General features: G+C 35.2%; 6 protein-coding genes across 7 annotated transcripts in view; 3 read left to right on the top strand and 3 right to left on the bottom strand.

Annotated features, from left to right (window-relative positions):
* LOC128243255 (tyrosine aminotransferase-like) overlaps positions 1-879 on the top strand; it is an 18,758-nt gene extending 17,879 nt beyond the window's left edge. For both annotated transcript variants that reach the window (XM_052960901.1, XM_052960900.1), the window contains exon 10: positions 1-879. This exon is cut by the window's left edge and continues 2,722 nt beyond it. The gene's annotated coding sequence lies outside the window, so the exon portion shown is untranslated.
* Positions 880-19,337: 18,458 nt separating this feature from the next.
* Positions 19,338-24,935, bottom strand: LOC128243822 (transmembrane protein with metallophosphoesterase domain-like). Its single transcript, XM_052961787.1, has 5 exons — positions 24,176-24,935; positions 23,580-23,690; positions 22,608-22,770; positions 22,090-22,229; positions 19,338-21,531 (listed from the first exon to the last, which is right to left on the bottom strand). The coding sequence occupies exons 1-5, from the start codon at positions 24,933-24,935 to the stop codon at positions 21,341-21,343; spliced, it is 1,365 nt and encodes a 454-aa protein (XP_052817747.1). The 3' UTR covers positions 19,338-21,340.
* Positions 24,936-26,452: 1,517 nt separating this feature from the next.
* Positions 26,453-27,832, top strand: LOC128244034 (uncharacterized). The gene has a single exon (XM_052962052.1). It carries the CDS (start codon positions 26,453-26,455, stop codon positions 27,830-27,832), a length of 1,380 nt encoding a protein of 459 aa, XP_052818012.1.
* Positions 27,833-32,646: 4,814 nt separating this feature from the next.
* LOC128242294 (G patch domain-containing protein 1-like) lies at positions 32,647-52,996 on the top strand. Its single transcript, XM_052959390.1, has 19 exons — positions 32,647-32,722; positions 33,761-33,892; positions 35,666-35,757; positions 36,951-37,111; positions 37,433-37,521; positions 38,204-38,332; positions 39,414-39,550; positions 39,982-40,111; positions 40,426-40,546; positions 41,046-41,296; positions 41,966-42,277; positions 43,086-43,261; positions 44,889-45,016; positions 45,692-46,202; positions 47,420-47,576; positions 48,990-49,199; positions 49,719-49,945; positions 50,318-50,463; positions 50,855-52,996. Exons 1-19 carry the CDS (start codon positions 32,647-32,649, stop codon positions 50,904-50,906), a joined length of 3,237 nt encoding a protein of 1,078 aa, XP_052815350.1. The 3' UTR covers positions 50,907-52,996.
* A 1,416-nt stretch (positions 52,997-54,412) lies between these two features.
* On the bottom strand, positions 54,413-62,672 carry LOC128245045 (heat shock factor-binding protein 1-like). Its single transcript, XM_052963255.1, has 3 exons — positions 62,536-62,672; positions 58,343-58,409; positions 54,413-56,642 (listed from the first exon to the last, which is right to left on the bottom strand). The coding sequence occupies exons 1-3, from the start codon at positions 62,605-62,607 to the stop codon at positions 56,557-56,559; spliced, it is 225 nt and encodes a 74-aa protein (XP_052819215.1). The 5' UTR covers positions 62,608-62,672; the 3' UTR covers positions 54,413-56,556.
* Positions 62,673-66,563: 3,891 nt separating this feature from the next.
* LOC128244033 (uncharacterized) lies at positions 66,564-68,045 on the bottom strand. Its single transcript, XM_052962051.1, has 2 exons — positions 67,953-68,045; positions 66,564-67,772 (listed from the first exon to the last, which is right to left on the bottom strand). The coding sequence occupies exon 2, from the start codon at positions 67,761-67,763 to the stop codon at positions 66,564-66,566; it is 1,200 nt and encodes a 399-aa protein (XP_052818011.1). The 5' UTR covers positions 67,764-67,772; positions 67,953-68,045.
* Between the last annotated feature and the right edge of the window lie 4,044 nt (positions 68,046-72,089).

The following is a 72,089-nucleotide window of genomic DNA, read 5'->3' as shown; positions in this document are numbered from 1 at the left end:
CAGTGTCAACTTTCTCCATTTGGCTAATGGACAACTATTTAACACCAAACTTGGTGTCCTAAAAAAAGGACAGGCGTACTTTGCGACAGCTGGTGCTTTGGTTACATAATTGCTTAACAACATCCCGTTTTGTTCCATTTAAAACTTACAAAATTATATATTCAAACAAATTTTCAGACAAAAAATTGTTTAACATTACCGGTATATTATGTTCAACAATATTTAAGTTCATTACTTGTACAAAAACATGACAATAAGTTGCATGTCAAAGAAACTTTTCAAAAGGTCATACTAAGTTTTTCTTAAAATTGTATAAAATACCATTTTCATGTACAATATCATTTTTTTTTGGTAAACTCAATACTGGTTGTGAATTTAATAGGATTGACAGTGTGTAGCTGTTTTTTCTCACCTGAAACAACTTTATTAGTGACCCTTTCTTATATCTTTAACCCTTTGCATGCTGGGTAAATTGTCGTCTGCTCAAAAATGTCGTCTGGTTTATTCTAAATTTCTTTCAATTTACTTAAAACTTTGGGCATATATTGACTGAGTGGCAAATAGCTTGGAACCTGACCAGGCGCCGAGTTACTCGGCGTCTGGTCTGGTTCCAAGCTGTTTGCAAAGCCTTTAAAATCGCCATCAGCAGCCAAAGGGTTAAAAATGTTTGCTTTAGGATTAAAAGTTTACATATAAGGAACAACAATGAGTCATAATTTATTTCATGTATATATCATGTATAAATATTGAGATAGAAATCTTTATATTTTATGTATAGACATTTCTGGAAATAAGACAGAGTTTAGCTTTAGAATGATCAACTCTCATGTATGCATAATCCAGTTATTTATGTTTATTTAATAAATTTGTGAAGAAACATGCTTGCTTTCTTTTTCTCAGAATATGGCTTTATTGTAATGCAACTTTGATGGTGTGATTTTGCATGTAATTCATCAATTCGAGATCTTGAATCTTTCTTTATGAATTATTCTGGTGGTTTTCATTCAAACATTCCAATTACCGATTTTGTCAATGAATAATAGAACAATTTAATGGTTTTCTTTGACCACCTCTGACAATCTGACAAGTGACCAGGCATCAAGCAAGGATCTATTTAAGTTGCGTAAATTAGTTATATTAATTTTTTCATCCCACCAAGACATCATCGGTTTTGACTTGCAGCTATATGTAACTAATAGCCAAGTTAAACATGGTGGACAAATTGGTTAATACATGCCACTTAAACACCCAAATTTGTGACCTTGACCTTAGACTAAAGACCAAGCCAAGGAGCAGCCAAGTCATAGAGGACACACAATGGTTAACACATGCCACTATAATCCAAAATTTGTGTTCTTGACCTTAGAAATACAAACCTGATAAGTTTGTGACCTTGACCTTAGACTTAAAATATAAGTGCAATTTAAATATTTTCTTTGTTTTTTTGTGAAACTTGTGCCTGGTTTTCCAACTACACAATCATCCCCTTCCTCTGGTGAACATTTGTGCAAAGTTGTATTGAATTCAGTTTATCACTATTATAGTATCCAAATGGATAGTCTGAAGCATAATTATGTCATTCATAACATTGACCCTGGTCTTTTGTACCAACACATCATCTTCCTGTGGTGAACATTTGTATCTAGTTATCTTAAATTTGGTTGGTCACCATTAAAATTACTGCAAGTAGCCAACATTTGACACTACCAGAGTTCCTGGATCCAGACTATATTACATGATGGCTCACTAGAACCTCCAAGTAAGGTGTCAAAATGGTTATTATTTTGCGCAAGATGGTTAGATAGGAAAGAATACATGTAAAGTTCACTTAAAATGTGATAGATTCCTACGATTGGGCCTAGAGTGCATGTTCGACAAATAGTCATTATTGGAGCAAAAGAGATGTTTGTGATTTTTTCATTAATCCTTTTTCTTTAAAAACCTGTTTTGATGGATTACCATGACTGATCTTTTCTTCTTGCATTTATTGTGGCTTTTGTATCTTCATAAACACAATATAATGGTGGGAAAAGTAGATGAGGTGGAACAAACAGTTGCTGTACTGATTTCAAATGTCTCTTGGTTGGTACTCATGGTCTAAACAGGATCCAAGTTAACAACAAGCTGTCTTTGGCTGCTTGATCTGGTATTAATTTTGTTGGCATGTCTGCTTGCAGTGAGCAAATTTCACAATGGCAGTTCTGTATGTGTGCATGCGTTAAGTGCGTCCGTCCGAACTGAAATTGTCCGGGCCGTATCTTGACTACGCATAAGAGGGTTTTTGAAAAAAACTTGTAATGAAGTTTCACCATGATCAAGACCAAGGTCTGTAACTCAAAGGTCAAGTTCAAGGTAAGAGGTCAAAGGTTGAAATGATCCTTGTCCAGGCTGTATCTTGACCTTGCATTAAAGGATCAAAAGTGTAGGTAATAGGTCAAAGATTGAAATTATCCTTATCTGGGCTCATGTATCTTGACAATGCACGCAAGGATTTTAAGGAAACTTGCCATTAAAGTTCATTATGATTAGGCTGCAGTTTGTGTGCACCTCAACGTCGGGTCAAGGTTGGAGGTCAAAATGATCCTTGTTGAGGCTGTATCTTGGCCAGGGATAATAGGATTATCAAAAAAACTTTCCATGAAGGTTGACCAAGATGAGGCGGTGTTTCGCACACAATACCCAGGTTTGTACCTCAAATGTCAAGGTAAGAATTCAAAGGTTGAAATGATCCTTGTCAGGGCTGTATCTTTACCATGCATCATAGGATTTTACAAAAAAACTTCCAACACCATGTTATTCTGTGCTACAATTCCATGAAAGAGTATTATGTTTGTGTCAAAGGCTGTTTTAAAGGGCGCCACATGTTGTCATTTGGCGTCTAGTTTATGAAAGATTTGAATGTCTCATAGTCGGATTCTAAGCGTCAAAATTGAAATAATCCAATAACACTAACATTGGACTGCAGCAAGTTTTAAAGGGACTCTACACCAGATTGGCACCAAAAAAAGTTTTTTCTGTAACAAATCTCAGGACAATTATTTAATAAAATGTTTGATTTTTTGATATCGTAATTGTAAAAAAAACCACTAAAATGTAAAAAAAAATTGAGTCGGAGACCGGGTTTCAACCGGTGTTGCCAAAATTGCAGTCCAGTGTTGTATCCACTGGGCTACAAAGGCTTACCTTAAACAGTTGGAATATTTAAGCTATAATACCTAACTTGGTAATATCACGTGATAACATCGACTAGCCAATCATGCATAAGGAATGAATTCTACTAGGTAGACATACCTAGTAATCTTTTTTAATGGTAAAATACGAAAAAACTGCGAAAAGTTAATGAGGTACTTCAGTTAGTAATGCACCAGTACATTGTATCCACGCCCCCCCCCCCCCCCCGGTCCGGGGAATAGTGGGGTCTTTGACTTGGTCCAGCAAAGCCCGGGTAAACTCCCCGCCCTGCGGGGATGAACTGCTGGTAAAATCCCTGCCAAATGCCCACGCACCCAAGGAACCCTAGATAAGGCCCATTCCCCGCTATTTTTGACGTGAAGACAAAACCACCGCATGCACCTGGCACTGCGGGGCCACCTGAAAGGTAAAAACTTGGCCCATTTCCCCGGCTATACCCCAAGACCTGGGGAGGCTGTGGTTGCAATTGACTGGTGTATAAGTTTCAATGCATTGTGCACATCAATACCAAGTTTATGTCAGTTTTCGACAATTTTCTTTTGTTTTTTTCGCTATTTCATCATACAGAGTACAGCCCCTTTAAGATGGTAGACCTAAGCATACTTTAATTTTCAATGGGACAAGCTTTTTGAGGTCACCTCAACCACTAAATAGGGATCATCTGGTCATGACTAACCTCCCTACCAAGTTTTAGGATCGTAAGACCAAGCATACTCTAGCTTTCAATTGGAAAAGTTTTTTGTGTTCCTGGTCACAACAATTGTGACCTTTGACCTTAAAATCAATAGGGGTCATCAGCTGGTCACGATCAACCTCCCACACAAGATTGAGAACCTTAGGCCCAAGCGTCCTTGAATTACCAATCAAATAAGGTCTGGTAAACAAACCGAAAAGTGCAAAGCATGATCCCGCTTCTGCTATGGACAATTTATTGATGCAACTCCTGACTTCAGGAAGGGACTGACTTCATTTCAACTGGTGGTGTCCCTTCCAAGGGTTTATCCTAACACAACTGAAAAATATTCCCATAATAACAAAGCTTAAACGCTGTGGAGTTCTTTATACAGCCCTTATTATTTTCATGCCCTTTTGGTTTTGAACAACAAATATCATTCACATCAAATATTTATTCAACATAATATAAACATAATTAATTAGAACAACAACAACAACAACGAAATGAGGGGTCAGCACTTCAAGGAACAAACCTCTGTTTATAAATAAAAAGGAAATATGTCTGTCCCGTGCTGAGCCCTCTAATAATTATGTCTGTCCCGTGCTGAGCCCTCTAATAATTATGTCTGTCCCGTGCTGAGCCCTCTAATAATTATGTCTGTCCCGTGCTGAGCCCTCTAATAATTATGGCAAACATTTGGCTGATTGTTCAGAACTTAGGTAAAGTTAACAAAGTGTTAAACAACATCGTTATGAAACATGAACTATATATATATAAGATGATGTATATACAGTGGTTGACACTTTATTTCCCATGGATCCTGAATGGACACCAAGACTTGAAATCAAGTGTCCCTTCCTGAAGTCAGGTGACCCTTAAAAAATTGTCAGATTGCCTGGTTTCATTTATAATGTGTTTAAGTAGTCTTTGCCTGTTTTACCAAGAATTTCACATATAGAGTGGTGAACAAAAGCTCTTCAATTCTTTAGTTTAGCTTTTTGTCTTACAGTTCTGAAAACGTCTCCTTGAAATTAACATATTATATTGGTTCCTGTCTAATTTTCTGTCTAAAAATCATGGTGTCCTGCCGGGACACCTGACTTGAAGGTTCTGGTGTCCCTCTATGAAATTTGGTGCCCTCGGCATCCCTGGACACCGATAGTGTCGAACACTGATATATATAATATATTTAAATAAAACATACAACTGAAACAGGTGTCACAAAACTTGACTGTGTATTCATTAAACTTCCAGAGCAGTAAAGATATTAAAGTAAACAACAATGATGTCAATGATGTTGTTAAATTTAACAGTTCTGAACAATCCATACAGTATTCAACAATTCAATGTATTCAATAACAATAACAAATACAAGTTGAATTTGAAAAACAACATGTCAACTATACATTCACAAGCATGAAATAAATTATATGATACTTACATGTATTAATGAACAACAATAAAACGCTTTTAAAACTGAAAGTAAGTCTGTGTTAGTCCGTAATATTATTTAGCCAGCAAGTATTCAACATTAAATTTTATTGTCCTTTTCAATAACTTGTTTACTTCCACTGATTTCTAAAGGCTGCTACTCCATTTTCTACGTCCGGGGAATACATTTTTGCAAGATGGCTGACATAGGCAATGAAATCACAGGGATGTGTATGAATAATACTGATTTGACACTGTTAAAGGTTGTTGATTTGATAAGATAGTTTGCGAACGGGAAACTTTCGATTTTAAATGTTATCTGATTGAAATGATAAAAGGTGCATAAAGACTTTCTATCACCAACAAATGCAAAGAAGGGGAGAGAAGAGCGCCCGAACGGTTAGATTTCTCCCATGTGGCAAAGATGATCCTACGCTATCAACATTGTAAGCGTGGAAATCCACCACTGATCTGTTTTCTGCCTGTAGAGGGGTAAACTATTTAGGGGGATAATTAAACAGTTCTGAATGGTCAATGGCAATTGGAGTCAATTGGGAAGAATAAAACACTTATCCGGAGCTTGATAGTTAGTAAGTTTACAGCGAGAGTCTGAGTCTGTTTTTGGTTATGATTGTGGGTTATATTCTGCAAAGTAGTTAAAATCTGATATAATGTAATTTGGTTTAAATCTTCAGGTCTACGGACCAAGTTTAGGTAGTCTGCCAGGTTAAGATCTGAGAGTCAGCATTGCTCTCTGTAACAGAACAAAATTAATTGACAATTAATAAACAAATAATTGCTAACAATAACTTTTGTTTCATCAGACATGGTAGTTTTGACTTTGTAAATATACGATTGAACGGCATAGTGTATAGGACGGGAATTGGAGTGAGGGTGCTACAAGTGAAGATGAATGCTGCAACCACATTGGGGCCTTGCTATATGGACTAGAAGACCAAACCAGAACGAAAACGCATGCTCCTACATCCAAACCCTGTTCCTGGAACAACTTCAGCATGCTAACTGCACCACGGAAACGCAAGTTGTCACCTAGGAAGTCTTAGGATCTCATATTCTCAAAAAAGAAACTCTACAATGTTTCAGTTCGTAAAGTGTCTGTGAACAAAATTCATGTACTTAACTCAATTAATGGACACTGGATTACTTTTATACCGTTCTCCAGTGATGACACAATGACGTTCTTATTCATGATTTCCTAATTATCAAATAACATGATACGGTGAGATTTGGTGGTCAGGGAATATTAAGCCATTCTTCTGCATTGTTTACATTGGTGTTTTAGCGATAAACAAGACCTTAGGGTCAGTTTTGTGTTTACAACTTGATTTATTCGTAATATTAAACTGTTGTTTATTTGTGTATAATCAGGCAGTATACCTGGCTGGACATGAATATGTTACAACTATGACTGATATCTCTTCACTTGAAATTCTTCAAGCAAATACAGACCTCTTTCATATTCTTAAGGAGAAAGAAAATCTTCAGGAAGATAGAGATGAATTGGACAAATCGAAATGTTCAGGTCATGTACTGAAAGTATATGAACTGAAAAAAAAGGAAAAACTATTCCAGTATTATACAAGACTCAAAGATGATGTTTTTGAGGCTCTTTTTACATATCTAGAACCTAAAGCTCAATACATGAAGTATCCCACTGGTGAAAGAACTTGTTTGTTTAAGCATTACGCAGAGACAAACAAAAGAAAACAGGAAAACCCCGGTCAACAACTCTAGAAGAAGAGATGTTCTTCACCCTAGTAAAGCTGAATCTTTATGTACAAACTGTTGACTGTGCCTTCCGTTTTGGAATAGCTGCTTCAACATACAGTTCAATTTTCACGGCATGGGTTACTTGGCTCAACTTAACTCATCAATGGATGTACTGTTAACACTGTCAGGTTTAAGCAGAAACTGGTTGATTCAAAGTTGAATGTAGGCTGGTTAAAAAACAAAACAACAGAAAATGAACCACATCACCCTGTATTACAGTCAGTGCCCTTCAATCACCATAATAGTGTAAACTTGAGAGACAGAACCTGTAAGAAAGTGTTTTCAGATCATTTTAACACTTTTAGGCAAAGCGATGGTCATTATCAACATTTTGGCATTGTGGAAGGCATAAGAAATCAGAATGCAAGCAAAGACCTAAAAAAATCATATGGTTTGGGTTAACCCAAGTTTGTTTAAGCATTACGCAGAGACAAACAAAAGAAAACAGGAAAACCCCGGTCAAAAATTCTAGAAGAAGAGATGTTCTTCACCCTAGTAAAGCTGAAACTTTATGTACAAACTGTTGACTGTGCCCTCCGTTTTGGAATAGCAGCTTCAACATACAGTTCAATTTTCACGGCATGGGTTACTTGGCTCAACTTAACTCATCAATGGATGTACTGTCAACACTGTCAGGTTTAAGCAGAAACTGGTTGATTCAAAGTTGAATGTAGGCTGGTTAAAAAACAAAACAACAGAAAATGAACCACATCACCCTGTATTACAGTCAGTGCCCTTCAATTACCATAACAGTGTGAGCTTGAGAGACAGAACCTGTAAGAAAGTGTTTTCAGATCATTTTAACACTTTAACACAAAGCGATGAACATATTCAATAAACTGAAATTTTAACAAGAGGTCAGAAAAATGGAAAATGGCAATGGGCCAGAAAAGAATGCACTACAATTTAAAACTTTGGCAGCATCTGTCGTAGGAAAGAAACAACCGAACCTGATGGACTTCTTCGCCAGATGTTTTATGCTATTTTCACCAGTAAATACACAGAGTATGGAATGAAACATGAAAAGGCTGCTAAGAGAATGTACACAAAGGCAATGCAAAGACCACAGGGGACTTTCAGTTAAAGACAGTGGTCTTGTTGCATGTGCTGACAGACCCTACCTTGGAACCAGTCCAGATCAACTTGTGTTTTGTTCGCATTGTACAAAAAGTGTTGGTCTGGTGGAAATTAAGTGCCCTGCCTCTAAGAAATGGAGAATGCAAACCCCTGAAGAATGCTGTATAGGCAAGGATTGTTTATATTAGTTAGAGAATGGCAAGGTAGTACTCAAGGAAAAGCACAAGTATTTCTATCAGGTCCAAGGGCAGATGGGAATCTAAAGACAGGGTGTAATTTTGTAGTTTGGACATGTGTAGATCTTTCTGTACAGAACATTTCATTCAGTGAATCATTTTGGCCGAGTCATGGAGACTTATGCGAGGTGAACAGAATTTGAAATAATCATAAATGCACTCTTGCAAACCATGTCACAATGTAATCACTTTGTTATCACTCATTGAAATCAGAATTGCCATCACTTGTACAATACATTACATTATTTTCATTTGAAGGCAGTTTATTGAAAATGCAATATTATTGTTTTGTTTACCAAGCAATGGAAAATGAATTACATCAATGTCTCTTGAGTTAGGTGTATCAAGATTTGTCAAAAACTATTTTTGCCCTCAATTTGCCAGTCATCTCGTCAAAAGAGTCGGTGATGCTGGTGTTATTGCTAAACAATCCCCAAAACTTAAAGAAGCCATTTCATGTACTGTATTTTGATGAAGTTAAACAACTGGAAAATAGTTTATATCTTTAACAGGAGATAAGCTTAGTTGTGACGGATGCCTTTGCTTGGAGACTTCAGCAGACATTTCGTGTAGATGTCTTTGTGGAACATGCCTCTTCAGAAGAGATTATCAACAGGTCTATGCAGCATGCTGCCTACAGTCAGTATGTGCTTTGGGTATATGGATACTTGCAGCTGATGGCAGAAGAGTTGTGCCAGCATGTTACAGGTCAGTATTACAAAACAAATATCCATCAACCAGTGGACAATATACCACTATTATATTTAAACATTCTGGTAAAGAAATGTACAGCCAAGAAACGTGAACCACCGATATTCCTGCATCTTGTATTATGATCAAACTTTCCATTTAGGCCTAAAACAAAAAATGTCTGTTTCGGGTAACCCGACCCTACCTATAAAAATGCGCCGACCCTAACTATTTTTTTTCCGTTTCTGAGCAAAAAAAATATTTGTTAGCGAAAAGAGAGTTACGAAGGGCGGATAAATGCAGATTTTAATCAGAATTATTGTTTATATGATAAAACAAAGTCAGGCAATGACAGTAATGTAGGAAAGACTGCCATGTGCAAGAAAACACACTGAACTTACGACAGATTTTGAAAAAAAAATAAAAAATCCCGACCTACCCTACCTAGAAATTTTGGGAAGGTTACCCTAAACAATTTTTTTTTGGCCTTACTACACAGGACATTGACAAATAATAGTGCTAATTAAGATTCCCAAAACACAGCTGAACACTTCATCTGTCAGTACAAAGTACAAGGATACCAAATTCAAACTGGCCTGCGTCCTTACAGACAGGCATGCTTACACAGCTACTCAAAGGTTCAATTGAGTTGTCGGAATTCGTAAGTGGCTCGTCCCTTTTTTTTGGCGGACGGTCGTCTTGAAACAAGGGCAAAAGACTGTAGTGAAAAAGTCCAGACGGTAGAAAAGTGGACCGATGCCTTTATAATTTTCATTTCTGTTTACATAACCACGGAACAAAACAAGGGCAAAACGCAGGAACTGTTGCGTCATGGCGGAACCACATGGCGCACTAACAATGAGCAATTTAGGCTTAGGCTAGCTATTGCTATGTCATCCTGGGCCACCATTAATATGATCTTTGGTGGCGCTGCATACAATTAAGACCTGTAGGTGGCAGACAAAGAACCGCGAATCATTTAATGCCAACTCGTATTTTTTACAATGCTGGATCGTGCAATTGGAACAATTGTAAGTTTGACTCCAAGCATCGATTGGTGTTCAAAGGAAGAAATTGTAAAATCAATTCTAACCAAAACATCTAGGACTAAGATAATTAAACCATCCCCTGGTACTTTAGTCCTTACAGACAGGCATGCTTACACAGTTTTCATGTACAATATCGTGACCAGCAAGAGCACAGAGATGAAAGAGGACCGTGTCACGATTTACGCAAACTTTTGGAATATTATTGAATTATAATTCCTTTTGAAGTTTATTATTCAATCATGTTACATTGAAATACTTAATTTATTGTGATAAGAATACAGTTATTTACCTAAATGAATTTATTCTTTGTTAGTATTGAAACAAGTATTTTGACCTTGTGTCAAAAAAAATATGGAAAATATTACATATATATATATATATATATATATTTGTAAATATTGTGTTTTGTTGTCATTATAAGGCCTTATATTGGCTTTGACAGAAACACTTTGACTTATTATCGTTCCAGGTTTGTTATTATTTATTTATTTTTTATTAGATTTGTCATTTTAATGAGTTTATATTATATAATTGTGATATAATTTGAATGTCATGAGCTATAAATCAATGACAGTTTACCTGGACAGTTAGTTCTGGTGGGTGGGGTAGATGGTTTAGAAAAAACTGCGGTTACTATTCTTATTGGAGTATTATTAACAACAAATAATTCTCATCTATTCTAAAACATTTGTTTTGAAAATTAACACAAATAATACATAAGTCTGTTTTACTATCGGACAGTCATAATCTATAATGAGGAATCTGTATGTACATTACCAGGTACAGTATAACTATGTTATAGTCTTATGAATAAAGATATATAAATCATCATCAATAAAAATTATGATATTTATACTACTCTGTGTGTTTTATTATTATGTATTAAATTTTTTACTTAGGAGTAATTATGTCATGCTGTCACCTGTGTATTGTTAATGGCCACCAGACTAGTCACATACACCCAGGCCTGGAATTAAATCGGGGTCCAGATTGTCTTAAAACCCATCCATAAATAAGTCTGGGAGTAACTTATTTTTTTTATAAAAAAATATACTTTTAATGTTCCATTCCTTTCTTTACAGATATGATTTAAATATGCTGATGTTATCTACTCATATCATTTCTTTCAATGAAGAACATCACTACAATTGGTTGGGTTGCTATCGTTAGAGATCGCATGTATCTGAGGCAAGTGCCACGTCCTCATGTTTTTTGCGATAGGAGTAACCTTCTGGAGGACCTAAGGGAAGAGGAGATCTTTGCTCGCTATCTTTATTGTTAATTTATGCCCGGGACACAGGCAGATGTTTCGCAATACCTTTGGTGTTGTGTGTTTAAAGCTACCTGCGGTTATTAGCAACAGGAGCTTTGACTGTTGACTGTCGGTGACACTGTCAACCTGAGCCAGCCCACAGTAAGCAGAGTTTGCCACCAGGTTGGACAGGTGCTTTCTGCTCTTGCAGACCGGTATATCTGCTTCCCCTCCGGTGATCGTGTCTGCCAAGTGAAGCAGCAGTTCAGTGCCATGGCTGGTATGTAATATCCACTAAATATTCACTTCTTAAGCTTAAACTTTATAGGAATAAGTCAGCTACAAATATTGTTTATGTCACCTCCATTGAAGGAGAGTATTCCTCGTGGGACGTAAATCTTGTGGTCAACGTTTTATTATATACACGCTTACGGTCTGACCATTGGAATCTATACAGCCTTAATTTTTTCCGTAAAGTAAACCATGAAACTGTTGACTGTGACAATTTCAACTATTTCTGTTTCTGGATAGCACTTCAAGCTCTCGTTTTAGTATAATAACTATTTTAAGGGATTATAACTTGGACTTCCAATATGTTGACATGGGTAAAATGCCTCAAGTCAACTTTCATGTGTCAATGTGGTACGAAAGGATTAGGATCAAGTATGCTAACAGTAAAAGATACCTGATTTTACTTTGACGTTTTAAATATCAAAGATGAATATTTAAATGTTATTTTTATGTATGTTTGGTTCATAATGGTACTTAGTCAAGACCCACAAACCTACTTCAAATGCCCAAGATTGCTAAAAAATTTGCTATTAAACTGCTGATCTTTGATAAATGGGGATGCTTTTAATTTATATCTTTATTTTTTTCAGGCAAAGAATAGAAAGAAAGGTTCTCTAAACATAGAAAGTAAAGAAATAATACACTGTTCTGGTAATGTATGGCCCTTGTTGCTGCGCAGGAGGATGCAGTAACACGCAAGGGACAATGTAAGCCTCCATCGCTTTCCTAAAGGCAATGATTTGAGGAGAAAGTGGGTCAAGAGTATCCAGTTCCAGTATCCAGAGACTTAGGCTTACGTATAAACCTGCACGTCTTGACAGTGCAGTGCCTTCAATAGTTTGGGAGGCATGTTAGAACTGACATCACAGAGACTGAAGTTCCGAAGACCAGCAGACCTGCTGTAAGGAAGAGAGAGGTCCAAAGTGTAATAAAGCCACTACTACTTAGTCCGAATACTGCCTACAAATTATCAGTAACACACCCTGGTCTTCGCATAACAAGTCATACGGCCTTTCAAAACCAGGGCTGTTCAGTGCCATGTTTATAAATCATGCCTCATGAAGGTTATAATTTTTTTTTATTAAGTCTGAGAATGAATGTAGTCTAGCTGTATACTTACAATGTGGACTTTATTATGTCGAAATTAATATTCACGGTATATATGTGTATATGATGTTACCATATATATAAAAGTAATAAACAGTACATCAACAACGTTTATTTGAAAAGATACCTTGCGAACAGGAAACTTAATACATCACGTCTTAAATGTGATCTGACTGAAAGGACAAAAAATGCATACAGACTTTCTATCACCGACAAACATGTGCAAGACGGGAGGGATCGGAAAGAAAGAGAGAAAAGCGACTGAACGTTTTATTCTCCCATGTGGCAAGGATGTTCCAACGCTATCTGCCTTTGATCTGTTTCTGCTGCAGAGGAAAAGGACATTTATATGATTTATAACTACCTTGTATTATAAAGAGACTCCAAGCATCGATTGGTGTTCAAAGGAAGAAATTTGAAAATCATTTCAAACCAAAACATCTAGGACACGGATATTTATACCATCCCGTGACACTTTAGTCCTTACAGACAGGCATGCTTACACAGCTACTCAAAGGTTCAATTGAGTTGTCGGAATTCGTAAGTGGCTCGTCCCTTTTTTTTGGCGGACGGTCGTCTTGAAACAAGGGCAAAAGACTGTAGTGAAAAAGTCCAGACGGTAGAAAAGTGGACCGATGCCTTTATAATTTTCATTTCTGTTTACATAACCACGGAACAAAACAAGAGCAAAACGCAGGAACTGTTGCGTCATGGCGGAACCACATGGCGCACTAACAATGAGCAATTTAGGCTTAGGCTAGCTATTGCTATGTCATCCTGGGCCACCATTAATATGATCTTTGGTGGCGCTGCATACAATTAAGACCTGTAGGTGGCAGACAAAGAACCGCGAATCATTTAATGCCAACTCGTATTTTTTACAATGCTGGATCGTGCAATTGGAACAATTGTAAGTTTGACTCCAAGCATCGATTGGTGTTCAAAGGAAGAAATTGTAAAATCAATTCTAACCAAAACATCTAGGACTAAGATAATTAAACCATCCCCTGGTACTTTAGTCCTTACAGACAGGCATGCTTACACAGTTTTCATGTACAATATCGTGACCAGCAAGAGCACGGAGGTGAAAGAGGACCGTGTCACGATTTACGCAAACTTTTGGAATATTATTGAATTATAATTCCTTTTGAAGTTTATTATTCAATCATGTTACATTGAAATACTTAATTTATTGTGATAAGAATACAGTTATTTACCTAAATGAATTTATTCTTTGTTAGTATTTAAACAAGTATTTTGACCTTGTGTCAAAAAAAATATGGAAAATATTACATATATATATATATATATATTTGTAAATATTGTGTTTTGTTGTCATTATAAGGCCTTATATTGGCTTTGACAGAAACACTTTATATGCCAAACATAGCAGTCCATTGTTTGTGTTAAAATTAAAAATAGGAAGAGCTAGAGGATGCTAAAAGCAAGATCACCTAAATACCATCCCGGATACTCTTATTTGTACTAACTGATTTGCTAACGCAGTAGGTATCTGACCGGTAAAAGCAGCGAGTTGAAAGACAACAGGCTACAGGAACCTAGAGGTGTCTGTGTAGGACCCGAGGAGTCAGTGTTTGTCGAGAAAACAGAGTACCGGTAATTGTAAACTAGGACACAGTAGCAAGGTAAAAGACGACCGGATACAGGAACCAAGAGGCGTCTGTGTTGGACCAGAAGAATCGGTGTTTGTCTGCAGAAAAGGCAGAGTAACTGTAAACTAGGATGCAGTCCCTGTAACCTTATTTCTAAATAAGTTCAATGGGAACCCCTTTCAGAAAACATATTCTATAAAAAATGTTTATAACAGACTAAGATAGTTGTTTTAAAACAATGTATTGTCCTCCTTTAATACTAAGATTGTTAAAATTGGCACCCTGTATCTCAACTTTCCACATTTGTGTGAAAGTTGGAAAGCACTAGAGGAGGCTAAAAGCAAGATCACCACAATATACCATCCCGGGATACTCTTATTTTTATTGACAGATTTGCTAACGCAGTAGGCATGTGCCTAGCAAAAGCAGCGAGGTGAAAGACGACCGGATATGGAAACCGAGAGGCGTCTGTGTGGGCCCAGAAGAATCGGTGTTTGTCTCCAGAGAAAACAGAGTACCGGTTACTGTAAACTAGGACGCAGTCTCAGTAAGCTAATTTCGAAATAAGTTCAATTGGAACCTATTTCAGGGGCGACCTATCTTAAAATGTATAATGAAATGTATTCTACAACCTATCTGAAAGCAACCCTTTTCAAAAAACATATTTTCTATAAAAAAATGTGTATAACAGACTAAGATATTTGTTTTATAACAACGTCTTGTCCTCCTTTAATACTAAGATTGTTAAAATTGGCTCCCTGTATCTCAACTTCCCACATTTGTGTGAAAGTTGGAAAGAGCTAAAGGAAGCTAAAAGCAAGATCACCTATATACCTTTCCGGGATACTCTTATTTTTACTGACAGATTTGCTAATGCAGTAGGCATGTGCCTAGCAACAGCAGCGGGGTGAAAGAAGACTGGATATGGGAACCAAGAGGCGTATGTGTAGGACCAGATGAGTCAGTGTTTGTCTGCAGAAAAAAACAGAGAAACTGTAGACTAGGACACAGTCTCAGTAACCTAATTTCGAAACAAGTTCAATGGGAACCTATTTCAGGGGCGACCTTTCTGAAAATGTATAATGAAACGTATTCTACAACCTATCTGAAAAGCAACCTCTTTCAAAAAACATATTCTATAAAAAACGTGTATAATGGACTAAGATGATTTTACTTTGACGTTTTAAATATCAAAGACGAATTTTTAAATGTTATTTTTATGTATGTTTGGTTCATAATGGTACTTAGTCAAGTGTAAGACCCACAAACCTACTTCAAATGCCCAAGATTGCTAAAAAATTGCTATTAAACTGCTGATCTTTGATAAATGGGGATGCTTTTAATTTATATCTTTATTTTTTTCAGGCAAAGAATAGAAAGAAAGGTTCTCTAAACATAGAAAGTAAAGAAATAATACACTGTTTTGGTAATGTATGGCCCTTGTTGCTGCGCAGGAGGATGCAGTAACACGCAAGGGAACAATGTAAGCCTACATCGCTTTCCTAAAGGCAATGATCTGAGGAGAAAGTGGGTCAAGAGTATCCAGTTCCAGTATCCAGAGACTTAGGCTTACGTATAAACCTGCACGTCTTGACAGTGCAGTGCCTTCAATAGTTTGGGAGGCATGTTAGAACTGACATCACAGAGACTGAAGTTCCAAAGACCAGCAGACTTGCTGTAAGGAAGAGAGAGGTCCAAAGTGTAATAAAGCCACTACTACTTAGTTGATGTTTGTCCGAATACTGCCAACAAATTATCAGTAACACACCCTGGTCTTCGCATAACAAGTCATACGGCCTTTCAAAACCAGGGCTGTTCAGTGCCATGTTTATTGATCATGCCTCATGAAGGTTATATTTTTTTTTATTAGGTCTGAGAATGAATGTAGTCTAGCTGTATAATTACAAGGTGGACTTTATTATGTCGAAATTAATATTCACGGTATATATGTGTATATGATGTTACCATATATATAAAAGTAATAAACAGTACATCAACAACGTTTATTTGAAAAGATACCTTGCGAACAGGAAACTTAATACATCACGTCTTAAATGTGATCTGACTGAAAGGACAAAAGATGCATACAGACTTTCTATCACCGACAAACATGTGCAAGACGGGAGGGATCGGAAAGAAAGAGAGAAGAGCGACTGAACGTTTTATTCTCCCATGTGACAAGGATGTTCCAACGCTATCCGCCTTTGATCTGTTTTCTGCTGCAGAGGAAAAGGACATTTATAACTTCCTTGTATTATAAAGAGACTCCAAGCATCGATTGATGTTCAAAGGAAGAAATTTGAAAATCATTTCAAACCAAAACATCTAGGACTCAGATATTTATACCATCCCGTGATACTTTAGTCCTTACAGACAGGCATGCTTACACAGCTACTCAAAGGTTCAATTGAGTTGTCGGAATTCGTAAGTGGCTCGTCCCTTTTTTTTGCGGACGGTCGTCTTGAAACAAGGGCAAAAGACTGTAGTGAAAAAGTCCAGACGGTAGAAAAGTGGACCGATACCTTTATAATTTTCATTTCTGTTTACATAACCACAAAACAAGGGCAAAACGCAGGAACTGTTGCTTCATGGCGGAACCCCATGGCGCACTAACAACGAGCAATTTAGGCTTAGGCTAGCTATTGCTCCGTCATCCTGGGTCACCATTAATATGATCTTTGGTGGCGCTGCATACAATTATGACCTGTAGGTGGCGGAGAAAGAACCGCGAATCATTCAATGCCAACTTGTAATTTTTACAATGCTGGATCGTGCAATTGGAACAATTGTAAGTTTGACTCCAAGCATCGATTGGTGTTCAAAGGAAGAAATTTTAAAATCATTTCTAACCAAAACATCTAGGACTAAGATAATTAAACCATCCCCTGGTACTTTAGTCCTTACAGACAGGCATGCTTACACAGTTTTCATGTACAATATAGTGACCAGCAAGAGCACGGAGGTGAAAGAGGACCGTGTCACGAATTACGTAAACTTTTGGAATATTATTGAATTATAATTCCTTTTGAAGTTTATTATTCAATCATGTTACATTGAAATACTTAATTTATTGTAATAAGAATACAGTTATTTACCTAAATGAATTTATTCTTTGTTAGTATTTAAACAAGTATTTTGACCTTGTGTCAAAAAAAATATGGAAAATATTACATATATATATATATATATTTGTAAATATTGTGTTTTGTTGTCATTATAAGGCCTTATATTGGCTTTGACAGAAACACTTTATATGCCAAACATAAAAATAAACAAAATTATAGCAATAATTTCCATAACATTTGAGTTAACAAAAATAACATTGCCTGCTCACCCAAGCATGAAGTACCAATGATGTGTACTTTTGAGCTTAATTTACAACAGAGCAGTCCATTGTTTGTGTTAAAATTAAAAATAGGAAGAGCTAGAGGATGCTAAAAGCAAGATCACCTAAATACCATCCCGGATACTCTTATTTGTACTAACTGATTTGCTAACGCAGTAGGTATCTGACCGGTAAAAGCAGCGAGTTGAAAGACAACAGGCTACAGGAACCTAGAGGTGTCTGTGTAGGACCCGAGGAGTCAGTGTTTGTCGAGAAAACAGAGTACCGGTAATTGTAAACTAGGACACAGTAGCAAGGTAAAAGACGACCGGATACAGGAACCAAGAGGCGTCTGTGTTGGACCAGAAGAATCGGTGTTTGTCTGCAGAAAAGGCAGAGTAACTGTAAACTAGGATGCAGTCTCTGTAACCTTATTTCTAAATAAGTTCAATGGGAACCCCTTTCAGAAAACATATTCTATAAAAAATGTTTATAACAGACTAAGATAGTTGTTTTAAAACAATGTCTTGTCCTCCTTTAATACTAAGATTGTTAAAATTGGCACCCTGTATCTCAACTATCCACATTTGTGTGAAAGTTGGAAAGCACTAGAGGAGGCTAAAAGCAAGATCACCACAATATACCATCCCGGGATACTCTTATTTTTATTGACAGATTTGCTAACGCAGTAGGCATGTGCCTAGCAAAAGCAGCGAGGTGAAAGACGACCGGATATGGAAACCGAGAGGCGTCTGTGTGGGCCCAGAAGAATCGGTGTTTGTCTCCAGAGAAAACAGAGTACCGGTTACTGTAAACTAGGACGCAGTCTCAGTAAGCTAATTTCGAAATAAGTTCAATTGGAACCTATTTCAGGGGCGACCTATCTTAAAATGTATAATGAAATGTATTCTACAACCTATCTGAAAGCAACCCTTTTCAAAAAACATATTTTCTATAAAAAAAATGTGTATAACAGACTAAGATAACAGACTAAGATATTTGTTTTATAACAACGTCTTGTCCTCCTTTAATACTAAGATTGTTAAAATTGGCTCCCTGTTGGAAAGAGCTAAAGGAAGCTAAAAGCAAGATCACCTATATACCTTTCCGGGATATTCTTATTTTTACTGACAGATTTGCTAATGCAGTAGGCATGTGCCTAGCAACAGCAGCGGGGTGAAAGAAGACTGGATATGGGAACCAAGAGGCGTATGTGTAGGACCAGATGAGTCAGTGTTTGTCTGCAGAAAAAAACAGAGAAACTGTAGACTAGGACACAGTCTCAGTAACCTAATTTCGAAACAAGTTCAATGGGAACCTATTTCAGGGGCGACCTTTCTGAAAATGTATAATGAAACGTATTCTACAACCTATCTGAAAAGCAACCCCTTTCAAAAAACATATTCTATAAAAAAACGTGTATAATGGACTAAGATATTTGTTTTATAACAACGTCTTGTCCTCCTTTAGTAAGATTGTTAAAATTGGCATCCTGCATCTCAACTTCCCACATCTGTGTGAAAGTTGGGAAGAGCTAGAGGATGCTTAAAGCAAGATCACCACTATATACCTTTCCTAGATACTCTTATTTTTACTGATAGCTTTGCTAACACAGTAGGCATCTGACTGGCAAAAGCAGAGACGTGAAAGGTGACCGGATACTGGAACCGAGAGGCGTCTGTGTGGGACCAGAAGAGTCGGTGTTTGTCAGCAGAACATAATCTTTTTTTTTTCTCAATTACACTTGGAATGGTGAAGGGGCCCTGTGATAGGGGATGAAATGAAGTCGTTTTGATAAAAAGGGGGAAAATGATTTATTTAATGTTCAACTTGTTGTCTAACCTTTAAATAAAAAAAAACCTTACAACATATCAATAAATGTCACTAATATGCCACGCTTGCTTAATGATAAGAGTTCAAAGCTCCCAAATTATTATTATTTTTATTTTTAAGGGGATTTTTGCACTGTGTAGGGGGAAAATCCTTTTTCAGGACGGAAATAAGGCCAAATTTCAGCCCCAAAAAATAGCCGAAAAAACAACAACAACTGCATGTTGTAATCCTTAATCAAACTTTAACATTAAGCATTGCGCACCAAATTCCTTAATACAACTCTTGCAACTGAAACTTTCAATGCCTCAAAAACCAACACACAGTGATTCCACCAGTGCCTGCAGCACTTTGATTCAGTTATGGCTACTGTCACAAATTATGCAAACTATCCATTTTATTGAATTATTCCATTTGAAGCTTATTATTCAATTATGTAACATTGTAATACTCAATCTATTACTATTAGAAAACAGTTATTTACTTAAATTTAATTTGGTAAATACTTATATACTTAATTTATTGTTATAAGAGTACAGTTATAAATGGAAAAGAGGCAAGACTTTAAAGAGAGACATTTGGCTTAACACAACAGCTTAAACTTGACGTGACTGCATATTAGTAACCTTCTATTAGACATGTAACCATGTCTGAAATTAAATTATCATTCAATGATCATTGCTTGAGTTATTCAACTAAAATGTACTAAAGGATGCAACTTACAGACTGAGACAGTTACTTTCAGTTTCAAAAGCATTTTATGCCTTAACAAATAAACGCAATTCCAACAAATTCATCAAACATGCAATAATGCGTTTGTTTTTCATGAATACTATATAAAATAATACTTATAGTAATAAATTAATAACTACATCTATTGGACTAGAATACACTGGGCTGCCTCATCAATGAATTTATAACAAAAAAATTATATAATAGCGATGACCATTTTCACTTAAACATATCTTTGTGTTAAAAATCAAATGAAAAGTTCTACTTAAAGATTCAAATGTGCCTAGTGTTTTTTTATGAGTGAAGAAACTTGTTCCAAAACAAAAAACATGTATGCGTTACCACTGAGTACTCAGAATTAGCAATCATTGATAAAACAGGCCCATACTTTAGAAATTGCACAACCAATAAACAAGGATTCAAGTGTTATAACTACCCGGTATTGTCTTTAGGGTTATGCTTATGACTGACAAAAACAATAAAAGGCGCACAATATCAGTAGTTTTAAAAATTTGGTACAGATATAAAACATTAACCATATAAATGTTATCTTTTAATCAATAGCTACATGCCACAAATTTCCCAGTTAAAAAAGCACCAAAATTTCGCTAATATTTTTTCATCTCTACCTAAATCAAATGCTTTTTTTGTTTTGATCATTAAACCAAAGTGAGTTAAACATGACTATGCATCAAAATGAACAATTATATTTGTGCGCCTTTAAATCACAGAAACATAAAATCACAGAACAAATTCTTGAGCACAGAGAAGAAATAGTATTCATCCTTGTTCATCACTTGTTCACGTAAGCTTTTTACAGGACAAAAATTTGCCACGTAAAAGTGATAATCTGGGATATGGCACCAAAGTTCGAATGAGAATTATGTGGCTAAAGTGTTAGTAAAAATCTCCATAGCTGTTTGAAATGTAAATTGAATGCAACATTTGGAATGCAACTTTTATAACCACTCAATAATTGTCTTTTAAAGCTTATGTAAAAGATAGACAAACAAATATATTCACAGAGACACATCTCTAAACAAAATGCCTAAGCTTGGGTTAAAAATATTCTAGTAATCTCCATGGTAGTTCCAAACCGTATGGGTATTGAGGCAAACAGTGTTCCTTGGGAGACGTAAACGTGGGAATGGTCACCATGGCGATACAGGCCCGCATAGAATGGGTTCATCAGGTACGCAGGAATGATTAATGGGAAGAACTGGCCGCCATGTGTGTGACCTGAAACCAAACAAGAGTAGCTAATATAACATGAATATTCATTAAGTATTGCATTATTTTGTCTGTTTTGTGAAGTTGAAGCTCCTCTCACAAAGGCATCCAGGAATTGCTTCCAAGCATTTGAGTTTAGTTTATGGTCATAAACATAGACAAGAGGGTTCCAAAAATATTTGGCCTAACACCAGTCCTGCATAACATTGGGCCAATTTTTTTAATAATTGATAAAGAAAACAATGTGATTAACAATATCGTTGTTAACTTTTAAACATAAATAGTTTGTGGATGTGCTCACATATATAAATACAAACAAACTGATGAAATAATTTTCTCAAATCTTGTTAGAAATACAGCAGAGCACATGTTTATCCATTAAATGCCAGAGCAGTAACAATTTGAAAGTTAACAATGATGACGTTAACCCTTAACAGTTGTTAATTGAAACAAAGTTTTGAACATTCGGCCGATTTGGTTGTCAAAGGTAAACTTTAAATTAATACTCATGTCTTCAGCTATTTCAACTAGTGAGTCCTAATTCATTGCATAATCGTGCTAACATACCTGACAGGACTAGATCCACTCTGTGCTTAGATTGAAGTGCAGCTTGAGCAGCCTTGGGCTGGTGAGCCACTAGAATTACAGGGCTCTCAACGTCACATGAACCCAGAGCCCCATCGAGGTCCATAGTGTGATCCCCAAACCTAAAATACATAGTTGGTAAATTTACTAATATGTATACAAATAAAATTCGAAATAGGTTGTTGTCAAGTGCTAAGATGAATTTTTTAGGACAATGACCAGAAATTAAACTGAGCTACCCAATATGACTGAGATAAAACTAGTAGTGAGATTATGTAAAAACAATATGTAAAAAAATCTTTAAAACATCGTAACACATGGAGAGACTAAGTCAAAAGGCATATCACCAGCGCTTCTGATAAGTAGAGGTGGTTCTACACATTATATGAGTAGCAAGTTGTAACTATTAACATTAACAATTTAACACTAAATTAAAGATAAAGTAAACAAGATTTTAAAAGAGAAGCAACTTAAGATCCCTTTAATAGTTAGATTCTTACTTGTACTGATCTGCCGTAGGATCATCTACACCAGCCAGACATATGCCAGTTTGTCCCTTGTCAGCAGATATTTTCACATTGATGTTGTGTAGTGGGATTACACCAAGTGATTTTAACTTCACCAACCAGTTCTCAGCATCAGTTGTGTAGTACTCATGATTACCTGAAATTTCATAACTTTTAAACTATCATCTGGTGGTGATTCTCTGAACTATGACAAATACAGGGCCTTTTCTGTCCATTTTGCGAAAAAGACCCTAGACAAATTGGGAAATTTGAGACACCAAATTGACTGATTTGGGAATAAATTTCAGATTTTTTTTGACAATTTGGGATACAGTACTTGCAAAAATTGTGTATGTTTTTTTCGAATCCTGTAATTATTGGCCATATTGGGAATAAAAAAAATCATTAGCAAAATCATCTTTTTGGGCAACATTTCTCCATGATATTAGTGTATATAACAAAGATGTCACCCTGAAGTACTTATGAATTCATATATAATTGTTAATGAATAATTGTAATGTTCCGGCACTAAAACCCCAGCTAAGAGACAAGGTGTGTAAGTTGAGAACCCTGGCTTGTCATGACAGCAATCTCATTTGTTATTTTTTTCTTGAACTTGGAAAAAATATATACATATTTGGCATTTCGAATCAGTCAGATATTCTGACCGGTGAAATGGGCAGAAAAAGGGCTGAAATGTTTGTTTAAAATTGTTGAAATGGATTTAAAATATGAAAGTTACTTCATAGTTTATATTTTGTTGACTTAATTACTTTAAATGCTAAATAGTATTTATAATAATTAAAATAAAGACATTTATATTTTAAGTTATCCCAGAAAAATACAGTTCAATCCATTAGATCAAGAACTTCAATGAACTGCATGATCATTACAGAAACAATTTAATAACAAAATTAATACTATCAGTATCACACTGTTTCAACAGAATTATCACACAGTTTGCACCTGTAACAAAGTAGGTTCCATATTTAGAATTGATCCAGCTGATTGGTACTGCAGCATCATGTAACTGATCAACACGTCCATCAACCAGATCACCTCCAATTATCACCATATCTGAAAAAAGAAGCCCTCCTACATGGCACATTTTTTTCTTTTTTCTTCAAGGACTGAAGTGTACAAAATGCGTATGTAAGTCAGTAATAGGAATTAAATAGATATCATGTTAAAATATCAAATCTAAGACTAAGCAATTCCTTTATAGACACTTTGGAATCCTTAAGAGTGTTCCTCTGAATACTAAATACAATAAAATTTATTAAATGCAAATACTGTATGCATTATAATCCATCTATGACGGGTGTGGTTTACTGCACAACTTTATAAGTTATAAGAGTTATTATACATGTCAAAGCCTGACCCAAGGTAGGACTGGTTTTACCAACCATTTATTTATTGGCAAAAGAAGTACACCAAACCACACAATGTACATCAAGTTTCACCTCTGTGCCTCTTATTTAAAAATACTCCAAGTCATATTTCAGATTGCAAGTATTTTGTATGTGTAGACTAATAAAACAAACATTTTTATTTGTACAAACCTGAATTTAAGTAGTTGATCATATTAATAATTTTCTTCAACCTGTCCATTCCATTAGTTGGACCCAGATGAATGTCTGACACAAATGTTATTGAGAGCCTTTCTAAATTTTCTGGAAGGCCCTCGACAGGTATTGTTACTTCTTTGATAGTGGGCGGTTGTTGAGCATTGATATATCCAAACATGACAATTAACATTGCATACACGAAGGCGGATATCTGTTGTATTTTGGAAAGTTTGCTAAATGTCCTCGTCTTTTTCCGCCCTCCTAGGCGTAAGATTAAATTCACAATTTTCAAGAAAACAACTGCGGTGAAAAGTTGTATCGTTACAGCTAATGCAAGGAACAGCCAAATAGCCAGTTTGTAAGGATTTATTGCAATCAGGAAAGAAAATGAGGAGTATGAAAATAGTGACGATATCAGTACAGCTGCTAATAATAGACGAGATATCGCAGCATTTATTGTATATGATCTCCATTCTCTGATATCTTTAAAGTCAATAAATAATCTCCATTCATTTGACTCTGTTTCACTATGGACTTTGTCCTGCGTCGAATCTAGCACGGTGGATAAGTTTCTCCATAAATAGCAACAGATAAGCGTCATTCCAGACATAATTATACATGAAAACTGAAACCTTAATAGTTTTGCTCTTAATGTTGAGTTCTCCATATTCATAACAATTGATTTGTTCAGTATATACAGCAAAATCAACACAAAAACCACGCCAAAGACTTTCCCTCTAGTGAACGTCGCCATCTTTGCCCGCCTGTAATTTAGTCAAAACGGCCACGACAAAACTGTTAAATTGCGGCAATGATTGAATTTCCCCTAGTAGTAATAATATCAAGACTGGTACCCTTATTCTCTTTTCACAAAAAGGAACCGAGGGTACTAGTCTAGTAATACCCGGGATCAATAACAATTCTACTCCCAGGTAATACCACCCATGTCAAAAAATTCAAATGGTTATTGCATATTCAAATACTTGTATATACATAAATTTGTACATTCATTAACGGCATATAACTTCAAATTGTAAAATAAATCGAAAAGTCGATTTGCTCTCGTGCCTTCTGTGATAAGTACCTTAGAAACAAATTCATTTAAAATATCAATGCCATTATACGATTACGGCAGTAAGAACGTGCGTAACAATAACTCCAACTGTAGCCGTGCACCCCCTCCCCCCCCCCCATTAACCGACCCATATAGGCTTTAAATGAGACAATGGGTGAAAGTTGCGGGGGGGGGGGGGGCTCCTCCAAAACTAATCAGGCCTAAATTAGTCTAAAATGATACATGTTCGTCTTTTCCATGGATAAGTTGTTTGTACTATCATGAATTGCATTGGACTGAAACGCAAGAGGTTATCAGTAATATTGCTGAACAGTGATTTAAATGCTATATTACTTTCGTCCGCATTGGCGACCTCTACACTTCATGACAGTACATCTGATTAAACTGACAAACATAAAATGTCAATGTCTAATGTTCTGAACCGATTACGCGTAAAGACATTCTATTGTTTTCACAATTAAACACTTTTCACCAACATATCGTATTTCAAATTGAAGGTTAACACAGATGGTACGTATTAATTTTACCAGGTTTCAAAATAAGTAGACCAATACTTACTTAATAAAAGAGCGGAAAGTCGAATCAACTTGATCATTTCTGAACACTTTTCGGTCAAAACGAAATAAATCATCCGTTATTAAGGTATTACACACAATCATGTCAAAAATTCTTAACAATTCGGTAGACATTACTACTGGACGTAAAAGCAGTACCACTAAGCGGGATAAGCCCCGTGATCCGAAGGGCTCAGACGTGCGCACTGCGAGCACCGTACCGGTAACGTTGCCGTACAACCAATGTAAGAAACACAACGGTGAACCTGAAGAGATGTTTTGCCTGGAACATTCATGTATGGTTTGCATCGTCTGCAGACGAATGTACCACGGGAAGTAAGTATTTCTTAGTATTAAGATATTATTTCCTTGAATTTTTAAGAAATAAAAGTTATATTCAAGGAATGACACTGCACTGTGTGTGTGTGTATGCTGTTTAATAATGGAATGACATACGTAATATACGATCATGTATTTAATAAAAATCAAAAGCTATGACAAAAATATGAGCCATCGGCATCTTGGGTCTAAAGTATGAGTTTAAATAGTTTGTATTTTAACAGATGCCAAGAAATTTTACGGATTGGAGAAGCTAGCATTAATTTTACCAAAGGAAGTGCGCCACAAAAGTGCCATAAACAAATGAGGGAGCTTTTTGGAAAGTGTCAGGCTGTTGCGCGAGAACGAGAGTGGGACTTGAACGACCTTGAACGAAAACGCAATGACGTCATTAACGCTGTCCAGCATGAGAAACAGAAGGTTCTGGCAAAGGTCGAGAAACTCGTGGAACGCGTGATGGGGGATATCGAAAGGCGTTATACGATTGAAAGAACTGAAATTAGCAATCATCTTTTGTCTTTGAAGGAAATGGCACAAGAGCTTGATACAAAGGTAAAGCTAATAGAAACAAAACGAAAAGTTGATTCTGACTTAGAAATGTTTGTTGCTGTACAAAATGCTATGGACGGACATAAGAAAACGACATCAGCTTTGATGAAAATTCACAACGAGGCTCATAAGGTGTTCTTAAAGTTTGAAGTTAGTAAGGCAGTGGACGCTGCGATGAAATCATTGAGTAGTCTTGGAGAATTAAACTTGAACACCATGCAGTATGCAGTGATTCCGAAACTTTATCAATCAGAGGAACCGAAGCTTCAACTTACGCCATTGAAAACTAAGAAACCCGACGAATTCAAAATCAGAAAACACGTAGACGACAGACGTTTAACTCCAGCTGGCGAAATCTTCAGTCGAGATAGAGAAGACGTTAAAACTTGTTGGATTACTGGAATGTGCGTTTTAAAAGACAGCACTATAATAGTGGCTGACAACAATAACAACAGAATCAAGGTCATTGATCGTCGGGACAATGTCGTGAACTCCGTGCTGCTTGCCACTCCTCCGTTTGACATTTCTCTCCTGAACCAAGTGGAAGCTGCGTTCACTTTGCCAGACAAGAAACAGGTTCAGTTGATAAGAATCGTTGGGCGTTCAGACATAAAATATGGCGAAACCCTACAGCTTGATTTTGATTGTAATGGTATAACTGTCTTAAAAGGAAACATTATACTGACGAGCATAGCAGAAAAATGTGTACGGTTGATTAACAAAAAAGGAATTGTTTTGTGGACGGCAGTTACAGACGATCTTGGGGAGCCCCTCTTTGAATGGCCATGGTACGTCACCACGAATGAGGAAGTCGAAAAGGTGTATGTCTCGGACCGACGAAAAAACACAGTTACTACTTTAGATAAAACTGGAACGGTACTGGATGTGCGTGACGTAAGTGGAAAAGGACCACGTGGATGTGCGGTAGATGGCGTAGGTAATATGTTTATATGCCACTACATGACGGATGAAATTGAGATAATTTCTCTTAAATTCCCACGTGACCGCCGAACGATTCTTGCCAAAGTGGACGCCATAAAGCATCCACAGAGTCTTGCTTACGACGAACACAAAGGACTGTTGCTGCTCTCGGCCAACAACTCGGACTATATAAACGTGTTTCAGATGAAATGAGATGTTGATCATATAAACAACAAGCGCGTGTTCATATACAGAAGTGGAAATGCATTTCAATATATAGAATGTAATTCATCATTGTTATATTCTGCAGTGTGTGTTTAAAGCTACTATCATTCCTTGTAGTTTTTATTGCGTCCTGGAAAAGACTAGTTTAAGAATGATTGTTTATCTATTTGCGATTTTACTTTATTCGGGATTGTTGGGTTAAGACCGAGGTTTGTGCACGTGAACTGATTTAAACCCCCAGTAAATTTACATTTTACTGACCGTTCCAAGACGGTTCCTAACAATCCTTGATAAACAAACAAAGTTATTTATATAATATATGTGCACTGTGTTGTTTGTGGAGTTTTGTGCTGTTGTTCTATGTTTCTTATTTGTGATTTTTGTGTGTGTTCTATGTCTTTAGCGTTTACCCTGTGTCATTAAATGGGGTTTATGTTTAAACTTTTGGCTACTGAGCTTGTTTCTGTAGTTTTCACATAAATTTTGGTATTGCAATCGCAGTTCTGCAGAATTCACATTTAGGTCAATAAAAAATGGACCAATAAACATCCTTGTGCAGTACCACGAGTTAAGGTGTTTGCGCGCTGGTCACTTTAAGATGGATATGTACTTTAGATTGTATCATTTCAGCTTGACCTGTAATTTTGACTGCATCATTTAATCTAGATCTGTATTTTTTATTGAATCATGTAGTTTATACTGCACCATTCAGGCTGATCATGTAGTCTGTATTGAATCATTTAAACTGGACATGTGTTTATACTGCACCATTCAAGCTGGTCATGTAGCTTGTATTGACTCATTTTAGCTGGACATGTAGTTTATATTGAACCATTTTAGCTGGACATGTAGTTTATACTGCACCATTCAAGCTAGACATGTAGTTTATATTGAATCATTTTAGCTGGACATGTACTTTATACTGCACCATTCAAGCTGGACATATAGTTTATACTGCACCATTCAAGCTGGACATGTAGCTTGTATTGACTCATTTTAGCTGGACATATAGTTTATACTGCACCATTCAAGCTGGTCATGTAGTTTATATTGAACCATTTTAGCTGGACATGTAGTTTATACTGCACCATTCAAGCTGGACATGTAGTTTATACTGCACCATTCAAGCTGGACATGTAGTTTATACTGCACCATTCAAGCTGGTCATGTAGTTTATACTGCACCATTCAAGCTGGTCATGTAGTTTATACTGCACCATTCAAGCTGGACATGTAGTTTATACTGCACCATTCAAGCTGGACATGTAGTTTATACTGCACCATTCAAGCTGGACATGTAGTTTATACTGCACCATTCAAGCTGGTCATGTAGTTTATACTGCACCATTCAAGCTGGACATGTAGTTTATACTGCACCATTCAAGCTGGACATGTAGTTTATACTGCACCATTCAAGCTGGTCATGTAGTTTATACTGCACCATTCAAGCTGGTCATGTAGTTTATACTGCACCATTCAAGCTGGACATGTAGTTTATACTGCACCATTCAAGCTGGACATGTAGTTTATACTGCACCATTCAAGCTGGACATGTAGTTTATACTGCACCATTCAAGCTGGACATGTAGTTTATACTGCACCATTCAAGCTGGACATGTAGTTTATACTGCACCATTCAAGCTGGACATGTAGTTTATACTGCACCATTCAAGCTGGTCATGTAGTTTATACTGCACCATTCAAGCTGGTCATGTAGTTTATACTGCACCATTCAAGCTGGACATGTAGTTTATACTGCACCATTCAAGCTGGTCATGTAGTTTATACTGCACCATTCAAGCTGGTCATGTAGTTTATACTGCACCATTCAAGCTGGTCATGTAGTTTATACTGCACCATTCAAGCTGGTCATGTAGTTTATACTGCACCATTCAAGCTGGTCGTGTAGTTTGTATTGAATCATTAAGGTGGTTGTGTAGTTTTAATTGTATCGTTTAAGCTAAGCATGTAGTTTTATTGCATTATTTGACACGGATATTTAGTTTCATTGGCATCATTTAAGTTGATATTTTAGTTATTGCATCCATTAAGCTTGTTTAATTGTTTTTAGTACATCATTAAAGCTTGACGTTTAGTTTTATTGCACATTTAACCTTGACCTGAAGTTTATGTTGCATCATTTAAGCTTTAAATGAAGTTTATGTTGCATCCTCTAAATAAGTTTGAATGTTGGTACTTTAAAGTTTGATATTTGCAAGAGAATGATCAACATTTAAAAGTCAATAAAATATTAGATTGTTCTTTCGTAATCTTTCTTATTTTATACAACGTCATCTAATTAACATCTTAGACTTGTCTGAATGTTGCTGTTATAATTTGTAAAGCTTATCTGCTTAGGCCTAAAAAAAATGTTTGGTTAGGGTTACATCCTTTTCAAAAATAGGTAGGGTAGGTAGGCTTTTTTATTGTTTTTTATTAGGCTTTATATAAGAATGTCATTTTCATCATTGGAGAATGGTGTTAAAGTTATCTTCTATATAAGCAATTAAGGTTTTAAACTACATATTGAAAAGCAAAAAAAAACAAAAAGAATTTTTTTTTTTTTTTTTTTTTTTTTTTAGTTTTTCATTTTTTTTTTCAAACTGACTATAAAAACGTTAGGGTCGGCGCCTATTCCGTAGGTAGGGTCGGGTAACCCGAACCAAATGTATTTTTTTTTAGGCCTTAGGGTCGCCTTTTAAGGGACTCGCTCAAGTGGCACCAAATTTGTTTTTACCTTTAATGCATCTGAAAACACCTCTACATAGCTTTATTTACTCTTAGATACACACATTTCAGAAAAAAATACACTTAAAGTTTAAAAACAATCTGCTTTTAGTGGGGTGTGAACCCATGCCGATACAGTCACGGCAAAAATTTGATAACTAACAACAAAACCTCATTCCCACAAAGACTCATGCAAAAACATGAGGTTACTTAATTAACCTTTAAGCCTCAAGCTTAAAGTTGTGGACTTCAAAGACAATAGTTTAGCATATAGCAACAATTGTTAAAGGGTTACAGCTGTCAGTATCTTAGTTTGAACACTCCTAATGAGTTGCCACACTCGTCATACAAAAATGGGGCATTTTACAAAAAAACATGAGCAATTCCCTTTCACATTTAATACAGTTATGTTAACTTACTCGCTGCAGATAAAAAATACATCGAATAACACACTTGATGTAACCTATGTCAGCTTCTAACCATCTGAGGTTTAACGCTGTTACTTATACGAGAAATATGTATATATGCATGTATTTTGAAAAGCATTTCTTTTCACTTAGCTATTTTTAAATGATCTTGGCTTGACATTTAGCAATAGACATCCTCAACAACAACGTACGCTGTCTTCGGTTAAAGTTAGAGAATTCTGAAAGCAATTGCTCTCTCTTTCTACATGAACCCAAGTGAGATTTATTGTATTAAGGCAATTGTGGCATTCAGGCAAAAGCTCATCTTATAGACAATACTTCGTCTATCCATCCAGTATTGATTCTTGCCTTTTACCATCGTATGCGCTGTTTTTTGGACGTTACGGATAAAGAAGATCATTGGCGATAATTTGGATAGGAGCATTCATATCAAAGTACCAATTTTGCTTGAACAATAAGCCGGCACCTAGAATAAAACACCATTACAACCCGCATGCACAACAATAAGGCCGTAAGAAAAAGGTAAGTACAAGTCTGGCGTCAGCGCTCTGCAAACAGGGTGTCATGCAATGACCTGTGTAGGTATGTTTCGTCAGTGAAGACTAGATGTTCCAACATTCTAGGTTCGCATAGATTTCTTTTTCCTTCAAATATCGAAGGCGTGCCACGACAGAGTCGTTTCGCTCCAACAGTAAAGATCTATTGCTCTCACACTGCTGCGATGGACCCCCATTTTCTAGAATAGTTCACATATATTGACTTTTTAATGGAAGTGTATATGTGTGTTCGCGCGTGCGCGCGTGTGGGTGTGTTAACATCCTTTGAGATGGTATTGTAGTTGGGAGGATTCCGCCTTAATGTAAGATGATATAGACAACATATCCAATCACAGTCCTTATGATGTCTTCGACACACTAACTAGAGTGCTTACCCGCGTTTTGTCTCTATAAACAATCAGTATTATTATACTTTGTCGAAAACCTGAAGAAGTTGATGAGACATAAATCATCGTTGTGTGATTAAAGCATAAAGATTTTGGCATTTTTGGTGTAGTTTCTTCGTATTTCTTTATTTTCCTTTGTTTTTGTGCAAGGTAGAGATCACTTGCATTTATTATCTTTATATGTATATTTCTTTATTTGAGATGCCGCATTCAAATGTTTCTATGATATGTTTCACAAGTATCACAAAACATGTATTTAAAACCACAGGTTTAATAAACACTGTATGTCGTCAATTTTGAATATTCCCTTCACAGTATATTGTTTTTAATTTATTAGAATTAAAAACAATAATTACATATAGACTAGGAATTTTGGTACTTGCATCGAGTTTGTTGGGATTTACCCACCAGACCCAATTCAATGTAGCCTTAAATGATTTTATTAAGGGCGCATGCAGTAGATCGGGAAGTATACACAGCTCTGGCTAAAACCTTTTTTCATAAGTTAGTTTTAGGCTACAGTGTCTTCAAATAACTGCATCCCTCTATTAAGCGACAATATCATGAGATGTCATGTACATAACATCTATAAAATTTAATAGTGATCTGAACTCGGCGGCGATTAACTTCGGACGCAGTCTTTAAATTTACCAAGAGGACCGAACCACCGGATACCGTTATGACTGTATTCAAAATAAAGCAAACATGGCGGCGCATAGTGATTCTGACGAAGATGAAACGTTTGTTTCAATTGGAACGGCTTTGGATGTTCCTGATAAAGGTCTAATTACTGTTGAAGTCAAGCACTTTTTCGTTATTTTCTTTTTTTTTCTTTCATACTATGACACAATTGATAAGATTTTAAATTTAGGTTTTTCATGTATTTTCGAGGCTATCGTTTTTCATTCAGCTATCACTGAATCTGGGAAAGGTTCCAAAGCAGACTTGCATCTCATTTCAAAACCATTTCAACGACGGTTTCAATTGATCGTTTAACATTCGATCTGCTACCATCAGTGTTTATAAATAGAAAAATGAATTTATAGAAAAGTGAATTTTTTTCTGTAATGTGTGTGTGTGTGTTACTTATGTATTCCTTGGAGGAAAAGTGTGCCTGATGTGGGTCTCAAACACACAACTGCCAGAACACTAGCATGGAGGTCAAACTAAATTAGCTTACCAGGCCGCTCATTCTTACCCACACAAACCACTCCTCCCCCATTTACCTTTAAGGCTGATCCAGGCACTCTTGCCTTCTACTTCTGACACCAATATAGTAAGCCTTAGTGGAAAAGTGAGTCTGGTGTGGGGCTCAAACCCACAACTACCGGAACACTAACACAGTGCTCTAACTAACTGATCTAACCTGGCGGCTGGTTCTCTAATATACGCACACAAACCCTACATTACTGCTTGGTTTTTATACACACGCACGCACGCACGCACGCACACACACACACACACACACACACACACTACATAACGGCTTATGATCAAGCCATCTGGTTAACTCAATTAGAGACTGGTGCTAATGTTCCAGTAGTTGCAGATTCAAACCTTGCACCTAGCCTCTTTTTCCTAAGGTGTATTTAAATGTTGTCAAGAGTAAAAGGCAAATGAGCATAAATGAACCTAAATGATTATTTGGGAAAATCAGATATATAAATAAGTTGCCCATGTAGCTGCTGTCTTCTTAGATGATAAGCCATCATGGGCATCCACTGTCTGAAGAATTATTCTGAAATCTCTGTAATTATTTCAGGATTTTTTTATGAAACACGATTAAACATGTAATTAAAAAATTTAATAATTTTTACAGATGAGCCAGTTAAAAAGCCTATCACTGTTCAAGACATGTCTGTCAAGGACAGTAAAGGAAGAGTTCGGTTCCATGGAGCCTTCACAGGTGGCTTCTCTGCTGGGTACTTCAACACAGTGGGATCCAGAGAAGGTGGGCAGACAGGAAAAAAATATAAAACTCATCAATATATAGAATATTCAATGATCAAAAATAGATATATTTCTAATTGTCTATTCTCTTTTTTGTTTTTACATGTTAGGGTTTCCATCAAGGTGAGAAAGCATCCAAATTTCTTCTGGAACACTTAATTAAATTAAAGTTAAGAATATTTAAGGAAGTTATTTAAATACAGCAAATTTTAAACTCACCATTTTGGAAATGGGGTCAGAGCCTTTCTAATTGCAAAAAAATCACTATTTTGACTGAATTTGGGAACTCAAATTTTGCTTGCGAATGAACAAGAATGCTTTTAAAAATACAAAGAAGGTGATTTAGGTTGTTTTTTTTTTCAAAATACTCCAACTCTTCCATACAGAAATGGTTGAGGAGTCCATTTTTCTTTTATTAATAAATCAAATAAAAACTTAAAAACCTAAATTGGTGAATTTTATTTTCACATTTAAGAAAAGTACATGTTTAAGCATTTGAAATAGGGCTTGATGCTGGCTCTAAATTGGTCAGAAAAGGCAATAGTGAACATTTGGGTGAGAAGGAAAGCAATAGGGCTGTAACGAGTACCCGAGTAATCGCGAGTCAAAGCAAAATATTCAACACAAATATTTGCCAGTGATCGCTGGATCGTGATTCAAGTGCAAAAGTTAATAAAAGAATAAAACAAAATGAGATAATTCAATTCCAGCAAATATTGTGGTTGTTTTAAAAAATATAATGAATTGTTTATCCGAAATGTCCGAAATACGTTGCACTGACGCAACCGCAAGTTAATTCATACAGCGCTAGCATTCAATGCAGTGTGCGATGTTGGAATGGAGAATGCTTCTTGTCAAGGTTTTAAGGGAATATAATGTTTTAAAATGAATGCAAATTTAGAAATAAGAAATGAAAAGTCAAAGGGCATTAAAGAAATTATAAAGAGAAGATCTACAATAATAAAATAATGCGAAACTTATGTGCAGCTATCGTTTATTTTTGTCTGCAATTCAATGCCAACATGGCATCCCCGTTAACAAAAACATCAAATTCAGCGCTATATAGAAATGACCCAGCATCCTTTTCTTCTAAATTCTGGAAATATTTCAGGTTTGATGTAAAGAATGACAAAAAAATGAAAACTAAACAAAAATGAAGCTTTTGTTATACTTTAATTATTCATTTATTTTCAAAATATGTATTGCTTTATAACCAATAAATCGTGAATCGATTCGTGGATCGCTAATCAAAGATCGCGATTCGAATCAGATCGCCTTTTGTCCGGTGATACACAGCCCTAGAAAGCAAGATGAAATTATAAATTTTTGTAATTAATGAAAGCCTGTTATTGAAGTTTAGTAAAAATTAAAAATTAAATGTAAGATGTTAAGATGAAGCAGTTTAAATTTGTTTCAAGTTGTTTATTATGAGAAAGCTCAATGACAATATGGGTCTCAACAGAACACATTTTTTTTATCAGCATTAGACATCTTAAGCATATTTAACTCAACTCAACTTTATTCAGAACATAAAGGCCTCCAGCCCAAAATACACACTATTATATATACATCATTAATTACAATACAGTTTTATCATTATTGGATTATCTTGAGTAATATACTTATTATACTTTTTAAGTATTAAAATTGTGATACATGCATCAGAATGTTCCGATATTAGCTTAGAATACAAGTTATTTGTTATCTGAAATTGATAAAGATACTATTAACAATAATGTTTTGTTTTAATTTCCCATATGTTTTTTATGCCCAGGATTCACCCCTTCCACATTTGTTTCATCAAGAGAGAAGCGGACAGATGGCTCAGGCTCGGGACAAAGACCAGAGGATTTTATGGATGAAGAGGTTTGATGAGTTTGTCACAGGATGCAGTATTCATATCCCATATTGAATATATTCCAGTGATTTTTGAGTATTATTTTTAATGCTGTCTGCGCCTTTTAGCGATAAGACCTTATTTGGGAACATTAAGAACACAGTTTTATTACTTACCAATTAACAAATTTTTACTTTCTGTTGATATTAGTGTATATTTTATGTGTAAATACAGACTATTTTTCTAAAACATGATTACCTTAAATATATAATTCAGTAATGAGTATATTCAAACAGAATTATAAAGTCTCTTGGGTGGGTTCCAACTTTTATTTAAATTCACACAATGTGGTTGTTCAGAATGGTTTTAAACTAAGGCGTACATACAAAATTTAATGTTTGTACAAAGGTTCTGCAAAAAAAGGTCTGAACCAAAATAATATGAACTTAAAATAATTATTAACATAAACATGTATTACTTAATTACATGATGAGTATCATAAAACAATGACAATACTGGTAAATAAGTCACTGTAGATTTTGCTATTTCTGTATCTGTAATATCTTGCATGTAAATGAAGATAAATGTAATAAATTAGTAATATTAAAATACAATTTACCACTGAATACAGGAAATAGAATTACTGTAGAAAGTATTTGATATCCAGTTTAATAAGCAACAAATTTTTCATTAAAAAGCAACACATTTTTCATAAACTGCTCCTTTAGGAATTTAACAGACAATGAAAATGACGCTTCCACTCTCGCATAAAAACGGGGACAGACAGACTAATAAGTAACCAATCGGACACTTATGAAAAAATAAAAACACACGAACATCACAGTCAATAAGACAATCACAATAAAACGATCATTTGCATTGGCTGGAGACTTTCCTGCTAGGTGCTAACTCACCAGTCCTTTGGGAGAAAATAAGTGTCATTCTGACAGACAAAATAAATGTCAAAATGAACTTAAACAAATGAATATGCACACAAGATGAACATATACGAACGATTTCTGTAAAGGCGGTGATCTGCTTATATACCACATTGGATAGATTTGGCAGTGTCAGAATCTTCTGAGACTATGTGCGTGAAGGGTGCATGATACTAACTTGGCAGTAATATGTGCGTGGATATGCCAAGTTTGTAGATAGCAAGAACAAGTTTTATAAAATTTATTGTTTACCAACAATCAATTATTTTTTTTTTTTTCTTAAGGATATTAGTGAGCATGGAATAGCCCCTAGGAAGTTTGTAACGAGTGCCCAGTTTACCTCGGAAGAGAGGAAGAAGCGGACATTTGATGAGGCCAAACTTGCAACAGCAGATTCCATTTTGGGAGGGGACACCACACTGTTAAACCTAATTGTACCTGAAAGGTATATTGTTTTAAGAAATGGCTTATTGTTTGAATTGCATGTGTTAAATCCATAATCATCAAAATTAGAACTTGCCTCATTTTTTTACAATACTGGTTGTGAGAACTGTAGCAAACATAAGGGAGATGTAAATTATAAATTTTATATAATAAAAGCCCTTCACCCCTTTTATTTGTGCCTTGCTTGTGCTAATGCTGCCCTGTTACTGTGCTTACTGATACAGATTCTCTGGTTAAAAGAAATTATGCATTTGCAAGATAAAAGTCTTCATGAATTTTATGTTAAAGGCAAAATGGAGCCATTTGATTTCCTTTTTTACAGAATTACTGTAGGAGTGCGACTATTGAGAAAGATGGGCTGGAAGGAAGGGCAGGGAGTGGGACCCAGGTTGTCAAGGAAACAGAAACAAGGTTTGATAATAATTGTTATTCTAAAAATTATTGTTTCCTTAAATTTCACATGATAACAAATACAACTTAGTGATGAATTGTCTTATGTCAAGCAAGGTTAGGTCAAAATTTGCTTGTATTTTGTCTTTTCCGGGCTGTAACTAGACCATGTATTGGGGGATTTTAAAATACCCTCCCTGCACTAATGTACCGTATGACAAGACATGATCAGGCACAAGACCAACGTCAGTAGTTCATAGGTTGCATAGTTGTGCTTGTTTGAAATCACTGTCATGCAAAGCAATCAAGTTTACACCAATTACAAAGAACAATGCCAATGAGACAATATGATTTTCATAATTATGAAAGTGAAAGTGGTATAGGTGTTCGACTCTCGACCAAGAGGATGTGGGTTCAATCCCCAACAGGGTTACTTTCTCTTTGCCTCTTACAAATACAATGGACATAAATAAATCCAGGAAACCGACTTAAAGAGTGATTCTATAAGCTATCAGCTTTTGCCACAATGAAGCTTAAGAAGTTAGTATTAAGTTAACTAGTAAACCCAAGACATTATACCAAATCCTGGGTGTATTGGGTGGTTTACTATGATTGGTTGATTGATATTACATGAAAACAGGTTTGATGTTTTTTTTTGTCTGACTAAGTATTGTAATTTATATAAGTGTTACTATATCTGTAGCTGAAGGCAGAAGGATCTATGGCTGCACTGGGCCACCAAGCCCCGACAGTGGAGACGACGGTCTTGATGATGAAACAGTCTTGTCTGACGTCACATTTGCTCCGACTGACACAGCGCATATACTGCTTGGTATGTACTTATCTTGATGATGAAAAGTTAGTGTTGTGCCGATGATCTATTATAATCGACAATTTATCTGAAAGGCCTATGTTGGCGACAATCGATAGTGAAATTTGAACAATTGATTATACATACAAGGGATGTAAATGCTACCGACTAATTTTTTTTTGTTTAATGCTTAAGTGTTAAGGTGTTACTATCTTAAGTTATCAAGTCATATTCTTATCAAGTCAGAATGTCACTACAGTACCATATTACAAATTTTCTTCGCAATTTAACTGCTAAAGGATTAGTTTCAACTTATCATGTAATGGTCTAAAAGTGAATTTTAAAACATATTACCGTTTACTTCTTACCATGTAAGAATAAAGTTTTCTCAGTTTTCTGAAAGGATATGTTCTTGTAAAATAAAAATATATTCAACTGCTTGTTGTACTGTCTTGTTACTGACTGATTATTAAAAAGATAACGATATCTTTCTGTGTTTATTTAACACATGAATATAATACTAAATGTAAGACAAAAATTAGAGCCTGTGGTCTCATGTTATGTATAAGTAACTTGTAAACACGAAAAGACAGTTGCGTTCTGAATAAATAATGTAAATTATCGAAGAAATGTACAAACAATATTGTGAGGGAACATTGGTGCTTAAAACTGATGCTGTATCTGTATGCCTTAAATATGATGACGAAATATTATTAAATAATGTTTACATCAATTAATAATAGATCATTGATCGGTTTCATAAACCGATTATCGATAGTTATTTTTCTGTCTGATTCCCAACACTACGAAAAGTCATGTCTGATGTCACATTTGCTCTGACCGACACAATCCACATTCTGCTTCATATGTATATAAAGATTCAGTTTATTCTGAAAAAAAGGGGAAGAAGCCTTGTTACAAATTTGGCCTGTGAGGCAATCATCATCATCATCATCGTTGTCATCATTATTGTCACCATCATCTTTGTCAACATCACTGTGCAACAGTGGGTTGGAGTCAAGGAAGGCCCTACTCTCTACAAATATTTAATTTTTCGAGTTCCCGCCTGTACTCAAATCTGATTACCTTTGTGTAATGACAGGTGCCAAGGACAACACCCATGGTCTGGGCTACAGCGGGTTGGACCCCAGGAAAGCCCTGCCCTCTACACACATCAACCTGTTTGAGGCCCCAACTGTACGGAAATCTGGCGCCAGTAGAAGAGGAATACGAGGACAGGTATTCTAGAGCAGCATGACAGTTTAAGACTTATTGTGTGTTTTGTCTCTTTCTGTCCTGTTTTTGTCATTGGCCAGTATTATATTGCCATTTTCAGCAGTCTTCAAAAACAGACTTTGGGATGAATTAGCCCAAATTCTTGAAAATCTTACTTGGTGTAAAAGAAATTAAAAAGGCCTGCTTTATGACATTCCGAATTTGAACAGGCCCAACAAACATTTTGAATACCACATATTTATTATGAGTTCAACTCACATTTTACCAACTATTCTTATATAATAAGTTGATAGGTAATTCAATCTAGTTGTGGCTTTTTGGCTTGCATTGGAGGATGAGAAATGACGACATGCTCTGTGGACCTCTCAGTTTAGCAAAAGAAGGGGACATTCAAACTTAAACATATCACCCTCAATCACTTCCATTTGATACAGGGGTTTGGTGTCGGTGCTCTGGAGGATGAGGATGATGATGTCTACGGTATGGATGACATGTCCAAATATGACATGACGATGGGCGGTGAGGGAGATGACAAGTTTGGATGGACTGCACCAACTCATAGGGGTAGGGTTTCATAGCATCAACTTTATCTGGCAATCAGCTTGTTTTTCTGCAAACAAGTAAAAAATGATAATCACTGCCAAGGATTCCTAAAAGTATAAGATTCTTGAAGATATACTACTCTGATAGACATGACAACTTTTGTTGTTGTTGGTATAGTGTCTGATTCTTGAACTTATTCTGCTAAAAGTATTGTATCGGCCACTATAGTTTTCTGTCACACTAAAGGAACTGGTTTGTATGAAAGACTTCCCTCACCCAACCCTCCTTAAGGACTTAAGGTGGGCTAGATAATGATAAGTAATATGTTATGGCAGGTCAGAAGCAGCAGACACCAGTGGGCTATGTGGGGCAACTGCTAGATGGGTTTTCTCTCTCCTCCAAGAAACTGGTCCAGAAGAAAGACTTCCCACCCCCTTCCCTCCCCAGGGACTTTAGGTAATTATGATCATTTTTGTGTGTATTTTTATTCATTAAAAACAGTTGATGTGTTGTTATAGCCTTGTTGTTATTGTGCAAAATTTAATGTATTCTGTAACTCATAGTAACTGTTTAAGATATAAACAATGAAACATATTCAAATGTTTGCATGGACAGTTTGTATAAGATTAACAAGTTCCCATAACGCAGATCGTAAGGGATGGCCCTTGACCAACTAAGAAAAACTTACAAGGGTTGATATCTCTCATGGCCTATTTATTTCACTCTTTAAATAGCAAGTACCGATATTGGATTGTTTGTGAAGAGACTTTTTTTGATGGAATAAATGTCACATTTTTTTGCGTTAATGTATTGTATTAGATACCTGTAAAGTTTTTGAAGTTCCTGTTAAGTCTAGTTTATTTCTGTTTACAAGTGCAATGAAATATATATAAAAACAATCTCTACGAAATATTATCTCTGAACAATGAAAATTCTCACTCTGTTTTCATTGTAGACCAGTGCACAGATTCAAAAAGTCAGATGACCAGTCAATAGTAATGACTAGAAACCAGTCCAGTACAGGTGTGGACTACAGGCAGTTCCTAAAACCTTCTGATGCTGGGCCCAGCCCTGTGCCTGGAACCAGCAGCTCTGGTTTGGTTCCAGGCTCAGCACCTGGCAGTGTGAGTCAAGGTTCATCAGCTAGGGAGAAGCGTCATGATGCTACAAGTAGAGGTGTCGCTCTCGGGGAGCAGGCATTTGTTGGTAGGTTGTTCTTTTGTTATAAAAGATTGTTATATAAGATCATTTCAGCTTAAGAAGTGGTAAAGTAGTGTGTGTTTTTTCAGAAATAGAATGTTATAAGTGATGACTTGATTGACTAGTTATTTTTCTTGGAACTCTAGTGTAAAAGTATCTCTTGCTTTAGAATCTATGAAACAGTTCACTCAGATATTTTCCTTGTTAGAATTGACAGTTATTCTTTTTGGACAAATGACTTAGCTACGCCTCAATTCGTATTGACATTTGACAAATATAAATATGCTAAAAGGCTTCTGATCTCTTAAGCAATACACAAATATACACAATATAAGTATATAGCATTGAATTTGCATCAGTTTATAACAAATGTACAATATTATATTGTTATAGATAATGATTTCATAATTGGCTATAATCAATTTATTATTTCTTTTATAAAATGCGTAAACCAAATACATTAAGATACTTTGTAATGTGTTGCTCCTTGCAACCTAACTTGTTATCCCCTGAATTAATGTAAATGTAATTATAAGTATTGAAATTGTCCTGTCAATGCTTTTTATTAATTGCTCATGTCTGAAAATAGCTCATTGAGCTAATGTTTCTTGTTTACACATACCTGACTTTAAATAAAGATTCTTGTATCGTGTACTTAAAGAAGTTTTATTGCAGGATCTGTGTTTGATCTTATACCCAAGGAAGAAAAGGAGAGAATAAATCAAGCCAAGCAAAATACTGATACCACAGCAATCGTGAACTTCCCTTTAAGAACATTTGTCAGTTCTGAGACACTTGAAGGTAGTGAAGATCAACCTAAGGGAGATAATTCCACTACTACTGAATCTACCTCCAATGTTGAAGAGCATAGAAAGAGTGGTGTCCCTTTATTCCAGGGAGCAGCCATTTTCAAACCATTCAGCAAAGATCCAGCTAAACAGTTGCGATATGATAAATATCTAGAAGCAGTCAAACATGGGCACAAAGGTACATATATAATATTAGTGATGCTCCGATGATTGATTATAATCAAAAAATGATTATGATTGGTTTGGCCTGAAATCTGTGACAATCGATTGTATTTGGTTATAGTGAACATCAATTCAACTAGCTTCTTTCCTCTTGTTATTTGCGTTCAGTTTATTTCTGCCTATGTTCTCCTTTGAGTTTATTTATACATTTGTCAATGTTCAGTTGTTATCGTTAACTGTATGGCCAAAAGCAACAACAACACTGAATATCCGCAAAAATAGACATAACATAAGGCTAATTAAGCATAGTTAAGGTTTACGAGTATTTGTACAAGTATAAATTACAAATAAGGTATTGTCAAAAACCAATTGTTCTGGTTTCTTGAGTGTCAGAACCGATTATCGACAGTCCAACTGGAACTGATTTCTAGCACTTTATGATAATATTATGTTATGTTTTACCTTTCAATTTGGTTTTACTTGTTTACATGAATCAACTGCGATCGCAAGCGTATTGATTTGATTTTGATTGATAAAAAAATCAGTACTTTCTTATGTAAATAAACCTCTTTCAGCTATTCGATCAACATTTAGGGCTATTCCAGTAAAACATATAACTCCCGGGGGGAAAGGCAATAATTTAAATAGTATATAAGTGGGTGTCTTTTTTTACTAATTTGGACCCGAGAAGGGTAAATTTGCTTCTGTTGGGGTGTGGCATAATTTAAAAGAGGCTTTCGCCCGGGGGTTATATGTTTTAATGTTATAGCCCTTACTCTTTTATGTCAACAAGTAACCAATATCCTGAAATATTATCTCTACAGAACCATACCTGTTAGTTGGTATGCCCGGAAAAACAGATTGGGAGAAAGAGAGAGAGCGGGAGGAATTTAGCAAGGCCGCCCACCTGTACCGACCTCTAGCATCAATGATGGCCGCACGGTTTACACGTGCAGGAACAATTGAGGATGGTGAGGAAGATGTAAAGGCTGAACAAAAAGTAAGTGGCATTGCTGTATTGAAAGGGGTCCTGCAAGCCCCCCCATCCCCTCCCGCCTGTACGGACCACTAGCGTCCATAATAGCTGCAAAATTTACATGAGCAGGAACAATTGAGGATGGTGGGGAGAATGTCAAGGCTGAACAAACAGTAAGTGGCATCAGTGTCATGAAAGGGGTTAAGCAGGGTTGTCCACCTGTACCAACCACTAGCATCCATGATAGCTGCACAATGTACATGTGCAGGCACAGTGCAGGACCTATTGAGGATAATGGGGTTGATGTAAAGGCAGAACAAACAGTAAGTGGCATTGATGTTATGTAAGGGGGTATAGCAAGGTCATCCTCCTGTACTGACTCTTGCGTCCAGGAAGGTTGCACGATTTACACGTGCAGGAACTATTGAGGATGGTGGGGAGGATGTAAAGGCGGAACAAACAGTAAGTGGCTTTGGTATAATTAAAGGTGTCCTGCAAGGCCGCTCACCTGTACCGACTACTGGCTTCAATGACGCCCACACAATTTACTCATGCAGGACCTATTGAGGATGGTTGGATTTGATGTCTAGGTGGAACAAATAGTAAGTGGCTTTGGTGTGAGGTAAGGGGTCTTGCAAGACTGTCCTCCTGAACTGACCCTTGCATCCATGATGGCTGCATGATTTACATGTGCAGAAACTATTGCAGATGAGATGTTAAAATTGAACATAAAGTGAGGGGCATTAATGAAATATACAGATTTAAGCTATCTAGACCATCCACCTGTAACATCCATTAGCATCCATGATGGTGGCTTTTACCGTACAAAAACTACTGAGGATGATTGAGAATGTTAAAAGAGAACATACAGCGAATGGCATTAATTAAATGTTAAGAGTTTACAAAGTTACCCTTACCCTCTTTGATGATACCAACCACAATTATAGGGACTGTACTCCATATGATGAAAAAGCGAAAAAAAAGAAGAAAATTGTCGAAAACTGACATAAACTTGGTATCGATGTGTACAATGCGTTAAAACTCACTTACTGAAGTACCACATAAGTCACATTTAATTAATTTTTCGCAGTTTTTTTCGTATTTTACCATTAAAAAAGATTACTAGGTATGTCTACCTAGTAGAATTCATTCCTCATGAATGATTGGCTAGTCGATGTTATCACGTGATATAACCAAGTTAGGTATATAGCTTAAATACTCCCAACTGTTTAGGCTAAGTCTTCGTAGCACAGTGGATACAACGCTAGACTGCAATTTTGGCGACACACGTTCGAACCCAGTCCCCGAGTCAATTTTTTGTTTACATTTTGGTATTTGTTTTACATTTATGATAACAAAGAGTAGAACATTTTATTAAATAATTGTCCTGAGATTCGTTACAGAAAAAAAAATTGGTGCCAATCTGGTGTACATTCCGTTTAAGCCAGCTCTGTCTGTAAGATAGACATCATTTCCTTGCTAGATGTGTCTACCATAGGATTTGTTGATTTGAGTCCAATTCAGGATTTGTCAAAGCATAGGTACCGGGTATTACAAATATTTTGGTTTAACGTAGTCATTAAGTTGAAAGCGCTTCTGCGTTGTGAAACAAGTATTCTGCAATATTTTGTGATTTAAAATGTGTTGACAGATTGACCAGACAGACGCAGAGAAAGCAGCTTCCATGAAGATGTACGGGAAGCTGACTAGGGAGGACGAAGAGTGGCACCCTGACAATCTAGTCTGTAAACGATTTAATGTGCCAAACCCATACCCAGGGTATGTGAACTTTTTATTGAAAATATGTAGACAATATTATTCATATTCATTATGAATTATGAATTAGGATATGTGAAGTTAAGAGACTGTCATACATGGTACAAATGAAGTTAACATGCTGTCATGCATGGTACAAATGAAGTTAACATGCTGTCATGCATGATACAAATGAAGTTATGATGCTGTCATGCATTTTTATAATTGAATTAATTATGTGGTAATGCATTGTTATGCATTTTGGATTTGAAGAAATTATGTTGTAATGCATTTTGGATTTGAAGAAATTATGTTTTTATGAAATGTAGAAATGAATTTATATTGGCATCATGCATGGTAAATATAGGGTAATTATGCCACGTCATGTGTTGTAGATATGAAGTAATTATGCTCATGCATTGCATATACATATAAAGCAATTATGCGGTCAAGCAATGTAGAAATGAAGTAATTATTTGAATCTTGTGTGCAAAATTATAATTCTGATGTTTGGTTGGATCAAAGACTAATTATGCACACATTGTTTTTCCCTTTTTTCTTTTTTTCTCTCTTTTATTTACATAAAAAGAGGGTGATTTAGACTAAGATTAAATAAAACAATTGTTTCTCATTTATACAGCTGTATTAAAGAATACAAACAAACCTTTTTAAAATTCTGTATATTTTGATTATTTTCAGGTCTACAATAGTTGGCCTAATTTCAGCAAAGAGGGACAAGTACTCTGTGTTCAATTTCCTTAACTTCGCTAACCCAACAGAGATGGCCTATGATAGGAGGGGGTCCCAAACCCAGGAAACACCACCCCCAGAAGAAGTGAAAAAAGACAATGCTAAAACTGATACAGATAAGACTGATACTACTAGTAAGGTTGATAAAGAATTGAACAAGGGAAAAGCCATGAAATCAATATTCAGCCATCTTATTGATGCTGAAAAAGGGGCACAAAAGGCATCTAACCTGAAAAGTGATAAACCGGTTTCATTTAGTGTTAAATCTGTACAATCAAACAAACCTAAAGAGTTTAAGTCTATATTTAGCCATCTTGAGAAAGGGGAGAATACTGTGAAACCTGCACCTGTTGCCATGGAAACAGATAACGATGAAAATGCTGCGGATGCTGGTAAAACAGCAGCTGGGAAGTCTGTCAGTAAAACAGACAAGTTTGCTGAACTTGTTGAAAAATCAGAGGTATGTCCCCGGTTAGGCAAGAACGTGAATTTAAGTTTTTTTATAAACAAAATACAGGGAAGATAAAATTGAGCATTAATCCTGAACTCCAGATTGAGGGCTTTCACTTTCATATTTTTGTACCAGTATAGATATAAAGTGTCTTTTTCAGCAGGAATCATTAGTCTCTTAACTCTGCTTTGAGACTTAATCCCTCCTACTGGAGCCCAATTTTCACGATTTTTATGCCCCCACAAAGTGGCGGCATATAGGGTTGCCCTTGTCCGTACGTACGTCTGTCTGTCTGTACGTACGTACGTCCCGAAGATTGTTTCCGATCTAATTCTTGAAAACCGTTTGTCCAATCCTCACCAAACTTTAAACACATGTTTGTGACCATAATATCTTGATCAAGTTCGATAGTCATGGAAATCGCTTTAGTCATTTAGGAGTTACGGCCCTTTTTTGCCAAAAATACTTCAAAAATATATGTTTCCAATCTAATTCTTGAAAACTGTTTGTCCAATCCTCACCAAACTTTAAACACATGTTTGTGACCATAATATCTTGATCAAGTTCGATAGTCATGGAAATCGCTTTAGTCATTTAGGAGTTACGGCCCTTTTTTGCCAAAAATACTTCAAAAATATATGTTTCCAATCTAATTCTTGAAAAGTATGTGTCCAATGTGGATCCAACAAGTATTTTCCTGCCTGAATGGCGCCATATAACCTATACAGTCTTGCGATGCCGTAAAACCCAACTCAACTCAACTTATCCTATATGTGCAGATTATCCTGAATAATCATTATGGCTTATTTTCTGTGACAAAAAATCGAAGTGGGGGCATCCGTGTCCTATGGACACATTTCTAGTTATTATTAGTCTGATATTGCCAGTATACCAGGAATTATGATACATGTACATGTAACAATGTATATGCCAAAAGTTATATTGAAAACATGATTAAAAAAAGTTATGTGGAAGTATTATCATACATTTGAAAACTCGTATATAAGGTATTTTCACAAGGTTTCAAGTTTGTCACTTTTTGAAAGTAGCAGGGCAAATGCAGTGACCATTTGTATTTGATTGGTGGTGTTTCATTGTTACTCATTGATATTTTGTTTAATGGGTGATAGATTTTTTATTCAGGGCTTCTTTTAAGATTTACTAATAATTCATTGTTATATGATTATTTGTGCTCAGCAAATCTTTCAATGTTTATTTTCACACAGACTGATGGTGCTCCAGCTATGGACCTGTTCAGAGCTATATTTAGAAACACTGACTCCGAGGATAGCTCCAGTTCTGAGGAGGAGGATGGAGAGGATAGTTCCTCAAAACTACCAGATGCACAGGATAGTTCCTTTCAACCAGCTTTTTCAATCTCCGGTAAGTAGAAACAAGCTTTGTCTGAAAGTAATTTATAGATCCCTTTGTATGCCCTCTAAAATGAGGGCATATAAGTTAGAGGGGGCAAATAGTTTTGCAAATGTTGGATGGTAAGTAGGTCAGGTTGCAAGTCAGTAAGTCTGTTGGTAAACCATGTCTCTGCTGCAAATGAACTAAGATCAGTTTGACTGGGAACCATGAAACTTTAGAGGTAGGTTACCCATGACTAGTTGTTCACCCCTGTTGTTCAGGGGGTGAGTAGATCAGAAATAAAGGTCACTTTCTAGTCTTCTGAAAAGTTTGTTATCCAAGATTTTAAGAGCAGATAGATGTAGGACCATGAAACTCCATTGGTCCGTTTGCCCTTGACCAGTTCTTGACCCATGTTATATTTGGTCAAAAGGCACGGCAATGGTTTTCAGCTCTATTGGCCAGAGTCCAGAAAAGTTTATGCCATTGCGTGGTGCTCATTGCCCAAGCATCCGTAAACAATTACTTTTTAATGCGATACAGTCTTCAGTTTTGATTGTATCTCAATAAGACTTATACAATAGTTAGCTGTAGGTGAGAGCCTGGTTCCATTTTAAGACCAGCCAGATTTAAAATGTTTCAGCCCAAGCAAAAGTATTTTTAAGGGGGACAACTTGTACAGAGTTGTGTATTATTCTAGGGGTTATCTCCCTTCAACCTCTGTAAAACATGTAGTTCACTGATTTTTTCCCTTTGAATGAGCTATGTTCATGCTTTGGATAAAAATACCCAAAATGTCATGCTATAAGAGTGTAAGCCACAAGGGCCTATATTAAAAACCCTTTTTCCTACCAATTACTTAAGAATGGTTTGACCTAGGATCATGACAATTCACTGGTAGGTTGCTCTTGACATGTAGTTGGCTTCTTTGTTTTTGTGGTTAGTAGGTCAAGGTCACAGTCAGCTGCACAATAGCTCATTGATAATGACACAGGATTAGTATAAATATTTTAAATGTGACTAACACCTGTATACAGACTGCTGTTTTTATCTAAAGTTGAGCAAGGTATTGTCATTGTGTCTTAGGCTGTGGCTGTAGCAGCAGGCAAAATCTTAAACCAATATTAAAAATATTTTCTAGATATTCACATGAAACTTAGAACACATGTTACTAGTGATATTATGCAACGAAATGTGTAGCAAAGTAAATAACTTTGTCATTAAATACTGTTGAGATATGCCCATTGACCAAATTAGTAAAATTGATGAGCTCTTGTCTTATTATATGTGTGATCATTTTGTAAATTCGTCTTAATATTGCATTGCCCAAACTAAACAGTATTTTGTGACTTTAATAACTGCATTCAAATCGCAAAAGATTTTACGCGAAGACCACTTTTTCAGTTAAAACTTTTTAAGCTATAAAAATATTATTTTTCACAGACTCGGTTGAGGCCACTCCGGCCACATCACTGCCAGGCTTTACTGCCCCACCCAAACAGTCCACATTAGCAGGCTGTGGATCCTTCGTAGCCCTGCCCCCAGAGATCAGCCCCATGGAGACTGGAAAGGGGTCAGCTGGTCAGCCCCAGGATTCCAGTGGGGATGAATCAGATGCATATGGACCTGCTTTACCTCCTTCCCTACCACAAGGTTTGGCTGAATATGTAGCGTTTACAGTTTTTAGCTTGTCAGTTTTATGGTATTGTTACAGCACTTGTGGCATGTTTGGTAGTGTCATGCAACAATTTTAAGCCTTGGCTATAACTCTAAAACCATTCTGATGATACAAGATATTCACATGTTAACAGTGAAGGTATACAGATGCGCCATTTTCCCATTGCTTCAATACAAGTTTCAGACTCCATATGTTTACATGATGTTTGCAAAGTTAGTAAATGGATATAAAGATAATGTTATGATTATGTTATTAAAATCATTGCAGGTTATCTTTTAAGGCTAGTTGATTTCATTGGTTAAATGTAATTCGTGGATAACTGTTGACCGGTTCATGAACATTTTGGCTATCTTTGATAAAACCAAGGTGTTAATCACTTTCATACAATTTGCTGCAAATTATGTTCTTCTTTTTTAACAAACAATCACTTGACCAAATAAGTGTAATATCCATGTTCTATATCTTTTCTAATATTGATTTTTTTAACATTAAAGGTGCTGCATCAGCATCAAATGATAAATGGAGAGATCTGCCAGCTGGTGACTTCATTGATCTCACTAATGAAAAATCGAGAAACCAGCCAGCTGGTGACATCATTGATCTCACTAATGATAAATCGAAAGACCGACCACCTGATGACTATGTAGACCTTACAAAAGAGTCAACCAAAAAACACAAACACAGACATAGAGACAAGCATAAACACAAGAAAGAGAAAAAGGTAGATTGGTAATAGTCTATGGTGAAGATGGTATTAAATGGGTTTCTAGAAAACTGGTGAAAAGTCTTTAAATGAAGTGATAATTTGTTCTGTAACTGCTGAAAGCGGTTATTAATTAATGACTGTAATGTGGAGTATCGGGCATGTATGTAAAAGTGTAATAATTCTGCTTTTCTGCTATCATTATGAAAAAAATAGATATATGAAGGTTGTTTGAAGAATTGAAATCTTTCTTGAAAGGTTTTAGTCTCTGAGGTTTTGAAATAACCACTCAAGTGTGAGAATATTTCATGACTGTCCTTAAAAGTTGGCCTTGTTTTTAAAGACTTGTTTTAATTACAAAGGATTTAATTATGAAAACCAATTTTCCAGGAGAAACGAAAGAAAAGTAAGCACAAGAAGAAAGGCCGCAAGAAGGAGAAACGTTCCAGACATGTCAACGAAAGATCAGACTCGTCTGAACGGGAGGAGAGCAGTGATGAGGATGATAGGGAAACGGACAAGGAAATAATCAATAGGTACAATTATAAGTTTTAATACTTGATAGTTAATGGTTTAAGACATTCCGCAGACCAGTGACATTAGTCTTACAATGATTATACATCTGATATCAATCTCTTGGGGATATATATATATATATAGAGAGAGAGAGAGAGAGAGATTAAATTTTTCAAATGCAGTGGTTAGAATTAGTACAAGCCCTGCACAGGTAAATTGCTTTCCTGCTTGGTCAAATTCTGGATTGTATATAGTATTTATTGGTTGTTGCACTTGTATAATAATCAGGCTTGATCATTCAGAAGTCTAATTTGATGACTGTGTAATGTATGTTATGATAAATGAAATAAAGCTGTCACATTGAAATATTAAAGTACTGTTATTTGGTATTTTTCTGGTTTTGTCTTACAGGCTGAAGTTATTGAAATCAGCGCAGAGACAGAGGGCGGTAGACTTCATGTAAACTGACGGAGAGCTGCAGACTTCATGTAAACAGACGGAAAGCTGCAGACTTCATGTAAACAGACGGAGAGCTGCATACTTCATGTAAACAGACGAAGAGCTGTAGACTTCATGTAAACAGACAGAGATTCTCAAGCTGTTGGTCTTACATATTTGATGGACTTTTCCTTATTTAGTGCTGTTAACTGTGATAATTTGTGTTTTCCTCTTGATGCATGCAATACAGATGTTTAACAATTTTCATTACAACACACAACTATAGCTTTTAAGTGAAATAAAGAAACTGTAACAAAAATTGTCTTTAATAATGTCCAGTCGTTTAATGATTACAATCATGTTGTTTATCACAGTTATTTTACACATAAATGTTACTGTGATACAGTGACACAAACTGTGGTACTTCTCAAAGTTAGTGACAATTGTCACACTTAGGTCATCTTTAGAAATTGCTTTCCCATGGAGAATCGCTTTGGTTTTGCATGCACAGTTTCTTTATTCCATTAGTTTATTAAGATATATATATGATATTTAATTATGAAAAAAATAAAAATCCAATCTCCCATTAACTTCCAGGGAACTTGGTTGCCTTTTCACAGACGATAAACTGTCAATGTCAATGTATCTTCAGGAATAATCTGTGATTTAAAGAAGACTATAACCAGGTCCTGGCTTTAATAATCAGATAAAGGAAATAATAACTTGATTGTTGATTCAGTGGTTCTATTTTCTTCATAAATGTTTAAAATTTATTTTGTTGATTTTCCTTTTTTCTGGTGCTCTTGTAATATTTAAGCCGAATCATTCATAAAAGGGTTAGGTTTACAAGTCACATTTTCAGCCCCGCAATTATTATTTTTTAATTTAAATTTCATCAAACTATATTTCAAATACTTGATTAAAAATTGTTTTAGAACTTTACAGAGTGAAAAATGTGAGTTTTTCCCCTTCTTATGTATTTGATCAAATACAATGAGTTAAAGCTCTATTTTGTAACATAAAAAATATTAAAACCACAAACTGGGTGTGTAAACTAGGCAACATATGAATGCTCATTGAAGAATGCAGCCACTCTGGAAAAAAAGAAAATATTAAATGCTCAAATCAAAATAAAAAGCCATCTTATCTGTTACTTATTTTCTTCAAACATTTCTCAACTGAGAAAGAGAAAACATACATATGTGTTTAAAATGTCACATTTATGGCTTTTTAATTTCATGGAAAATTTGCCAGGCCAAAAATGAGCCTTCACATAACTTACCCCTTCAGTGCAAAAGCAGTGTGAATGAAAATGTTTTAGGAGCAGAAAACTTGACTGAAATATTGATGATTGAAAAAAACATAACTTTCATTTAATATTTACATGACTTTGTGTGTGTGAAGGGACAACTATAAACCAGTTAATCCATCAGTACAATTATAAGCTTAAATGATCACAAATGAAATCCTTATTTAAAATTCATTGTATAATTGGTTGTAGGCTTTGTGTATTTTTATTATTCAATTAAAATATCACTATATATCTCCAGACGATGGCATCAAAGGAAATACTTGTTAATAACTTTGAACTTTGTAGTACAGTTACCAACTTTAAAAAGTTAATAACATAGCATGTCTATCAGAGACCGAAAATTGTTTAATAATGCAACACTTATGTGTTCAGAGGTTATACATCTTGGAAGAATGTGTGAAAATCACTTACGGAGAAGGATGGTTGCATGTACATTCAAAAAGACTAGACTCCAGATGATACATTAGCAAGAAAAAATGAAGAAAATTGTCAAAAACTTACTTAAAATTGATATTATTGTGTACACTGCATTGAATTTTACTATCTGATATATCACATCTCTTACAACACATGCATCATTCACAGGTTTTGCCAATTTTTTCAATTCAAAATTTACTGGGGTTGTCTACCATGTCAATCCCAGTAAGGTTAAAAATAGCATCAATATATATATATCAATATATGTCCTCATAAACAGATATGATTAAAACTGTGAAACCATTATGTGCTTTATTTTTAAACGGAAAAAATCACCAACATGATAGTTGCGTTTATCATTTCAATTATGTAAAATGATATATTGTTGGCCTCCCACTAGATCGCATTGACAATTCTAGGCTTGTTTTGAGGAAATACTGTATTTGCCGATTATTGGACCATCTGGTGTGTAGTTCCTTTAAATCTGACAGACTAGAGACTTTATGATCAGAAAAGTTTATACAACTAGACAAACCAATTTAAAAACAGAAATACAATATTCATTTTAGAGGCATATTGGACCACCATAGATTTGTATTTGAAAACCAAGATAGATGTTCTTTGAAACATTTGGTTATGTAGGCATCTATTAAGGATCGGTGTGACCTTGACCTTTCAGTTAGGGACCAGCAAAACCTTCTGACCACATTATGGTGAACCATTGATTATAGAAAAATATATTTAAGGATGAAAAAGGAAATACGTGCATGCAAGCAGCATTGTACAAGATCAACCTGATGGAATGTAACCTTGACCTTTGAACAACTTGCCATGGATTAAGGCATAACAGTACCGGTATGTGTCACTAGGGTGATAATATCATTTTGTTCCAAGCTTTTTCAAATTCCTGATTAACTTGTAGCAGAACAGTCTCTAAGATATTTGGTAAAACAGTTTATCAATAAGTTATAGTAGAATAGGTGTGCGTATCTTATCTCAGAGGACATGGGTTTGATCCCTGCCACTGAAACTTTCTCAAAAAGGTCACAGTACTGGTTTCTGCCCATAAAAACAGAGGGTTTCTGCCAAGGCCACAGACAAGTGTTTCATATAGTTCTTTAGCTGTCTTTACAAATGAGCCAAAATTGATTAGGCCAAGTCAGATGTATTCAGATTGCAAAGCCATTTTTGTCAAGCATCAAACAAGATCATTGCTTACTGTTTTTTGCCCTTACAAATCAAGAAAATTATAACCAAAGCCTGGTTTTAGTTTCATGACTTCAATTTTTAGATATTGTTTGCTTTTAAAATTGTTGTCGTGAATCACACATGTATGTCAATTAATGAGGGTGGCAGGCCATTTGTTTGATGTTCACCAAAAATGGCATGCAGTATTGCACTTGATTTTACAAAGATCTAAGGTATGTGATTTTACCTTTATTAAGTTAATTTTGGCAAAAATATCAAACACTATAACATGCTTTGAAATCTTGAAATGGTAAGTCTATATGAAAGAATAGTACTGAAGCTGATGTCAAACTCTTCTCATTCAAGGGGCATTATTTATACAGATCAACATGTGTTTATTACGTCTCTGAAACATGTGCACCATGTTTTATTGCAATATTTTATAATGTATTTAGTAATAGCCTAGGTAAAAGTTTTGGCACGATTACGAAGCCATCAACACCAAGGCTTATACAATACCTGGTCCCTTTGAAAAAACAGACTGCTAAACTATTAGTAAACATCACTCACTCTGCTGATTTGGGTTAAAAGAAAATCTATAAGCAATACCTTCATTCAAATTCTACTTTTTATTCACAACAAAGGGGGTATATAATTTATATCACTTCGACATCACTAAAGGGACTAAAAACCATGTCTAAAAACATATAGTAGTAAATATTGCAGTTTTCTAGAGACAAACAGTCAACTGACCACCTATAAACAACATTATGTAACTGTTAATAACGGTTTACCGGTTAAACTGTTCTGTTTGTAACTGTTAAGAAAAGAGAAATTTTATAAAAATAATTGCTGCTTGACACACAAAATCAAAACTATTTACTATTCCACTAAGACTGTCACAAACATTCACAGAAAGTTAACAAGAAGTAATGTAACAGTGTGATACTTAACGACATCTAATATTGGCTGTTGTAAACCTGAAACAACGTGTTGTAAGGCATAGGAACAGAACTACATGTATGTACATGTATTGGGATGTAATGATTTAACAGTCCTCGATATATGCCGGATCCTTTTACAGACTTCTTGTCTCAATCGGTTGTTATAAGAATGGCACCAATTTCTCGAAAGTTCCCATATAACATGATTAAGCTAAGATCACTATTTTTGTCTTTCAACAATTTGGGTAATATTTACTTCTTTAAGTGTTTTTATGCTTTAGATGGAGATTATCATTATGATAATCACAATAAACCTTTTTTATTAATCAAATTCCAATTTAAGAATATTCTTTGCTGAATTGAAATAAGCTACTTAAGCCTGTTAAGCTTCAGAAGTTTCGAGAAATTGGGGTCATGTGTATTTTCAGAACTTGGACAAGCTCAGCATATTTAGAGCATTGAGGAATGTGATGTGATGAGTGCCAAATATCTCTTTGACAACTTTGATTTGCTCTTAACAGTTCTGTACCAATGAACAAGTCTCGTAATAATCGTGTCTTAACCAATCGCAGAAGATCATTCTGTTCACTATCCTCACACAACATCCGATGTAGTTCTTATTGCATAGTTTTGTAACTGAGAGAAAAACAAGATATCTTGAGCAGTACTGCATTTGGCATCTGCATGAAATTAAGTTCTTGATTAAGTAAACACCAGTATTTCAAGTTGTATTTATTTTTCAAGATCTTACTTAGTCATAAAGTTAAAATGTTAACAGTGTTCTTTAATTTGATTGGATGGTTTAATTATTCAATACTGGTTATTGTGGGAAACTGGACTAAAACAAGACTGGAAACATAGACACAGTGTTCACAAACTAAAATCTACATCAAGGCACCTGTGACGCATAAAGTCACTGGCTGGTTGGGTTTGTAACAAAACATTCATTTAACAATCAGATGAAGTTGAGATGACATGAAATGGAGATTTTAAAATGTTGTCAAAATTAATAATATCATAATATATCACTTTCTGATAGACATTAATGTTATTATTACATATATAATATGATCATTTGAATGTCTTTGATTGTAATACAAATACTTTAAGTGCACACAAAAACCATGGGAAAATCTTAGAATGGTTGGAAAGTAATTTAGTTTCAGATACATACAGCATCATAACTTCACCTGATAAATGAATTAACAACAATTGTGAGATATCCAACACAGAATCACTTGCACATGACAAATTAATTTGTTTTGTGTTACAGTTAATATGAATAAATAATGAAATCTTACACCATGCAAATATTGTGACAAAATTTTGATCAATACACATAAAACATGATATATGAATGACTGACCAACCCACTCTTTTAACAAAAAAATAAATATTAGTATAAATAAACTCTTAATTCATTTTGTGATGGTGTTAATTAAATATTCCCTGGTTGAATAACAAACTTGAGGAATGAACATGTATACACAAACACTATTTCATTAACATATATATATACATGACTTCCATAACAATCTTATTTGCACTAATTTTAAAGTTTTATTACAATAATTTTCCTGCATTTTCCATTTTAGCTGTTTTCTCAATTACAAATTGGGTCTTTCATCGAAGGTGCTCAAGAACTTGTTGAAATTTTTCCAGCCACACAGTATAAAATGTAGCAGCTACACGCATTACTGAGAAAACCACACACAAAGTATATGAGAAACGGTTGGACCACTAAAGATGATATCACACTGTAGATATTTGGTTGCCATGACAATGACATGACCTGGTTTCCATGATTACGACCTTTATGCACGGTCGTCAACGCCAGCCTGAGTCATAAGGTCAGCGATATTCTTCTCAAGGTCGTCGATTCTGTTTCCCATTTCATCTAGTGACCAAGGTTAAGGAAAAAGTTCTAGGAGAATGCTATAAGAATACAAGTATCTACATGTATCATGTGTTTCCGGTATGGATAGAAAAATCTGACAAGAGGACATGTGTGTAAGCTAGTAATGAGGCTTGCTGTGTTACCGGCCATGCAACATGCTCAAGGGTTGGATTTTTCTACTCAAACCGGAAAGACATGACTGATATTGTTCTTGCATAACTAAAATTACCAATTTGTGGAAAAATTGACTTAGAAATCACATTTTTGTACATTTCACCAAAAAGTGAACAACATCATAGAGCACAGTAATTTTAAATCACTTTTGATGTCAAATAGTTCCTCTAAAAATTATTTATTTTCAATTTTAATTAAAAGTCTTGCATACTTATTTGATTGCGCTTTATTGAAATGGCATAATATACTTTTAATAAACCATACAATAAAAAAAATAAGAAGTGGCTAGTTGTGCGTGACACATCTAACATGGGGGGTGTAAGACGGGTTTTCCAACACTGGTCACATGACCGAAAACACAAGTTCAATTTATGCAAGAAATATCAATAACTACCATACGGATCAGAAAATCAAACTTGGCACATGTAAAAATGTAAAGGGGTTTGTATTGTTTATTGCATAATTTTCTAAATTGCACACCTGTACATTTGTATTTGCCTGAATGAAATATTAACATGTGAAGTCAGTAGCAAACATTACAAATGCCATAATCTTTGTTTATAACTGATAGCAGTAATGTTGCACATTGCATAATCCTCTTGGTAGTACATTGTAATCAAGTTTGAGCCAATACACTCTTTGAACGATCAGGTTTCAATAAAGCCAATGATCAATACTGAAATACTGTTTGCAATAAACTTCAATACACTCTGTGAAGTGCCAATATAGAGTAAACCACTGGTTATTAAATCAGAGTGACCTTTCAACGCTTGCAACAGTTTTATTGTGAATACTTAATGAAACAGGGCTGGGAAAATTGGAAATATTGATAAAATCGCTGGAAAGCATTACCTTGTAATAAATAAAACAACTTGATCATAAGAAAGAGCCCATGATTGTTTTGTATCTCCATATTTTATAACAGAAAAATTGAAATGTTGATTATAAGGAAGACATTGCCTTCAATAAATTACATAGAAAAACATATAGATTAAGCCATATTTGACCAATTTAGCTCAAGCAAATCCTCATTTCGTTCAGAACTCTTCATCATTGTAATGTAAAGAGTGGCAGATTTACCTTTATACACACAATGATGTGCAAGTAAATACATTATAAAAACTGTATAACACAAGCAAATAGTAGGCTGACCTCAATGAATTATTTTTTTAAAAGATATCTTTTTCTTTAAACTGAAGCCTTTGTAAGGATAATTAAATTAACATATATATATGAAATCTTGGTTGGTTTCATACAATATTTTTTGCATATTCTAGATTGTGCTTATATTTTACTGTAATTTACGTGTTATAACTGTTCAAAATTATCATTGAAAATAGATCAATAAGCTGAAATTCTTCCATTTCTGCTTTGTAAAAACAAAAGCGGTGCTTAGCAAACCTAATTGGCGCAAGCCCTTTTACCAGTACCTACAATTTGGATTTCTATAAGTTACAGGCTAATGGGACCATTCAGCCTTCTTAAATCTTTTCTTATTTGTTTCCCCAGAAAACTTATATAAAGGATATTCCTTGTGATGATCTGGTCAGACATGTTCTGGAACTTGTCCTGCATCTGTTGAAGCAGGTTCTGAACCTGAAATCACACAAACATTACCGTACACATAATGTAAATAATGTAAGAATATCATAAGAGGACTAAAGTTGAGAGGTTTTCAGGGACATCACCACAAGTTATTTGCTACAATCAACAAGACGAGAGATGAGAAAAACAAAACAAAACACATTACAATATCATTACTTTTAAAACTAACGTCCTCATTCCACAGAAGAGGGCCACTGATGAGAAAAAACAACAGGTAAACAGTCTGTCTGGCAATGTGATGGTTCAAACCCTGTGTACGAACATGCAAAAAACCATTACAGGGCACTAAGTGCAATGAACTTAACGTCATCAATTTTTAACTTTTACAGTGAAACGGTACTCTCATTTATATCAATTAAGAGCTATAGCTATATAGACATAATTTAATTAAGTTAAGTCAAGAAATCAATCAGTTTGGTTGACACAACACTGCATTTGCATTGAACCTTAACTTTGGAACTTAAAAGATACATGCATGTTTATGTCTCCTCATCATTGGTTGTTAAAATGCACCATTACTTAAAATGTACCATTACTTTAAATGCACCATTATTTTAAATGCACCATTATTTTAAATGCACCATTATATGTACCATTACTTAAAATGTACCATTACTTAAAATGCACCATTACTTAAAATGCACCATTACTTAAAATGCACCATTACTTTAAATGCACCTAAAATACACCTTTACCTAAAATGCACCATTAACTTGTATGTACAATTTCTTATATATACACCATTTCTTAAAATGAATCGTTACTTAAAATGTACCATTCCTTAAAATGTACCATTTCTCAGCCAAAGATAAACATAAGTTTACAGCTTTGTAGTCAGTTAAGACAGAATGAGTACATTAAACAAATATGGCAGTTGTTCATTGTATTAAATGCTCTTGTGGCCACTCAGCGAATTCATTGTTGATCTAAACTTGCAAAGATAAGCAGGTATAACTAGCCCATTGTGGGTTGTTAAGTTTAACTCTCTCACGGTCGGGTCAATATTGATTTTATTGATTCCGATAATGCCTTTGTGAAACAAACTAACATAAAAGGTTTAACATATCCTTTATATTACCGTACAATGAAATTCCTGTCGTAAACCATGAAACAATTAGTCTGCCTGAAATCACTGATACAATACACTTTCAATGGAAGGTAATTCCATTAATTGAAATGATTCCATTTTAAATTAAAATGCAAAAAAATTAGGTTTCCGCAATGAAAAATTGTTAAGAACTCAATGACAATGGTTCAATGACAATTAGTGCAAACTACTATACTATAACAGTCATGTATATGTTTTTGGGATTTAGCCAGATTTTAATATGACAGAACTGCTGTAGAAAAAAAGACAGGGTGTTAGGGGAGAAAAGGGTACAGTTATTAAGTGATATTAGGTTTTAACTGGCAATTATATCGAGTTTGTATGAATTTATAATCACTTTTGAAGTTTTAATCAAAACAAAAGAAAGCATTTAATTCTATCAGTATGCAGGAAGTTGCACATGCTGGTCTCTAGGAGGGAAAGGGTGCTATCAAAAAAGGACAGGGTGTAAGGCCCTTCCATAACTCTTTAGCTAAAACCCTTGTGTATATAGATCTTGTTATAGCAAATTCTGTAACTTTTGGTCTTTTAATTCATACAAAGTATTTTATATATTGACAAAAAATACTTTAATAGTCAGGGTTCCCCCTGGGTTCTAAAAAGTTGTCGCCACTTTTTCGCAAGGGGTTAAGGGGGCCGCGATAGGCCCCCTTACGGGTCCAAGGCAGCGCCCTTGTGGGGGCCAAGGGGGCGAAGCCCCCCGAAGCTCATGGGGTTTAAGCATTTTTAGAGCCTTAAATTGCATTTAATTAGCACATTGTCGTGCAAATCATAACATTTTGTTGTACATGAAGCACAAGATATTAATAGCAAATTGTTATTCTGTTGACAAAATTCATTGTATATGGACTAGTATATAAATAAAAAAATATTGCAAAAAATGTGACATAAACATCAATATGTTGATTTCAGTCTAATGCCTGCATACAATAAAAGAATACATTTGTGAAATTATGAGATAAATTTAAAATAAATGAAAACTCAAAGAAATATACATTGTCAAACTAGGGCCATAACTTTCCTAATAGAAATTTGTCTACCTACTCTTTACTCCAGCCAACATATTAGAAGCCTTATCAAATGGGGTTTAATCCTTGTTTATTTGATTTCTGTTAATCTTTTTGACTGTTTTTGAACTCTTAGAATGCTGCATTTATAGCAATTACAAATTGCGACAAAACCGAAAGCAAGTCTATTTTTAGCGCGTAAACGTCATTACGAAATTTGCATATCACGTGACTTTCCGACAACATAAAATTCTATGATTTGCATATTTAAAACTAACACGACAACAAGGCTGTTGAGCTAAATATTAAAATTGTTTGCTAATAAGAGACATAACAGTTAAAGGATGTCATTGTTTATCCGTGAAAGCAATAAAATTCTGCAATAATTAGCGAGGTGTTGACTGGGCCGTGACTGCTTGCCCTAATTATCGGATTAATTTTTGTTGTCGCACCAGCAGATGCGCTTGATTTATGACAGTGACAGAATCGATTATCATGCAGGCCGCATGGTCACCACTTACGTCATTTTAAGAAAATATTTTAGAAAAAAATCGTTGTCGCCATAAACTCGCCAAATTTGAAAAGTTGTCGCCACTTTTGCGATTTTGTCGCAAATGACGACAATGGCGATCGCCAGCGGGAACCCTGATAGTATATAATTATACACATACCTTTAGACGATGTTGCAATATACTGTAAAACATTATTCACTTTTAATGATTTACTTTTTTGAAGATATTGTGAGAACAAACCCCATACTCATATATCAAGAAAACGCCTAAATCAAATCTCAATTAAATTAAACACATAAATGCTTTACATGATTTGCATTCCTATATCAAAATCCTGATTTTGGAGCAAGACTGGGAGTCCTTTTACCGGGGCATTGCTTATGAACTTGTTTAAATTACATGTACGACTACTGACAAGACTACTCTCATCCTCCAATATTTGATCTAAAAAGGTTGAATGAGTTGCTGTCAAATGAAGGCCAGGACTTCTTATCTATACATTTTAACAGGATAAATTCATGCATAGAACAATACTTAAAACATATATTTTTTTTAAAGTAAGGAATTTGAGTCTACAAATCCTGTAAAAAATGGTGAAATGAATTCTAATTGGAAGAAACAACATCTGTCAAAAAATCTTGACACATTGTAATGCCATACAAATTAAGAATTAATACTTTCGATAAATGTACCACAAAGGCAGTTGCCAGTCTGATGGAATGCAGCTTTAATAAGTCTATATACAATATACAAAATTCTGAACTGCATAATAATGGCGCTTGTTACATTCCATATTAGTGATGATATCTATACTAAAGCACAACATCATTAGAATGCTTTGGATACATACGAATATGTAAACTTGGGAAGATAAGTGCGCCTGGTGTGGGCTTGAACCCTTGACCGGCAATACACTAGCATGGAGCTCTAACCAACTGAGGTCAACGGACAGCTGGTTTTAACACATATATATACTACACTCCTTCCCCCATAAACCTATTAAATAGGCCGACGGAGGCACTACTACCGATTACCGATGCCACAATTAAAGTTTACTTGGGAAGAAAAGTGTGGGGCTTAAACCCACTACAGCCGAAACACTAGCACGGAGCTCTAACCAACTGAGCTCACCTGGCGGCTGGTTCTTATCCGCACACACACTACAATATGGTAAATGGAAATGATTTGGGTATGTTCATCTGAAAGACTCGTTGCAGAGATGTTTTTATAAAATTATTTCTTATAAAAACATTCAGCATTCTCATGTTTTGGGAATTAAACGTTGTGAAGCATAAAAATGTTATGTTTATCTTTGGTAAAAAATTTCAATAGATGTTCACGAAATTCTGAAAAAATATATACTCCTTATACTGTATTAATTCCTTACAAAAAATAAAAGTCAAGTTGTGACAGGCTTTAAACTTCATGAATTTTTAGAGAAATTAAAGAGTCAAATACAATGGCATCAACGCCAAAACAAAGGTACTTACAAAGCCTGTGAGATCCTGGATATTTTTAGGATCAGCACTGTTTGAAATGTAATCTTTTCCTGTATCTGCCATCCTGACAACTGTCTTGTTTCACTTTTCAATGGCAACTGCGACGGATAAGCTAAAAATCCGAGGTAAGCCGAATATACTAAATGACCCAAAGAAAAATAAATTGATGGAAAGAAACGGTCAACTTGCAGTAAATAACACAAATAGTGAAAATCCACGTAGCGGTACTTTCCCCTGTTCGTAATGATGTTGTTAGGAATGTTACTCCATGATTTATTTGTATTGGTCATTATACGATGAAACAGTAAAGAAGTTTTTTTAAACGAACTCATACTCGTTTCAACACGGGCAAGGTTATATATTCACTGACGTCTTCATTCCGAGTTCACGATGCAAAACTCGAGACTGGATATTTTTATTTTGAATGTATACTCGCTTTTTCAAGACCAACAATGGCATCATCTGCTGTATCCGTTACAAATAACTTATATTCAGACACACATATTTTGTCAAATATAGTTATATTGAAGGTATTTTAAAACCCTTAAGAATTCTCTTTTCTGAGCAAAGTCGCAAATTCAGCCTATACTGTAATGAAGCCAGTGAATATGAGTCCAGGATTATTATTTTTAAATATCGGCTGCTGACCAAGGAATTGGTGATCATGGATTGGAGGACATGTATCTTGCCAATGTCAAATCGAAACAGATGAAAGTCCTTAACGCTGTACGGGTTTAACGACTGCATGTTTCGGCGGTGAAAAAATAAGATAATTTTCTTTAAAATGAAACGATATAACTAAGTGAAATATAAAAAGATATAGCAATGTTTCAATAGCCAAAGTGGTGCAATTTGGTGCATTATATATACGAATTTTACTGCATATTTGACACAAACAGATTAATATTTTTGTTGTGTCGTAGTTTTTATTGCATCCTCATATACCCATGGCCATCGCATCCCGTTTCTCTGCATTCTGCAGTCAGCAGATGACTGTAGAGGAATGGAGTGCGTGAGGGGGGGGGGGGGGGTGTTCGTGTTATATATTAACTTAAGTTGTATTTTTCGTTTCGTTTATTTGTAGTTGTAAATGCTAATACTATTCCGAAGAGGTTTATTTCTCAGGATCAATCTGCGCCAGATTCTCCGTTGAGTAAAATGTAAGACAGTTTTATAATACCCCTTTTAGATTAAAGAACATCTAGGAGACAAGTTATCAATTAAATAACCCTTTAATTCTGTTCCGTGATGTCGCCATGAAAAGACCACACCCGCATTTAACTTTTACCTGGACAGATGTATGTATTATCATATAAATGAAGCTTTTGAGTAAATGTATGAATAAAGTAACTGCGAACGTTTATGGGGAAACCAGAAAACAATATACAATTAACATGCACTTGGGAGCCGGTGTGAATATATCATGATATGACTCTACATCTTAAAGGGACTCGTTCGTGTTTTATAGGGTTACACATCGAAACAATTAGTTCATTACAACATTCACTTAACTTTCTTATTTATTTATTTTAGCGTCCTGCAGCAGCCGATTGTATAAAACTTGGATAAGTTGTCCATTATCTAAGGTTAACTAATTGGCCAGTTTGCACATGTAAGAGACTAATTATTGGATAAACATTGGCCAATCAATAAATAATTTTGCCAACTTTGACCAAACCGAAGAGTAAACCAGGTTTATACAATTTGCACCAGGACATCTTGACAACCAATGCCCTTTATTTTAGAGCAAGCATTCACCATTTTCACTCTTTCTTCAAATTCTTTCTTAGAAAATAGGAAATTGATTTGGTTTCCATTTCATTTTTTTCGCATATCCAAATGAAATGTCTCCGAACATTTTGCATTTAGCATCAGTTACTCAATTGGTGCCTGCTCTGGGGATGGGTTGACGCTTAAAGCGGTGTCTGATAAAACTGTCTTGTTTTTTTTCATTATATACCATGGTGTCTACACATACAATTGTAACAGCCCACCAGCCAATAATTCATAACTGTCCACAATCCTTTTCACAGCGGGGTGTACCTTACCATCAAAGTAGAACTTGCCAGCAAAACCATATGTGGAGTTCACTATTCTGGATGTCCTAGTCTCCTTTTAAGACCGCTAGTTCAGTTTCTTGGGGAACGATGACATTCTTGTAAAGTACCCCCGAACAAAACAAAACAAAAATCGATTATGAGAGAGGGTAGCATTTCGAAAGGTTGCGCCCTTACGTTAAAACCCCTTTATCGTCAATTCCTGGATCCGCCTCTGTCAGCATCTTTGGATATAATTATTTTCTTATTTATTATATTCGTGTGTACATGCATTCATTCGACGTAGCCTCATACCAATACAATACTGAAAACCGTCTTCTTTTTTTTCTATCGCAAAGATTCTATAATTAGTTTTTTTGATGGGTTCCGAAAAGAAAGACTTCACCATTTCGGCAGAATTTTTTAAATTTGGCTCTTTTTAAAGCAACATGACCTGCAATTTTCATTTGTTCGAGCTTTCAATAAAAAAGTGGCCTTAAGCCTCATCGTGAATGCTTCATACGTCTGCGGATAAGCGAAACGTCAGGCAAAATACACGAATGATTTTAATCATAACTTAGACACGGCATTTTGTTAAATGTCAATTTCGTTTTTGTTTAATCCGCGTTTGTTTTTTGATAAATAAGGTGCATTCAGGTAAAACATATTCAGCAGATAATCAACACATTTTAACGTTTTGTCTCCCTCATTCTGTGGCTACGTTCTGATATCTATGTCTTTATATGTCTCAAAGATCTGCAGTGGTGAACGGTATAATATTTTGTTGAAGTTATTAAAGACAAGTGCTCCCTTAAGCAGCGGGGTTTAACGGGTTATCAGTACAGAGAAGGGATTGAGTGTAAATAAGTAAACTAAATACAAATGACGGCAATTGATGAGCTGACATTTGAATCTAGTGGACTTGCTTTCTTAATCCCCGTTCCCTAGGTTACCCGATTTATCCCAAACGTATTCAATGAGAAAAGTTTAATAAATTACTTACTATTGTAGTGAAAAGTAAATTGTTACGGCATAAAGAAAGCACCATAAATGAAAAAAAAATAATATTCAAAGGCAGTCACTCGAAATGCTTTTAAATCCGTTTCCATTCAAACCTATTTTCCAACGTGTATACATTAATCACAGCAACACGAACTCATATTATGCGAATAATAATTCCCTTAACATAAAAACATATATGATATCATTTTATCTTCTGTAATAGGAGGAACCAAAGACATTAAATTGAAATCAATTGGTCATGGAAGTATGTGCCCTTGCAACCAATAGTAGTACGGTAAGCTTATATCTCATTCGGAGCTCCTCGGCCATTTTTATCGAAAACAACTTCGGATGTATATGGATGTATATGGACGGTTTACATACTTTATATATATAATTTAATTAATGATATGATAAAAAAAAATCCGAACTACTTCTACTGATGTACCGGCATACATCCGATGTTGTTTTCGATAAAAATGGCCGAGGAGTTCCGAATGCTTATAGCTACACCCCTACTTTGCCACTATCAATATAAATACCTCATATTGTTTTCGACGCATCGATTTGAAAAGTTTTGGTATTTGCCTATAGAGTTTGGATATGAATGCATTTCTCTTCTAATGCAAACAGTACGTATAGATTTAAAATAATTTTATGATATATATATATATATATATATATATATATATATATATATATATATATATATATATATATATATATATATGTGTGTGTGTGTGTGTGTGTGTGTGTGTGTGTCTGTTATTTAAGGAACAATTATTCCATTGAATGTATACAGGCATATTTAAAATGCCAACTGGTTGCTTTATAAATTCATCAATTTTACACAATTTTACTATTCAGTGACTATCCTGATATAGCGATGCACCCGAAGATGTTAGTTTCAACAGTTTTGTGTTTATCGGCCTATTTAAGATAAGTTTGGAGTTTAAGAATAAAAACAGATGTCCTGAAGTTTCAGATATTTAATTTGAACTGTAACAAATCATAGGAACCAGATAAAGAAATTAAATACGCATCCAACTTTGGATGGTAGCATATACAACACGGCCCTTGTTGAGTGTTCACATCACGCAAACTTATTTCATACTTAAATTCACCGTTCAAGGAAATAACATGAATATTTTTACTTTCGTTCCCAAGTATGAATATGTCCTCATTTTCAGCTACAATAAATTCAAGAGGGCAAACTAGTGATGGATTAGAGAAACGAAATATCCAACTTTTATAGGTCATATCAAACCCAAACACTCCTTTAACCGGGTCGTTTATAAGCAACATATCGTTGCGGTCATTATAGAGAAGAAAATTGGGAGTTTCGAACCGTTTTTCAATATCATTATCAAACAAATCTGTAACATGTTGTCCAGATAAATCAGTCATAATAAAATGAGCATTGTCTGTGTCCGCAAACACAATTCCAGATTTAGTCACTGCACACACGGGAAAGTGACCGCCAAGTTTTATTATATTACCACGTCTCAAACATGACCCGTCTAGATGTAGTTCCTGGTAACATTTCGCATCAGGCAGAGTCACAATGAGCTTACTATCATCCACACTTGATACACACCAAGGAGCAGTTTTGAACACTAAGGACTCTACCAGAAATAGGTCATCCAACGAGTATACGAAACACTTGAGTCGTTTGTTTTCAATATCAGTAACTACTACTAAGTCGTCTCTTAGCAGCTTGAGGCAGCCTATTTCCGTGGTGTTTTTGACGTCGTTTTCAGTCTTTGTAGTTAATATTCTTACACTGGACATGACTACAGAAGTCCTACTTGTCTCTGGCGCATCGCAGGAACTGGCCAGTATTTCCTCTTCTGTCGAAGATAAGCTTCTTTTCTTTGAGCTGACGGGACCATCTGCTATAGATTCGTCCATTTTAACTGATTTTGGATTGTCAATATCCCCTTGCTTTGGAGCTCTCATGTCACTACCAATGATCCTATTCTGAGAATATGTTGTCACATACGTGTGTTTGCATTTAAGTCGGTCTTTGTCATGTTGTGTCTTGCATGTATCACATAAGTACACTTCACATTCTAAGCAAAAGTATCGAGGTACCACTTGCATACAATGAAGACACAGCAGTTTCCCTACACCTCCAGATGTTTTTCTTGGTTCATGGTCTATTTCTAGCCCTGTCGCCATTTCTGCTGTCTGTAAAATTATCAGACACATGGAATTGGCATATTTGAGAAGTAAACAATGTTTCCACCATTTTTATAAACTAATTTACATAAATTAGTAACACAATTTCAATATTACTGTTAAGAAACATGTGGAAAAAACTACATAAGTGGATCACAAAAAAGGTAGGTCAATAAAAAACACACCTACCTTATGTATCCAAATGAATGCGAGATTGTGACAAAGGCAGTCGATTGGCAAATGTTTACTTGCCTATAAATCGTTTATCATTTGATCAAGTTCAATATCTGTTTTCAATTTAACTTCCTTTATCAAGCCCACTCATTGGGAAAACAATATCAAGCCCTAGGAAATCGATATATATTTATGTTACATGTTTAGAATAAAATAAAAACGCATTGCTATTTATAGCGTCATTGTTTATCGTTGTATTTATGCTATTTATACAAATGTTTAACAATTTATATCATGCAATGAGGAACACATTTAAATAACTTAATTACATGTTTTGAATTTTGAATCTTAATTCTTGTTTATTGCTGTTTAGCCGCAGTGATTTATGCTTGGAGAGAGAAAAATATCTACAAATTTGTTTTATCCTGATTGTGAGGAACAGTTAATGGAAAATCCATGTTCTGTTCAATATCCTTGTCTACTAATAGTTTGTCATTTTGAACTATCGTGTATGCCATGATGCTATGTGTAAAGATAACGCACAGTGGATCAAAAATCAACTACTAACCGTTAATTACAGAACAGAGCACACATATATTTCAGTTCAAACATTCAACATAACTATATCCAATGAAATTGGACAAAACGAACCTTGATAATTGACAAGAAATAATTCGTGCTCATATATACATGGCGATCGGCAAGTCAATACATGAAATGAAAGAAAATTTAGTATTTGAGCTAACAAGAGCATATATTGTAATGGAAACAACAATTAGATTCTAAAGAAAACAAATGTAAAATAGACATTGACATGTCAATTGTTATTACGTTTTCAGAAGATTCAACAAAATAAAAATATCATCTCTATTCTAGAAAAGCTCATCTTCTTAAATGTAACATGATGTACAAGGGCTTTTATTCAATCTGCTAGTTTCAATATTTGGTCTATGCGATGAAAATCTCAAATTTACTTCTCAATATTAATACATTTTAGACCAAATAAATTTAAAAAAAAAACATTTCTATAAAACAATGCCATAGACGATTCGTAGTGTCTACGATGAATATTTTGAAAAACAACAACAACAGTTTCCTGTTGATCATTGTCTAAAAAGTAACAAACAAGGGTACATTTGTGAATTGAGCTTTCCAACACTTTGTGATAAAATCCCAAGGTACTTCGAACATATTTTATTGTCTAGCTTAGTTTTTTTCGAAGGACGAAATTCAATATCATTTAACTAAGATTAATGTACTTGTGTTCGGGAGAACAAACTACTTTAAACCAGTACTTAATCATATTTAATGTATTTAACGTCATAACATCTAGTCTTTCAGTCCCTCATAGAGCAATTTATTTTGGGTACGAGGTTTTACAGATATTTAACGTCTAGTCATAGGTACAAGACAATATCACATTTATTTACATTTTGATAACGGCGATTCATACTGCCTCGATTTTGGAATAAGATCTTTATTCATTTTGTGGGAAAGATAACTCCGTTACATAATGTAAACTTTTTTCATGAATTACTTCTCCTGATCTATTAAAAAAAGACACTGCAACTTCTCCAATTTTCTAAATGAACAATTAGTTCTGAATGTAACATTATTTTAATGAGCCTTTTCAAGACTATATTGTAATTTTTTCATGTTAACTCCTACATATGTAGCTTATAACATGCCCGTATTTGGATGGCCTGCGGCTCTCATATAAAAGCATATCATTTCAATGACTCATGAATTGTCGCTCTTTACAGGTAAAGTAATAACCTGATTTCACGAGACCGTATCGTATTTAAGCACGATATTCATGTGCGCATTCTCATAGCTTTTTAAGAGACCCAGTCGCTTGTATATATGATACGTCGTGTAAAAAGATTGTTGGTAAGTGACCGCGTGGTTTTACTTTGAACTTTCTGAATTTATTTCCGCAATATATTTTGCATTTTTGAACGATTTTTCGCTGTAATTCTCTGAACATACGTTACCTTTAGCTCTATTGTACGTCATTTTTAGACTTGTATATTGGAGCTTTTTGCTTCCCCACCAGCTTTGACGATTACAAGGCGTGATAAAAAGAGAAGAGGTGAACAAGACGATGTCATGTCTTGCTCTGATAGTGAATGTTGAAAGTTTATGATAAAGACCGATGAGTCTCAAATCCCAGTCACGTGATCAACCACGTGTTCATAACAATAATGGCGATCAGTGTGAAGTTTTACAACCAAGGAATTTAGTTGATTTAAATAAACTTACACCAGCGTGTATTCAGGAATTGAAATCTGATTTGGGTCTGCAGAAACAGGACTTTCATTCACGAATTTATGTCAAATATCTCAGATAACGAGCCTGATTTATGTACAAGCTGATTTTTTGTCAAGATTTTTTTTCTGATTCTACTGAAATGAAACTGAAACTTATGTGCTTCTCGTTTGAATAAGCAATTGAATAAATATGTTGCATGGAATCTTGATCCTGATGCTGTGTGTACAAATGATTATCCTCTGGATTGGTCAGAATGGAAAGCATATATTTTCCCCATCTTTGCGACTACTTGGTATGTACTCCAACAAGATAAGGGTAGATGAGGTAGATTAAGCTTTATTAATGTGTCAAGTTTGGACAATCTGATTTCCACTATTTTAGAATCTCTTATATCTATTCCTGCCCGATTGCCATGAAAAGAAAAATTGTTGAGTTTACCTCACAACAACAAGATACACCCAATGGGAAAATATCAGCATCATATTGGCGGAATCGTATCTGGACGTAATGCAGAACCGTGGAATTCCATACAACGCTATCAACTTAATTGTCAAAAATAAGCGTCAAAGGACCCGAAAACAGTATTCTGCCGCATGGACTCGATGGCACATGTGGTGTAGTCTCATGATTTGAGATTCAATTAGACAACCTGAAAGTGAAATAATTTCATGTTTAGTGTTTTAAAACTCCACAAATTAAATCGCATTGTGTTGTGAGTTCATATAAGTCACTAATTCTAGAAGTTGTTAAAGTTTTGAATCCTGATTTTAAATAGATTCGTGAAAGGCTTGAATAGCGAATTGCCTCCAAAACCTAGTTATACGATAACATAGAATGTAGGAAAAGTTTAAAGGCTAAGATCAAGACGAATGCCTGTTTCATCTCATTCATTAAAGTTATCAAACGTATCGCTGGTGACTTTATGTACAACAGCAAGGGCCCTGACATTGAAAGCTATGAGTGTTGATCAGTGGTGTATTAACAATAACGCTGTGCTTTTAAATTGTGGCGATAAGTCTTAACCGGGACATAAATATGTTTAAAGCATATGATAAACCCTGCTTGTGTCCGGTTAGGGACATTAAAATATTATTTAAACTCTAAAAAGAATTCCTGTTGTACTATGTAGAGTCGTTCGATAAGCCAACAAGCCAACAAGTTTTTTCGGATTTCGCGTTCTATTCCGTCTTTCGCCTCCCAATTTAGTACTAGAGTGTAAAGGGATTGTACATCTGTAATCAATCGCGTTTTGTTTCAAGTAATCTTCGAAAGTTTCTTAGAGACAAACTGACGTCCATTGCCACTTGTGATACTCAATGGTAATCCATGGGTTATGAATAGGCGTTAAGGACTTTCAATGATCTTTTCTGATTTCTCTGTTTTCAGAATGTCAATTTCAAAGAACCGTCTATAATAGTACACACAAACAATTGTATAGTCTCAAGAAGGTAGTGGGCTTAGTTAGGTCCTGCTGGTCGATATGTAGAGTCAGTGGCTTCGGTGGTTGACTAACAAGTTGACATCTATAGCACGACTTAAATAGTTTTCAACATCCCTTTCCATTTTGGGGCACCATTCTAACAATATCCAAATGATCCTCACTAGCTACTTTGATGCATTTGTTCCTGTAACCTTTTGATACAATAAAATTCGAGTTCCTCTTAAATGGATCGCATAATGCCTTGATTGTATTGTTAAAACTACTATGAACTGCCTTTCTATTTAATCGTGTTATATTTTGATCAACAGTTTCTTGCGTTTCCTGTCTAATAATAACGAAACTCGTAACATTGATATGGAATATTTACTTTTGGTGTTAAATGTTTTGTTTTTTCAGTTTTGCAACATTTCTTATAAGCGGTATCATCAACTTCCCTAGTG

The sequence above is a fragment of the Mya arenaria genome, chromosome 8 (assembly GCF_026914265.1).
Source record: "Mya arenaria isolate MELC-2E11 chromosome 8, ASM2691426v1".
Classification (NCBI taxonomy): Eukaryota; Metazoa; Mollusca; class Bivalvia; order Myida; family Myidae; genus Mya; species Mya arenaria.
This window is presented reverse-complemented; position numbering and strand designations above follow the sequence as displayed.

Bases quoted from the DNA above. Each gene is read 5' to 3' on its own strand.
- LOC128243822 (XM_052961787.1), bottom strand. From the start codon at position 24,935: ATGGCGACGTTCACTAGAGGGAAAGTCTTTGGCGTGGTTTTTGTGTTG. The intron at 22,230-22,607 runs GTAAGAATCTAA...TATGTATTTTAG, and splicing joins CCTACGGCAGATCAGTACAA to GTTTGGGGATCACACTATGG. The intron at 21,532-22,089 runs GTATGTTAGCAC...GTTTGGTTTCAG, and splicing joins AGTGGATCTAGTCCTGTCAG to GTCACACACATGGCGGCCAG.
- LOC128244034 (XM_052962052.1), top strand. From the start codon at position 26,453: ATGAGGGAGCTTTTTGGAAAGTGTCAGGCTGTTGCGCGAGAACGAGAG.
- LOC128242294 (XM_052959390.1), top strand. From the start codon at position 32,647: ATGGCGGCGCATAGTGATTCTGACGAAGATGAAACGTTTGTTTCAATT. The intron at 32,723-33,760 runs GTCTAATTACTG...TAATTTTTACAG, and splicing joins TTTGGATGTTCCTGATAAAG to ATGAGCCAGTTAAAAAGCCT. The intron at 40,112-40,425 runs GTAGGGTTTCAT...ATGTTATGGCAG, and splicing joins GACTGCACCAACTCATAGGG to GTCAGAAGCAGCAGACACCA.
- LOC128245045 (XM_052963255.1), bottom strand. From the start codon at position 62,607: ATGGCAGATACAGGAAAAGATTACATTTCAAACAGTGCTGATCCTAAA. The intron at 58,410-62,535 runs GTAAGTACCTTT...GTGTGATTTCAG, and splicing joins TCCAGGATCTCACAGGCTTT to GTTCAGAACCTGCTTCAACA. The intron at 56,643-58,342 runs ATATCCTTTATA...AACCTTGGTCAC, and splicing joins TGACCAGATCATCACAAGGA to TAGATGAAATGGGAAACAGA.
- LOC128244033 (XM_052962051.1), bottom strand. From the start codon at position 67,763: ATGGCGACAGGGCTAGAAATAGACCATGAACCAAGAAAAACATCTGGA.